The sequence below is a fragment of the Mirounga angustirostris genome, unplaced genomic scaffold, assembly GCF_029215605.1.
Source record: "Mirounga angustirostris isolate CCGP_5_RB_7025 unplaced genomic scaffold, mMirAng1.0.hap1 SCAF_5, whole genome shotgun sequence".
NCBI classification, from domain to species: domain Eukaryota; kingdom Metazoa; phylum Chordata; class Mammalia; order Carnivora; family Phocidae; genus Mirounga; species Mirounga angustirostris.
The window spans coordinates 61,856,396-61,917,343 of record NW_026991713.1 but is presented as its reverse complement, the minus strand read 5'-3'; the positions used below and the strand labels follow the sequence as shown (position 1 = coordinate 61,917,343).

Below are 60,948 nucleotides of genomic sequence, written 5' to 3'. Positions count from 1 at the left end.
GGCTTCTGGAGGTCAGCGGAGTTTGGATATATCAAGGTCAAGTTTTCCAAGTTATTCTGACCAGATGCAAGAAGAGCCAGTGTGGGTTTCGGCAACTGGGAGAAAGTGGAGAAGGAAAGGGTGTGGAGGTGGGGAGGCTAACATTTGTTGACTGCCCTCTGTGCGTTAGGCATTGGATTAGGCATTTCAGACAAGTTGTCTTTTTTTTTTTTTTTTTGTAATGGACAAGTTGTCTTTTTCATCTTCCCAGCAGCCCAGGCGGTAGGTATCATCCGTATTTTACATGTGGAGAAATAGGGTCATTTAGCCTAACAGCAGGTGAGACTGGGATGGAATTCTGCTCTTTCTATTCAACTACACTGCCTGCAAGGGAGGACAGTCCTCGGCATTAACCACCCAACCTCAACTTCTGGCTCCATCACATAAACATTTGTATATGATATAAACATCATATGAATATCATGTTGCCCTACCCCTCCTTCTGCCCTGATAATCCTGTTGCCTCTCTATTCTCTTACTGCACCCTGAGGACACTGTTGTTCTCGGTTTAGTTGTCTGGGCCCACTAGACCTTTGCCCTCAGCAAGGAGGTAACCACCTATGAACACTCTTGTCTGCTTGGGAGTAGAATCATAAACCCGGGCAAACTCGGATCCTGAGGACTGGGTTCCATCCACAGAGGTCAGCTGAGCAATTGGCAGTCGGAGCATCTTTTCAAGATGACATCATCTATTCTTCATGCCCTCACCATTTTGCTATAAAAGAAAGCTATACATGATGTCCTCTGTAGGGGACAGTGTCTTGGGAAGTGGTCCTTTATACAGAGAGCTTTTTGAAAACCAGCATCTTATTTAGGTTAGCACTTTTTAAATAAAGCACATTTGGCACATGGAGGGCAAATGGTGCCCACTTCTCAGGCCTGATGTGGTTCTAGAGCAGCACCGGAGAAGAGAAGAGGGAGTTGGGATTTGCTGTAGGCTTGGTCATGCTGGGGGCTCTACCCTGACTCACTGTGAGGGAGGCCCTAGGACTCAGGCTGCATCTAGGGTAGTGTCATTTCTTGAAGGCATGAAATAAAGTCAGTCCCACTTTGATAGAAGACAGAAGTAGATTATATTCTGATTCAAAGTGTATGCCATGATACAGGGTTCTGTAGCTGTGGATAAATCTCTGGGTCTTCCTTCCCCTTTATTCCATACCCTCTGCTCCACATAACATAACCCATCCCCCCTTTCAGAACTACTTCAGAGATTTAGTCTCTGGACATTTGTTACAGACTTTTGTAAACGTGGGTCTTTTTGTGTAAGTTAATTCCATCAGTAGGAGAAGGTGCAGTAAACCATGACATTGCTTCTTTTTATGTATGAGAGGAGTCCAAAGCAAGTATTAGAACAGATTTCCAAAGATAAACTCACAAAGAGCAATAGTCCGTGATGTGCTTCAGTGGACTCTCCTGCTCCCAGAAGGACATGGAACAGTTGCTTTAGTTACAGAACTGTTTTTTTCCATTTTTTCTGGCAGATCATTATTCCTGATTAACTATTAGACTTAAAAATCCTGGACTAGGTTTAGTGCCTTCTAATAAGTTTTTAACAGAGGTAAGAGCCTTTTGATCCTATTTTTAAGTTATAAAAAAAAAGGCTTGCATCTGCTCCGCATGTTAGATTCCCCCCTCCAGTTATTGACTTTGAGTTGGACCTGTAGCCCAGGGGGGTGGAATAATTTTCAGTATGTGCTAGTGAGTTCTGCGTGTGTGCTGGGTGTTTATGACATGCACTCTATGTCGGTAGGCCCAGTCTCTGTCTGCAAGGTAGGTCACAGCTGTGATTTCTGTCCTGCTCCACAAGATTCAGCCCCAATTCACTAATGGTTGCTCCCCGTATGTGTATACTTACTTATTTTTAAAAATATATACTAACGTTACATCTCTCCCATTAAATTTTACTGAATGAATACTTGTATTTGCACACAGATAGCTCCCAAAGCATAGGTTTGACAATGACTGGAAAGAAAGAATGGGGAATTAGATGGGGAGAAGGCGGAGTCCGGGTGAGTTGGTAAGTAGATGAGGGGGAAGAAGACTTCGGGTGGGAGAGCAGCTAAGTGACCACAGGATGAGTTTAGTGAAGTCACAGACTGCCACAATCCAGTTAAATGGACTAGATTTTATTGATGCCATATTCGTTTTCTGGTGCCCATTTGTTTGTCATCTTTTCTGCTGATTTCACTCAGAAAATCCAAGTCCCTGCTTCAGAGTCCTCAGCTTAGAAACAGGTCTAATTTTCTGACAGCCACTTTGATCCTTCTTAGCTCTGACCCCTGCTGGCGCTTGTTTTCATTTCTGCCTGTCTTCAACATTTTCAAAAGGCAGGCACTGTGGTTGGTTAGTGTTTGGGAGAACTGATTGGACCAAAAAAATTCTTAAAGTAAAAGAGTCTTCCTTCCCTAAGATTTAAGCTTTACCTTACTTCCTACAGAGGCTCCTGAAGGATGTCTTCCCCATTATCCTCAAACTTGCCTAGTGGGAATTTTAGATATCAGGCAAAATCATACAAAATTCACTCAACAAATATTTATTGAGCCCCTGCTATAGTCCCTTTTTGCAGCAATAAGTAAGAATAGTGGGAACAATCCAACCGTCTTGTCTTCTCCAAAGAATGACCTTTCCTGAGCCTTTCCTAAGTTTGTACGTAGAACCTGGACTAGATGTGAGAAGTCATTTGGTTCAAACTCCTTGTTTTACTTTAATAGGACAGCGAGCAAATTAAGAAGATGAGATCTAACAACACAGGTTCTAATACTTAATCACTACCCCTCAATTTCTATTTAGGATATACTTAAAATTACATAATATTAGCAATATACCAACAAAAGCCCAGTGGAAGTATTTGAAATGTACTTAAGAAGAAGTAGAGGTCCTAGCCTGGCCAATAACCCTCTGGAGGATTTGTTGGGAAGAGGAAGCTCATGGCTCTATTGAAGGACGGAAAGTCACCCCTTGGTGAGGCTTTTCTTCACCTAAGTCTAAGCTCTACCTAGAACCACTGATTTTACAACACCTAGGTCTCTATTTTAGGGGCCAGTTGAAGTGGTTCTGTGGGATCTAATTATGCTTTTCACTGTCCATGGGTTCTTCATGATCTGCCCCTGCCTGTCTTTTTGACCTTTCCCCCCTCCTCTTCTTTCCTCTTTTACTTTGCTCTGGCCCCACTGGCCGCCCTTTTGCTTTGGAACATGCACATTCCCACTGTAAAGCCTATGCATTGATCTTGCCTTGTCCTGGAATGCTCTTCTCATGGTCTCTCCTCATCACTCAGATGTTGCCTCTAATCATTTTAGCTACAGTTTCCCTTAGGTCAGATTGTAGACTCCTGAGGAGGTTCGAAGGGGTTATGTTCCTGAGGGAGGCTCTTAGGGGATGTTCCATTTTCTGAACATTTGTGGAACAACGACTATATGTAAAACACTGTGCTTTGTTATGTGAGGGATTCCAAGAGAAATGGCCTGGGACCTTGAGAAGCTTGCAGATGAGTAGTGGGAGGTATTAATTCTAGTGCAAGGCATAAAATAAGTACGTAAGAGAAAGCTAGCCAAGGGCTCTGAGGATTTAGAGGTAGGAAGGCAGCATATTTGATTGGGGAGATCAGAGATCATACCAAGAAGGAATGTGCGTTGCCATGAATCTTGTGGGAGCTAGCCAAGTCCGTGTCTGGAAGGCACTGGCACATTTGTGGAATGGCGGGTTGGTTCATGTAGAGGAAAGAACGTGAGATGATGGTGGGTGCAGCAGCTGAGGCTGTGGGGAGGAGACAGAGTTGCTGGGGTGGACGCAGAAGGTGTACATCTCCAGATTTCCCTCTGCACCCGAATGTTTAATTGGTGTGAGCCCGTGTGAGATTTCCACTTCAGTCTTGCTCGAGCTGAGTGCTCAGTCCTTTTAGAGGCCCTCCCCTTAATTTTCCTATTGAATGTGCAATTTGTCCTAGCAAAGAAAAGACTAGAAAGGAGGCTGAGGCCTGAGCATGCTGGAGCATGAAGGGTCCTGACTGCACAGACGTGAGCTGTAATCAGAGCAGTGCTTCAGGAGGATTCGTTTGTAGGACTGAGCTGGTGTGGGAGGCAGAAAGAAGCTCTTGCTATTGTCAAAGTGAGGGGAGAGAAATCCTTGACATCCCTAATCTGTAGGATGTAGCACTGAGGGGCATTGGGAGAGGTGGAAATCTAAGGTAACTCTGAGTTTTCAGGCCTGGAAAGTTGAGAGAATGGTGATGCCATGAACAGAAACATGAAAGAAATGGGTATGAACTGGATCTGAGATGGAGGATGATGACTTTGCTTTGGGAGATGTTGAATCACTGTAGATAAAGATTTGGGGGTCATTTGTAGAAGTAAACTTTCAAATCATGAGAGTAGATACCAATAAAAAAAGAGAAGGGCCCAGGACCAAAACCCTGGGAGCTTTCCTTTGGTGGATTGTGGAAGGGATGGAGAAGCCAAGTCAGAGGAGTGTAGATGACCAAGGGAGGGCAGGGGTATAGGAGCTAAGGGACCCTGCACCACCAATGGGAGGAAGTAGTCCAGGGATTTGGACACTGCCTGGCACTTGGTGGGCTCTGAGGAAAGGCTTTGGAGTTGAACTGAGAGACGTAAGATGATAGAGATTTGGTGACTAAGTGGTTCCTAATGAGGACACTTTCAGTGGGAAGTAGCCACATGCAGAGGCTATGGAACAAGGAGATGGTGAGGAACAGAAGCTAGGTGGGTAGATTGTTCTTGAAAGTGGTTTGATGGAGAAGGAGAACGGACAGGTAGAAGCTTAGAGCACTATATTGTAAAGTTTCTTTTTAAGAGAGATGTGGGGCACCTGGCTGGCTCAGTTGGTAGAGCATGTGAATCTTTGATCTCAGGGTCATAAGTTTGAGCCCCACGTTGGGCCTAGAGCTTACTTAAAAAAAAAAAAAGGTAAGAGAAATTTGTAATCAAGAGAAAGTGTGGAAGGGATGGATGGAAAAGAGAGACTGAGGCTAGCTGATGGAAGAGGACTCCAGAGGCGTGGGAAGCCATACTCATTAGCCTGGCAAAGAGGGGCAGCTGGGGGAGGAAAGCAAGCCAGGCTGAGATGCAGGGAGGCCACATGAGACTGCCTAGGTCTTCTTAGTAAAATATGAAGTGAGGTCACCTGCTCAGAGGGAGGAAGTGTGGCTCAGGTTGTGGATTTGAGGACAGTGACCGAAGACTGGAACACATCTATGGTGGAAGAAGTGGGGAGTCAGCCCGAGACCTAGAGCGCTAGCAGCAGGAACTGGGCAGCAGTGGGAGAAGACTAAGGCTCTGTGCATCAGGGTGGTAGCAGCCCCGAAGGTACTGATTCTGGGCTTCAGGCTGGCAGCAAGGCAAGGGAAGCCAGGTGGAGGTGAGAGAGAAGCCTGGCAGTCATGAGCAGCACGAAATAAGGCTTCTAGAAGGAACAAATGAGTAGAAAAAGTGGAATTGGACAGAACACTCTTGGATCACTTATTTTCCCACATTCTTCCTCTTCTTGTACATTTACTATCTCTCCCTGTAACCCCAGACTCATGTTTCTTATGATTTGTAACTAGTCTCTCACTACTATTCTAGATTGCGTATTCTACAGTGCAGAAGGAAAAGTAGCGGAAACTGGTCCTAGAATGCAGTGGCTGCTAAAAGTTATTCCGGGCATTGTGTTAAGGATTTTACATACATTACCTTATGTACTGCTCATGAAAACCCTCTGAGTTTAAATAATAAGCTTTTGGTATTATGTTTTAAAGACAGAGAGAGATTAGCTAACTTGTTCAAGGTCACATGGTTAGTGAATGGTGAGGTCAAGTTTCGGACCCGGACAGGTTGACCTGAGCATTTAGCCACTTCTCTAAACTGCCTCCCTGCCAGGACTTGTTACAGTTGGCACAGTGACCATACTGCTTTTTTTCAATTGCTCAAATTGTCGCAATAACAACTAGAATCCTTGCTGGTCTTCATGGTTTGCAAATCAAGTTCACGCACATTACTTCTTTTGATCTTAACACTCCTGTGAGGTTTGCAGCCACGTGCAGCGGGGAGGGAGTGCGTCAGCTCCAAGATCTCTACGTCTTTAGTCTTTGAAGTTTTGCCATTACAGAGTTGTGACCCGGCCAGAGAGCTATGATTTTTTTCTCTCTTAAATATGCTCGATTCCTTTTATTAAAGGCATTCTTTGGGGTACCTGGCTGGCTCAGTCGGAAGAGTATGACATGAGACTCTTGATCTCGGGATCCTGAGTTTGAGCCCCAAATTGAATGTAGAGATTACTAAAAATCAATAAAAACTTTTAAAATAAAATAAAATAAAATGAAAAATAAAGGCGTTCTCTGCACAGACCTTCTGCTTCGTTCTAGGTCATAGAACTCTGTATGTGGGGGTGCGGATGCCCCTGGGCCGGCAGAGCCACCGCCATCACCGAACGCATGGCCAGAAGCACCGCAGGCGAGGGCGGGGCAAAGGAGCCAGCCAGGGGGAGGAAGGCCCAGAGGCCCTGGCCCACGGTAACATTCTTGGGAGGCAGGGCGGAGATCCATGGCTGGGACCTTGGTGAGGCTGAGGGAATGTGTGTGATGGACATCAAGTGGGTGGTCTTGATTCTCTAGCCCTTTTGTAGAGTTCTCAGGGCTTGCTTCCAAGAAGAAGGAATGCCTCTAAGAATCAAAAGTATCTTTCTGGAAAAACTCATAGTTTGGGCTTCCCAAATCAATTACCATGTAGGCTGAAATCATTTGCCAGAAAATTAACCATTCTTTTTGATCAGATTAATCTGATTTCCAGTTTGTTGTGGGCTTTCTTTAAGTGGTCTTAGTTCATAATTTTTTCCTCCCACTAATTGCTTCCATAGAAGAGGAATTTTTTTGGGGGGGGTGGGGGGGGAGGAAAATAAAGAAATCTTTTTGCTCGACATTCAGGATTGTTTTCTCTATGTTCCTAAAGTTATAAGGCCCCCAGATGTGCTAAGTATAGCAGAATGCTATTTCTGTTCTAAGTTGAGGCTGGGAGCAGACCTTTCTCTGTGGTTGATTTTCTAGATACACCATCTCAGCGTGTTCAGTTCATTCTTGGCACTGAGGAAGATGAAGAGCATGTGCCTCATGAGCTGTTCACAGAGCTGGATGAGATCTGTATGAAAGAGGGAGAAGATGCTGAGTGGAAGGAGACAGCTAGGTAAGGCCCTAAAATATCCTGGGTCACGATTTGCTTGGGTAGGCAAACGTGTTCCTTTCGACAAGTGACAGGTCTGCTTGCCTTTTATTTCTTCATGGGAGAAGTGATGACTGACATGGGGACTGATGTTCCAGAGTCTTCTATGGGAAGTCTTGATTTCGGCCTCTTTGTGATGTCTCTGGTGACACCTATACCAATTGACCTTGATCCTGGGATTGGTGACAGAAACACAGAACAATTAGGGAGTCCTTTCATTTATTTAGGGCCCAGAGTTGCTCATGGGCTATCTTGATATTATAGGTCTGGCTTAGAAGATGCCTGATGGGGCCACCTTGGTTTGGACCCAAGCAACCAAGTGTAGGTGAACACAGGATAGGTGAAGACTTTTCTGAAGGTGAACTATAGTGTCTTAATTCATTTGGGTTTTGATTCGCTAGATGTTTCATAATTTTTGAGATGTCCTATGGGACAGCCCAACCTCATGGAAACCAGTGGGATTATAGCTAGCCTGATGGTAGGCTTCCTGGGGGTAGCTGTAGAGTGACAATGCTTGCCTGAGGCTCAAACCCCAGAAGAGCCCTCAGATTAACCAGAACCATGTCTGGGCTCCTCTAGTAATTGACCAGTGAACCTTATGGGTGATAGAAAGCCAGCATGCCTGAGCTTCAGGGAAGAAGGCAAGGTGGGTAACCAGCAAAGTGTGACTCTAACTTTCACTGGAACAGCTCTTCCTGGATCCTTGCTATATCCTTGAATGTTTGCCATGGGTGGAGAGGATTAGGCAAGCCAATCACCCTGATACCAAGTGAAAAGGCAATTAGTCTTTGCCAACTTGTAAATGTCACATACAGACTTTTTAAAAAAGAAAAATATTACCATTTTGTTAATCTATCCAAATGATATCGATTAGATCTATCTTTTTAATTGCACAAGTAATATGTGCTCCTTATATGAAATCAGAAAAGAAAGATAAGCAAAAAGAAGATGAAAATTATGTATAAATCTACTACCTCAAGGATAATGAGGAAGACACCATTTGGTGTCTTATACATGTGTGTTTGCAGTTTTAAAATTTTCTTTAAATAGAAATGGGATCAAACTGTACTTAACTTTGCGCTGTTTTATAACCTGCTTTTTTCACTTATCAGTGTACCCTGAAAGTATAGATGAAATTATAATGTTCAGTATGATTATTCAGGTATCTTTCATTGTGGCTTACATTAAAGACTCTCTCTCGTGAAAATTACTCATTTTCTACCTTTGGCATCCAGTTGTTTGTAATGCTTTCAGGTGGCTGAAGTTTGAAGAGGATGTTGAGGATGGGGGTGAACGCTGGAGCAAGCCTTATGTGGCAACCCTTTCACTGCACAGTCTCTTTGAGCTAAGGAGCTGCCTTATTAATGGAACAGTCCTTCTGGATATGCGTGCAAATAGCATAGAAGAAATTTCAGGTAAGTTTAGGTGCGGGAAAACAGAGGAATGTTTGTGTAAGTTAAGAAGTGTGGTGTGGAGGAAAGAATAAAGTAGCTGTGTGTCCTCAGGTCAGTCATTGAACCTTCCCAACCTCAATGTCTTCAGCTGAGGGGGATGGGTTTTAAACTAAGAAACTACCTATTTCACAGCCTTCTTATAGGATTCAAACAATAGGGTATTCAGTCTTCCATTTGCCTGTTCATTTAGCACACATTTATTTGTATCTATTTATGCTTGATAATGTGCTAAACACAGGGGAATAAAGATAAGATACAATTCCTACCCTCAAGAAACTCACCTTCAAGTTGGGGAAATAGCCATGGGACAATTCGAATAAGTGCAACCACAGAGATATGTCTTGGTAATAATCAGAGAAAGGGGCAACTGGGAATTGTGAAGAGAAAAAGGTGTGAAGGAAAGATTTTTAAACATGGCTGCTAGGGAAGACATGTAAGAAATTGAGCCAAAGTCCTCCCATGGCTTCAGCAGGGTGTGAAGGGCGATGTCTGATGGGATTTCCTGACGCGGTTGAGTGTTGCTACCATGTTTTGAGAACGGCGTTTGAGAAACACCTGGGTGCATGTGAGGGTTATTCCCTCAGCTTGGGTCCATTTGGCTGGTTAAATAGAGATTTCTTCAAACTTTTCTTCAAGTATCCAAGTTATTCTGCCTTTCTGGGATCACTTGGGGAAGCAGGGGAGGGGTCAGCTCTGATGAGATCCTGTGTCCCCTCTGAAGGCTCTAGGGGAGAGCTATTCCCTGTTTCTTCAGCTTCTAGTGGCTCTGGGTGTTCCTTCTCATGAATGCCTAACTCCAATCTGCCTCTGTCTTCATGCGGACCTCTCATTTGTGTACTACTCTTGTAAGAATATTTGTCAGTATCATCCAAGATGATTTTATCTTGAGATCCTTAGCTTACTTACATATGCAAAGACACTTTTTACAAATAAAATCGCAGTCACAAGTTCTGGGGGATTAGTACATAGATGTATCTTTTAGGGGGGTACCATTCAACCCATTATTACAAAAGCTAAGAGGAGAGAGAGTTTCAACTCATCAGTGTTAAATGCTGCAGAGAGGTAAGGTAAACATCCATCAGATTTAGCAACTAGGAAGTTATTGATGATTTTATCAGAAGCAATTTCATTGAGGTAGCCAAATTGCAGGGGACTGAGAAATTTTTCTTTGAGAACTTTAAATGATAGGAGTGAGAGAGAGAGGTTTATAAATAAAGGGGGACCTGGGGTGAACATTCTTTTTCTTACTTTAAATTTCTTTTCAAGATGTAGGGTCTTGAAGCATGTTTACAATATGGGGGCAATGAACCAATCAATATAAAGGTTAAAGATAGAGAAACCATGGATCTTCAGCTTGAATATTCAAAATGGATTTTCTTTATTTATTGCTTCTAGTACTTTGATAGTCATGGATGGAGTTGGGGTTGAGAATAAGTTGAAGTTTTGGGTAGGCTTGGGAATAGGTATGTAGGATTGAAGTATAACTGTTATAGTTCTTTACGTTAGGTACCTGATGTATTCGTGTTAGTGATAAGGTTAGGTAAACTGGATCGAGTATCACCTGTGAATCAGCACTTTGTATTTATTATCTCATTAATTTTCCTTAACAAGCTTTGAGGATGGTTGATGATATTAGCTCCATATTACAGATGAGGAAACTGAGGTATGGAAAGGTTATGTAACTTGCCCAGGATCACACAGAAAGTGGTAAAAGTGGGAAAGAATGTGGGCCTTTAGCTCTAGAACTCATATTCAATAGCAGGTATTGGAATTCTTTCCCCCCTCAACTGTGCTGGGCTTGGCAGGTTAAAGGTTAATGCTTGGTGGCAATTGTCTGGGGTGCTTAGTTAGCTTAATCATACATGTAGGTTCCTCCTTCAAATTGTCATTTGGAGTGTTCTACAGTTTTAGTTCGTCTTGACAATCATAGCGATGTTGAAATCTTGGAGGAAGGGAATATAGAGGAATTTTGGCAGATGACAGAACAAAGTGGGTATTAATGTGGGCTTTGGAGTCAGACAGTGTTGGGTTTGAATCCCATCCCTGCAACTTCCTAGATGTGAGATCTTGGGGAATTTTGTAATGTTTGGGCCTCAGTTTCCTGATCTGTACAAATTGCTACAGTGCCACCTACTTCTCAGAATTTTTATTGGGATTCAATTGGATAATCTATGTAAAGTTCTCAGTACAGTTCTGGCACATATTAAGTGCTCGATAGTTTCTAATAATGATTTGTCACACGAATCAAGTGTAACTTGCCACAGTTGCTATCGTCAGATAACTCTTTTGGGCACAGAAGCATAAGTTGTACCTGATGGAACTGCTTCCCCCTACTCCGTGCCCCTCACCCCTCACCCCACCTGACGCTGCCCTCTTTGAGTTCATTGACTGTCAGTTGGAGTATTCATGTTAGCGCCTGCTTTCCAGACCTGATCCTGGACCAGCAAGAACTGTTCAGTGACCTGAATGACAGCATGAGGGTTAAAGTACGAGAAGCCCTGCTCAAAAAGCATCACCATCAGAATGAAAAAAAGAGAAATAACCTCATTCCCATTGTTCGCTCTTTTGCTGAGGTTGGCAAGAAGCAGTCTGATCCACATTCGATGGATAAAAATGGTAAGATTATTAGGAGTGACTGTTTTCTCTTCTTATTAATTAGACATTTAGGAACTAGTTGGAGATGCTAAGTTACTAGAGGGTACAGGCTGTATTTGTCTAATATGCTTCGCGCTCACTTACACACAGTACTCTGGTCACAGGCAAGATGGGGGGACTGGGACTGATGACCATCCATCTCTTGTGGCGCTAGGGATACATGCTTCAGATAGATCTCGGATAGATCTTAGATTAAGGAGGCAAAATAGAGTAATGTAGGTTCTTGAATCAGACTTCAAGGTTTGAGATTCAGGCTTCACTCCTTGCAAAGTGTGTGACCTTGGGCAACCTCCTAAATCTCTTGAAGTCTCACTTTTCCCCTCTGTGAAATAAGGGTAATGATAGCATCTACCCCATAAATTTATTGTGAGACTTCAATATGATAATCCATGTAAATCCCTTAACCAGGTGCATGATGGGTTATAAATACTCAATGAATTTCAGCTGCTGTTTGGTTTCCTTTTCTGTGGCCAGGCAGGGCCTAATCTATATGTCTCCCTGTCCCCACATTCACTGAATCACAATGTGCAGGGGATGTGCCTGGGAATCTACATATTTGAAAAGTTTTCCAAAGGAGTCTCTGATGTGCACTCCTGGTTAAGAATTACTACCTTAATAGAGGAAGAAAAGAGGATCACAAATATGTTCAGAAGAAGGTGCAGAAGTAGTAAGACTTCTGTCCTCCCTTTACCACTAACTAGTGGGTAAGGAGATATGTATGTGGGGGTCTTAGCTTCATGTCATCTGAACCTCTTCTCTATATGGGCTTTGCAGGAGACATGGCCATAGCAACCAGTGATGGATAGGGTGTGTCGAAAGGGGGTTAGGGCAGAGACTCAGGGAATTGTTTTCTCTGAATAGGTCAAACTGTGTCTCCTCAGTCTGTTCCCACTACAAGTCTTGAAGTAAAAAATGGAGTGAATTGTGAACACAGTCCCGTGGATTTAAGCAAGGTGAGCACAGACATGGGAACTTGGCTTAGAGGCCTAAGCGCATCCCTAGTGGAACCGAGAGTCCAGTTGCTGGAAGCTGGGTAAGCTTTGGTATTTCTGCAGCCTCTGTCTAAGACCAGAACCCCCTCTGCAGGAAAGGAGGCCCCTCTGCTCAGGTCTTCTCCCTTCCACTACAGCCTAGATGGGGCCCACCAGGTTCAACGTGCTAGAACTGAGAGTAGCCCCTGCTAATCCTCACTGACACAGACCTCCTGATTTTTCCACCTTTTTTTTTTTTTTTTTTGGCCCTTGCTCTTCAGCATCTCCTTCTTACCTCCAAGGATTTTGCTGAAACAGTATTTTTGCTCCTGTCTGCTAAAACTACATGGCGGTTGAGACTCTTCTTTGGGACTGTGACTTGGGTGCCCGAGGCCTGCTGCAGCAACAGTGCTTCCCTGCAGCTGCTGGCGTAAGCCTCGATCTCCCCGCCTCCAGCCTCTGGCTGCCCTGGTCTATCCTTGACTCTAGCTAGAACACACACATGGTGTCATGGCACTTCTCTGCCTGGAAGGCTCCCTGTTTTATTTAGGAAAGCTGAAACCTCTGACAAAGCATTCAGGTATTTTAAAATGGAAAAACTGTGACCTAGAGCTTCAAAAACAGTCTCTGAGAAAGGGTGGTGTAATGGAATTCAAATCAGAACACCGGGATTTAAATTCTCTCTCTTCAAAGCTCCATTGAGCAAGTCAACTTCACCTCCCTGGGTCTCAGCTGCTTCATTTTTTAAAATAAAAAAGTGGGGCTGATGAGATCTGTTTTATCCACTTCACAGAGCTATTATAAGGATTACATGAAATAGTGTGAGAAAACATTTGTTAAATCATAAAATGACAGACGAATGTAAGGTACGAGAGGGTGATTGATGTTTGAGGTGATGCTCCTAGGTTGTCAGAGGATTCTTTTGGACTTTCAGGTGGATCTTCATTTCATGAAAAAAATTCCCACTGGGGCAGAGGCCTCAAATGTCCTGGTTGGAGAGGTGGATACTCTGGACCGCCCCATTGTTGCCTTTGTGAGGCTGTCTCCAGCTGTTCTTCTCTCGGGCCTGACCGAAGTGCCCATCCCAACCAGGTAAAGACAAGGACCACAAAACTCAGTGCATGCTGTCTCAAGTACAGATTTGTGTGAGCTCTGGTGGAAGAAACCAGCTAATGCCAAAATTTAGGATTAATTGGAGAATGCTATTTAAAATTCAGCAGTACTCTCACTGGGGTTATATTTGATTAACCTCCATGCAGAAGGATTCTAAGACTTGCAAGGCTGTGACTATACAGTACTTACAGGCTTGGGAATGGAGAATTGCAGAGCATCCAAAGAGCATATCACGGGCTAATCACTTGTTAGGATGGGAAGCCTGAATCTTAGTCTCCCAGTTTTACAGAGCCGTGTCCCAGGGAAATGTCTCTGAGCAAAGGTATTGATGTCCTACAAATAGCTTCCAATGCATAGTGGAGCTCTTAGATCAAGGCAACTTCTACTGCTCCATCATTAGCCTGTCTCCTTTTATTGAAGTTACAACAGTGATTTCTGTTTAATAGGAAAGAGAAATGTTTTATTGTTTGGAGAGGAATAAGGTGCCACTTCTTTATGTTTACTGACATAATTTATAATTTCTTCCTCTGTATGTGTTGCCAGATTTTTGTTTATCCTATTGGGTCCAGTAGGGAAAGGTCAGCAGTACCATGAGATTGGCAGATCCATGGCTACCATCATGACTGATGAGGTATGCATCACTTCTGCTTTCCATTCATGCTACAGATATTTATTGAGTATTTACTCTGTGCCAGGTCCTGTGCTATTTGTTGGAGATAAAGTAATTACCATTCTGGGTAATTATCTTTTGGGAAGCAGTTCAGGTCACTTCTCTGAATGCCTTTTGTGGGAGGACCAAACCTTCTGGGGATATTTCTTCCTATGTCATCTCTCCCTTTTTGAGTAAACAAGGGTGCAGAGAAATCCTTTTCTGGGAAAATTATTATTGCCAATTAGGATACCTAGAGAGAAAGATACTAAGGCTGACAGTTTGCTAGAGAGGATGGTTAATTACCTGCATAAAAGCTATTTACATAAAGAAACCTCACTCTTATTCCATGTAAACGAGACCAGTTTGCATAAGGGTCAGGGGTATGAGCTTAGGCACTGTAATATGAATGTCCCAAGGCAACCGGATATTTTGGCCGCCATGGTGCTGAATCCCCACCACATACCTTAGTGAAGCATGTACTGCTCATGTAAGCTGCAATGTAAGGTTTTTAAGGCATGTGTCATAGCAGGTAGAGGCAGATGGGGGTTGTGTTTTATCATTTCTCTTTGATTGGGAAACTTATTTCATGGAGGGACCTTCATTAGTAATTCCACCCAGTTTTTCCGACTATTATGATCTGGAAATTTTCCCATGCATTTTGCCTTTTGTTCCATTCTTTGGAGCGATGGCCATGATAGAGTGTTAGAGTCTTATCTTTTCTTGTACTAACACACATATAGCTAGTTCTTTTTGACCCATCTCATCTTCAGGTTTATGTTTTTTATCCTTTTATCTTTGCATTTTTTTAAATGCTAAAGTTTTCCACATTTCAGATCCACATGACAGAGATAAAAATCATGAGGCTATATTTGTCCTTCACCATATTCATTGGTGATTGTTTTAAGTAAAGTTATTTTCAACTTTCCTGAGGACTTTTTCTCCCCTGTAGATTTTTCATGATGTGGCATATAAGGCGAAAGAGCGAGATGATCTCCTGGCGGGGATTGATGAGTTCCTGGATCAGGTCACGGTTTTGCCTCCAGGGGAGTGGGACCCCACCATTAGAATTGAACCACCCAAAAATGTCCCTTCCCAGGTAATGTATGCACATTAGCCAGTGGTGGCTTAGTGCCACTTACTGAGTACCCACCATGGACAAAGCAAAGACCATGTGGATATATACTAAATAAATCAAGACATGGCCCTTTTTGGGACACGTAGAATGAACAGAACAGTTATAAAAAATAAGTATACAGTAACATAGGTTGGCTCAGGTGATGTGATCAGTCAGGATTACTCTAGAGAAATTTCAAGTGGCTTTTGATGGTTTGATGTGGAATGGCAGAGAGGGGAGGGAAGGACTTTTCTTGGGAGTAGATTGTGGATGAAGCCATGCAATGAAAAGAGCAAGTTGCAGAGAGAGAGGGCAAGTAGAGTCGCCCATGCTTCGGCCAGGTTAAAGGTGGGAAAGGAGCTCTTGTACACTAGCCAACAAGCCTGGCTCAGCCTTGCCAGCAACATCCCCAAGTAGGTATTTTTATCCTTAATTTTTTAAATAAATAAAACTATCTTCAAAGTTTTAAGGGAAAGTAAGATTACACAGAGGGAGATTTGAAACTGGAACTTAGGTCATAGCTGATGCCAAAGCCTCCATATTTGTGTTTCTGGACAAGGCAAAGTTAGGAGTCAGGTACTAGTAGAGAGGGGGAGAAATTATATGGTGGTGTTGTTTTTCAGGAAAATCAGTAAACTGCCCCAAGTCACTAAATGCATTTGAAAACTACAGACACTTGGTTATTTGGGGGCTGCTTTTGGATTATCTCATTACCACTCCCCCCTGTTAGCAGGAAGGACAGAATAGATGGCTGACTTTACTAATTTTGGGGTCCTTTGCTAAAAGGAGAAAAGGAAAATGCCCGGAGTTCCAAATGGAAATGTTTGCCACATAGAACCAGAACCACATGGGGGCCACAGCGGGCCAGAACTTCAGCGCACTGGGCGGTAAGTTCGGGGATGCTTCACAGCTCATACTGCTTACTGGGCTGAAGGTGTGTAAAGGAATGAGTCATACTCTTTGCTTTCAGCCTTCTTCTCTGTAGTATATTGGCTGGGAATGACTTTCCAAATGGAACCACTGACTATAATAAGTATTGCAAATATATCAGATATCGTATTCATTCATTCAAGTTCCTCAAACCACCTACCAGAGTCTGTCTCCCCTCCAGTCCTTTCCACACATTGTTCCCTGATTTGAACACTCATCCCCTTCCTTATCTCCTGGCTAACTGCCACTTATCCTTTGTCTCAGCTTAGGTGTCACTTCCTTTGGAAAGCCTTCTAAGACTCTATAGATGAGGTTAGGTATACAGATTTGGGTTGGAGTGACATCTAGGGTTTCCCCCAGATTGTGGGAGAAGGTTGAGACCATAGTTCTGGCTCTGTAAATTGTGCTTGTGTCGAAGAAGAGTGGAGATTCTCAGGACAGGGCACTGATCATGGAGAGAAGCTCTGTTACATCTTCTACTTCCTTGCATTCACCTTATTTTTTTCCTTTTTGCTTGAAGTTGCTTTCCTTTTCTATCCTCAGTACTCTACGCAGTGGAAACTCAGGGGTTTTTTTTTAGAATTTTAGACAGTCATCTATTTTTCTACTCTTGAAAATTCAGGGAGGAGCCAGGAAAGGAGACTGAGAAGCAGGAGAAAAGGCACTTAACTAGCAGTGTCCAGAGGGGGGGAATGTGTTTCCTGGCTGGAGGAAGGTATTTGAGGGTGGGGAAAGATAATTGGGTTCTGGGGAGCGATCATGGAGGAAAGGAACAGTCCTTTGATGGAAGGGGGTCACTGAAATGAGGGAGCAACCTCCAAATGTGAGTTTAACATTTTCTTTAAAGTTGGGAGAGGTCTGAATTGGGTGGGAGGCCTGGTATTTAGAAGCAGTTCAAGGGAACCATCTGTCCTTAGAATAGGTTCTAGGATTGAGACTGTCCTGGAAGAGGTGGTATTTTTTTTAGGGGAAGAGTCTTGGGTATGGCTTTGATAGTATTTCAGACTTGTGATTTATCTTTTGAATATAAATGGTGTCCACACCCCAGGACTTAGAGTTCGAAGGTAATGGAAATAAGAGCAACAGGATTTCCTCCAAGTGACATCCATGCAGAAGAGAGATTTCAGGTTTCTTTTTGTGTCAGATGAGAATAAACTGGAATCTCAAGCCTTTTGAGGGGGTCATTTATAATCAATTCCACAGGGGGTTTGGGAGACCATTAGATCGTATCTCAACAATTATAGATTCTCAGCAATGGTGCCTGACATCCCAAAAGAGAATCTCATACAGCCAGAATCATCACATGCTTACTCATAGTATCAAAGTACCCTTACTCACAAATTCACATAGGGTGTGAGGAAGCTCTCCCTTCATGTCTTGTCAGGAAGTTATGAGTTGACAAGGCTGAAAGGAAGGGTTATCTAGGCTCAGAGCCTAAGTCGGCTTGGTGAGGAGATACTTCCTCTTCCTGAGCTCCTAAAGTTTTCCTCAGAGCCCTTAGTAGAAGACCTCAAGACACATGGCCTTTCTCCCATTGTAGCCTTGTAGTGACTACTACAAGCTGACTTAATGCCTGCATCAGACATTATGATTCTGTGCCCACTCTTGCCCCTTTCCTAATCTCAAAGTATTGAGATCACTCTCGAAGAGTGAACGTTTTCCTGCCCATGCAGATGGACATCCTAGAAATTTCTGGACCTGCCTGGACTGCACAGACCAAAAATATATTAGCAGCCTGGGCTTTGTAGTTCTTCACACCATTAGTTGTATTTCTTTGAGGTGAAAGACCTGCTTTATGCATACGGTGTTGTATAGCCTGGGGCAAAACTTGGAGACTTAGGGGATGTTCTACTTGTTGGACGGTGAGGTATATGAAGATGGGGGAGTGTAGATTCTGAGAAGGTGGGAAAGAGACAGGTGGAAAGCGGTACTCTGAGTTCTGTATTACGTGACCCTCCATGCCAGGGCTAAGACATCGTCTTGGACCTCCCTGATGTCGATGCAAGCAGTGATGCTGACACATTCCCATACATAACAAAGAGGAAAATCTGACTAGAGTGTTCCTAGGCCAGAAGCTTCACCACAGGGAGGATACTCTGGAAAGGGTTTTTCCAAGGTATATTTATGTACCTTATTGGGGATGCCGCTTTTGGGAAGGGTTAATGAAAAAAAGAATCAGGAGCTGCTATCTCGATGATCCCCCCCCCCCCCCCACACTTCAAACAGGTTTCTTTCAAAGCACACCAGACAAAGGATGGCTGTCCTGTCCCTAAAGCCCTCCAGAGAAGGGCTCCCTAAGTCAGTGCTCCAGAGCCTAGTGACTCTCTACACGGGTAAGTCCTGTCTTGCATCAAGCTTAAATTCATATCCCTGTGTGCCTCCTGCCCCCAAAAAACTTGAACATCAAGGATAGTGTTGAAAGGGAAAGGAAGTCTCAAATGTGAAGAGAAGCATCCATGCCTGGTCTGTGGTAGATGTGCAATTATGGTCTGATTTTTATGCATGAGTGAGATATAAGGCTGACTCTGTAAACAGTATTCAGAAATTATTTTATTAATTTATAGTTACATTATCGATAAGAGTCCCAGGATCCTGGGATCATGACCTGAGCCAAAGGCAGACACTTAACCAACTGAGCCAGCCAGGCGCCCCTTCCTTCCCCCTTTAATCACTGCTAGACAAACAGATGTCCTCCCTTTCTATTGGCGTCCCATGAGTCCATTTCACATAAATCTTTTGTGTTACTCACAGACACTCCTCCCTGAAGGTGCCTCCTGCATCCAGGGGGCTGAGCAATCATGGCAGTGTCTTTGGTGGCCTAGTGGGGTGAGGCTCATTATTGTAGTAGGGGATTATTTTCCCAGAATAATACCCTTCAGAGGAAGGTCATCAATGATTAAGAGGTGATATTCACATGGTACCAAGATTCTGTGTTAGTAAAGACCCAGAAACACTCATATTGCGCCCTAGACTAGTCACAACTGCCTGTAAGGTCCTATTTACCTAGAGGAGAAAGCGAAACATAGTGACACTTTACTACAAATTGGAGCCTTGGTTACAAACCCTGAGGTGGAATTCTCACACTCTAGGTTAGACCCTATAGATAGCTCCTTACCTAAGCTAGGTTTGCCAGACAGACTAAAAACAAAGCTAGCTTTGCCCCTCTTCCCTAAGCTAAGACCCAGATTATGAGGTTATTGCTGTAAATTAAAGAATGGTGAATCCCAACTATACCCACCCAAACCAGAGGAAAGGAGCAAATGGGTAAGATAGAACAGTATCTGCCCTGTGTCCACCTGCACCCTCATTGCACCTGGCTAGGGGAGGGAGGGCATTCAAATGGAGAGAGAGAGAGAGCACGCGAGCTGGCTCGGCCTTCTCACCTGGCACCCAGGTTCCAGGCCTCCTGGTTCTCCTCCAGGCTCCCAGGCAGAGAGGAAGAGCTGGCCAAGCCTCCTTTCATGAAGCTTGTTTTTTGTCTTTAGCTTTTTATTATAGAACATTTCAAACATGTAAGACAGGAGAGAGAATGGTATAATGAACCCCCATGTGCCCATCAACAGTGATTAACACTTTGCCAATTATGTTTCATCTATTTCTCCCCACTTAATTGTTTTATTTTTATGTTTTCTAGATTATTTAAAACCAAATCACCGGTATCATGTCATTTTACCTGTAACTACTTCAGTATGTATCTCTGTTTGATGAGGACATTTTAAAAAACAACTATCATGCCATTAAGAAATCTAACACAATTAACACTGATTCTTTAAATTGTCTAATGTTCAGTTCATATTCAACTTTTTGTGATTGTCTTAGCAACATCCTTTTAGAGTTCATTTGTTTGACATAGGATCCAATCAGGGATTGCATTTTGTTATTATGATCCCATTCTATAACAGCTCTCCTTCCTTTTTTTTCTGTGCCACTGATTTGTAGAAGAGACCAGGCCATTTGTCCTGTAGAATGCTGAGTGACTCTTTCTGTGACTCACCTACCAACTTTCACTCTGGTGCAGTGACTCCACTCTTAGAAAAAGTGACCCCCTTTGAGAACACTACTCCTCCTTTGTGTGGGATATCTTGCTCTTGATCTGTCTCATCCTTGGGAAGTGGAGAAGGGTCCCCAAAGTCTGCCACCAAGTCCTGTTGATTCTACTTCCGTATTAAGCCCTTGAGTCCATCCACTTCTCCTCATCCCAATCCACTGCCTCCAGTCTCACCCCACATTCCATTCATTACACCCCTGCCAGAGTGATCCTTCCAGAATGCATGTTTATGTTGTCCTCCTGTTTACAATCCTTCAGTGATGTGACATGCCATTAGCATAAAGTTCTAATTCTGTAAAACAGTTTACAAGACTCTTCGGGACTTGGCTTCTCCAGCTTCTCCATCCTCCTCTATTGGCATTGGCTCCTCACACGGTCTTCCAGCCGTATCTCCGTCAGCCATGCGCTCTCGCCTCTAGGTGGCGCCCGTGCTAGCCCCTCTGCCTCATCTGGCTGACTCCTGGTCCTTTCTCTGAGTCCCTGCGGAAATGTCCCTCCCTGTCCTATGCCGCCCGGGGCACCCTCACAACACTGCCTATCTCCTGCACTGGACTGCGGGTCCCGGAGAGAAGAGCTGTGTTGTCTTGCTCACTGCTGCATCTCCAGTATCTGGCACAATGCCTGACAGGAAGTATCTGCTACTACTTGTCAACTGCATGAATGAATTATTATGCTAATTTCTCAACAGGAAGGTGGGTAGCTGTTCAGAGTAGGGAAGTGCATGTGATGGGGCTTTTTATCTAAACTACATATTATACTAAAACTAACAACTTTAATACCTTGAATTGGTTTTGCACATTTCCTCCTAACAGCTCAGGATTTGAAGTTTGAAGCTATTACTTAATTTCACATTAATTTTTTTGGAACTTCTTATTGAATGGGTAATATGCACACCCAAATTCATTCTTTTTGTGCTTGGGATAATCATTCAAATTCACGCCCTTAGCTGCAAATAGAATCTGTCCAGACCCCCGAGAGCTCTTGTACTTGGGGTCAAATTACAGGCGAAGTATGTCTTCAGTACAGAACACATTTGAAATGCTTTTCAAATGGGTGCTGTTAAGATACTTTCACAGAAGAGAGACAATGTCAGAGGCCTGTCTGCCATGTTTCCACAGGCTCTTTGGGGGCTTGATATTGGACATCAAGCGGAAGGCCCCCTGGTACTGGAGCGACTACCGGGATGCACTCAGCTTACAGTGTTTGGCCTCCTTTCTGTTCCTGTACTGTGCCTGCATGTCACCTGTCATCACCTTTGGGGGATTGCTCGGAGAAGCCACTGAGGGGCGCATAGTAAGGACTTTTAACCACTTCTCTTGGCCCCAAACAAGACTTAAAATATTGTGCTGCCTGCCAAGTCCGCTGAGGGGAAAATCCCCTGGGCTAGGACTGAGGAGATTGGATTCTTTCTACTGAGTTACTGTGGTTTTCTGACTTCATACCAGACAGCAACAGTTTTCCCTTTAGAACAGACTCTCTTCTGCTTGATATCAATTTCAGTAGTTGATTGCCCAGTTGGATTACCTGGTGCTCAAAAGACGGAAAATGATACATCAATGTCTTTTGATATTTAAGGTGACTCTGACTGATGGCTCGTAGTGTGAATGGTATCCTTGTGCTTTCTATGTATATTTCAGTACTGAATTGAATCACTGAAGAACAGGACTTAGTTAAGGCATCATATGTGGTTGGATCTGGGCACCTGAATGATCAAAGTGGTATCATTTACAGGAGTATTAGATAGTGTGTACTCTTCACTCTTGCTAAGATGAAATACAAGCAAATGGCTTGTCGGGGCACACAAGAGGGCTAAGTCAGGAATGTACAGAAGCCCACATTACTGGTTACAGATGGGCTGTGGACTCTGATGATTTCTTTTCCCCCCTCAGAGTGCAATTGAATCCTTGTTTGGAGCCTCCATGACTGGGATTGCCTACTCCTTGTTTGCGGGACAGGCTCTCACCATCCTGGGAAGTACGGGGCCAGTGCTTGTATTTGAAAAGATTTTGTTCAAATTCTGCAAGTAAGACATTTGGTTTTCTGAAACTCTAACTGGATGTGTTATTGTGTGGTTAGGATTGAATGCCAGGATCTTAGGCGAGTATAAGTAGGCAAATATTACCCTGGATTGTAAAACCCGAAAGAAGAACATCATTTGGTCTGTTGTCCTGCCCCCCGGGTAGTACCGTACCTAAAATAAAGTCTTAAAGACTTAATGTCCCTCAGCCATCATTGAAGTCTTCACTTTTTATCTTTAAAAAAAAAAAAGTTCCCTAGCTAATTCAGATTCCTCTATTTTTATTTCAAGTCCATTTTTAATTTGGCCTAATATGCCCCCTTCATATTCTGGTTGCTAGTGATGGTAGGGACTTGGCAGTGCCCTTGTTTCCCAGTTTTCCTATAAAATTTTTTCTTCATTTTGCATTAGGAGTAGGAACATGTGGAACAAGGGCGAGCTCCTTTTTTCCTAGCTGCAAGAATAAGATCTGAATCACGTTGGCCGGTAACGGAGAAATGGGTGAGGGGCAATACCTTCCTTCTCTGCTTCCCACGTCCTTGCTGTGGCAAATACCAGCTGCGGAGCAGATCTTTTGTCACAGCTGTCCCTGGGCAACCTTTAGGAGGGAAGGACAGTCAGAATTAGGGATAAACTAGGTCACAATACTTGAATGGGTACTACGAGATGAACTAACCACATTTCTGACCCTTTGTCTTGTAATTCGTCCATCCATACTTTCTGATGAACCTTGGTCTTGTTTCAGAGACTACGCTCTTTCATACCTCTCCCTGCGAGCTTGTATTGGACTGTGGACCGCCTTCCTGTGTATTGTCCTTGTGGCAACTGATGCCAGTTCCCTTGTCTGTTACATTACCCGCTTCACGGAAGAAGCGTTTGCCTCCCTGATTTGCATTATTTTCATCTATGAAGCCATAGAAAAGCTGATTCACCTGGCAGAGACCTACCCCATCCACATGCACAGCCAGCTGGACCACCTTAGCCTGTATTAGTAAGTATGCTTTCTGCTTGTCTTTTTTTTTTTTAATTGAGCAGAAGGCCTGAGTTTATTGGCTGGATACAGTGTACCAGGCAGTACTTGTAGCTTGTGTTAAGGAATAAGGAAGGGTCTTGGCCCTCTCACTGGGAAATAGGGCTCAGGTGGGGATGTGGAGACTTGGGGGACATGCCCCAGAGGAGAACAGTTAGGAGTAATGATGGAGAGGATGGATTAAGAGTGAAACTCAGGGCACATGAGAACTGCTTTCCAGAGCATGGCCTTTGGTTTAGGCATGAGACAAAAATGGGCTGCAAAGGGAGCAGGGAGTGTTCAAGTGAGTTGTTGGGAGGGACTTCTTTTTGCAAGGATTTGTGAGTCCCTGGACCATGTTAACAAGATTCTCTGAAAGTATGTACAGGCTACTCTTAGGAATCATTAGGTAGAGATATAATAGTAATTCCTGAGAGTTCCACGGGCCTCTTACTTTGTTTCCTAACGATCTAATAATCTATTTAGTTACCTAGATTTCAACCCAAGAGACCGTTTTCTTCACGTATTTAATACAGTTTGGATCAGCTGGAAATGAAACCCAGTATTTGGCTGTGTTTTCAACCATCTAGGAGAGTCTGGTCCTATAAAACATTTCTTCTCTGGAATAGTATTCTCCAAATTATGACAAAAGACCCTCAACCTTTAGCTCTATCCATCAAGTTCCCTCCCTGCTGGCTGTACATTTCTGATGAGGAGGGTCTGGTTGTGAAGCGAACAATTTCAACCTGAAACTGAGCAGAGAGAGCAGACTGCATGGAGGTGTCTGTCGGTGTCTGTCACCTAGCCACAGATACACTTCTGTAGATTTTGCTTATCCATTTATTAACCTTTTGAAGTTCCAAATTCATAAAAAATTTGTTAGAATTTTGAAATTATTTTATTACAAAATAACAACCATTGGGGGTATGATTTTTAAAGCCTTGTGGATTGCCGATGGGCATTGGGGTAAGGTTCATTCTTTGACCTTTTTAAAAATCATATATTCAGGGGTGCCTGGGTGGCTCAGTCGTTGGGCGTCTGCTTTTGGCTCAGGTCATGATCTCTGCTCAGCAGGAGGCCTGCTTCTCCCTCTCCCACTGCCCCTGCTTGTGTTCCCTCTTTCGCTGTGTCTCTGTCAAATAAACAAATAAAATCTTAAAAAAAAATCATATATTCATTTAACAAATATTTGTTGAGAATCTACTATGTGCCAGGCACTGTTTTAGGCCCTCAAAACATAAGGCATGACAGACAAAGGATCTACCTTCCCGAGGCTTATATCCCAGTGGGAGAAGACAGACAAAAGTAACCAGCCCTGGATTGAGTAGACTTTGGGTCAGGATACTGTAATTCTGTGTTAGTAAAGCTCAAGATGGTATTTTTCTTAGTTGCATTCCACTGTTGGAGCTGTGAAGCTAGAACTCTCCAACTCTTTAAATGATTTTATGTTAGTATGTGTTGAACTGATTTTTAAAATTTTTAATTAATTAATTTTTTAAAAGATTTTATTTATTTGAGAGAGAGAGGGTGGGAGGGAGAGAGAAAATGCAAGTTGGGGGAAGGGCAGAGGGAGAGGGAGAAGCAGACGCCTCCCCGACCTGGGGCTCCATCTGAAGACCCGGGGATCACGACCTGAGCTGAAGGCAGACGCTTAACTGACTGAGCCACCCAGGCGCCACTGGAACTGAATTTTTAAGAGCAGTTTAGGTTCACAGCAAAATTGAGCAGAAGATGCAGAGAGTTCCCATCTACCCTCTGCTCCCACACATGTGCAGGTCCTCTGCTGTCAGCATCTTCATAGTTGTGCCTTTTCCGCAATGTCATATAGTTGTAATCATGCAGTATATAGGCTTTTCAGACTGGCTTTATTCACATAGTATTATCTCCTTAAAGGTCTTTTATGTCTTTTAATGCCTTGATAGTTTGTTTCTTTTTAGTGCTGAATAATAGTCCATTGTCTAGGTATTCTATAGCTCATCCATTCACTGACTAAAGGACATCATTGTTGCTTCCAAGTTTGGAATTGATTTTTTTTAAGGTTTATTTATTTATTTTGGAGAGAGAGAGAGAAAGAGAGCATGGGTTGGGGTGGGGGAGCAAAGGGAGAGGGAGAGAGTCCCAAGCAGACTCTGTGCTGAGTGCGGATCCATGACCCCGAGATCACAACCTGAGCGGAAACCAAGAGTCTGACGTTCAACCAACTGCGCCATCTAGGCACACCTGGAATTGATTTTTTATACCTAAATATAGGACTTTATAACTTTCCCAATTACTTTTCATTTTGTTGGTTTCCTCCTATTACAATCTGTTGAGATCTTTTTGTATTTTAATTTTGTCATACTAGATGGTTAGAAGGCATGCCCATTAAATTTACAGATGATACAAAGTTGCTGGGAATGGCTATGCAGTTGTGTATACTGGGAGCCAGTTCAAGCATGAAGCATGTTGGGACTGGGAGGTAACATGGTGGCCAGTGGGACAAGTCTGGTCTAGTTAGATGAAAGAGGAGGCTACTGTGGTGGGATATTACCAGGAATAATGCAGTGAAGAGCTTGCATCACAATTCCAGGAGACTCTGATTTTTATTTTTATTTTTTAAAAGAGTTTATTTATTTATTTGACAGAGAAAGAGCACAAGCAGGGGGAGCGGCAGACAGGGGGAGAGAAGCAGGCTCCTCACTGAGCAAGGAGCCCCATACCCTGGGATCATGATCTGAGCCGAAGGCAAACACTCAACCAACTGAGCCACCCAAGCATCTCAAGACTCTGATTTTTAGAGCAAGAATGTGACGGGATATAGGGAGCAAGAAGGAGATAGCCAGGCTTGGAGGAGACTGTTGAGAGCTGACTAGGGTATCAGGTCCTCCTTGCTCTGTAGATTGAATTTCAAGGGAAGGGCCTGAGAGAAAGAAACTAAGCAGAAAACCACCAGGGCTCATTCTGGGCACATGAGGCACCGAGCTTGGTTGTCGGCACAATTTAATTCAAGACCCACATGCTGATTTGTGTCTGTCTTTAGTAATGGCTGACTGAAAAATAAGGGTGTGGTTGGGCTTACGCATGGGCCTCAAGCAACAGGACCAATTTCAGGGATCTGAAGCAGGCAAAGGAGCAACAAGGCAGGCTCTGACAGAGCCTTTAGCCCAGTCATGGCTAAAAGTATTTAAAGATTTTATTTATTTATTTGCCAGAGAGAGAGCATGCACACAAGCAGGGGGAGTGGCAGGTAGAGGGAGAAGCAGGCTCCCTGATGTGGGACTCGATCCCAGGACCCTGGGACCATGACCTGGGCCGAAGGCAGACACTTAACCAACTGAGCCACCCAGGCATCCCATGGCTAAAAGTATTTAATGGAGTACTTGGCTGCTTTCTTCAGCAATCTTTTTCCTTTTCCCCTTAGCTGCAGGTGTACTCTCCCAGAAAATCCCAACAATCATACCCTACAGTACTGGAAGGACCACAATATCGTGACGACAGAAGTCCACTGGGCCAACCTGACTGTTAGTGTAAGTCTGGGAGCTGCACTATGGCACTGTGACTGCCAGGGGGAAGCTCGGTAACCCTTCTGCAAGGTCTGGCATTTTCAAAAAGAAAGTTCTTTTTTATTTAAACTATTCTTACTGACCCTTTCTACCCCTTCAGAAGTCCTCTTGTATATAAAGGGAAAAGAAGATTGCTTTCCTCTTCTCTCCCAGACACCCCCTACCCGGTGACCCTACCCTAGGGATATGTGGGCATGACACCAGGCAGGGCGGGGGGCACACGCAGATGTGGTGAGGCTTGGAGAACATTCAGACTGGGAAGTGCTCTGTCATATAGACACTACACATTGCCAGGGCCCTCCCAGAACTGCATGCTTGCTTGGGACCATCCTGGCTTCATTTCCAAAAGTGCCTAGGGATGAGAAGTCATTGCCATGCTCGGAAGGGGCCCGTGTAAGCGGCAGCACCATGCTGCGTGGAGGTTGGGCGGATGCGGCTGGCAGCCTGCGCTCCCCGCGCACCCCCGGCCACTGCCGGGTGACAGTGAGCGGTGGGCCTCGAAGGCCAGAGCTGTCGATTCCCTTGTGCCTGCCTCTTGTCACCCAGAATGCTTGCTCCTCCAGGAATGCCAGGAGATGCATGGAGAGTTCACGGGATCTGCGTGTGGCCATCATGGGCCCTATACTCCTGACGTGCTCTTTTGGTCCTGCATTCTCTTCTTCACCACCTTCATCCTCTCGAGCACCTTAAAGACATTTAAGACAAGCCGCTACTTCCCAACCAGAGTAGGTAGCATGCTTACAAGTTACTTTTGCGTTAGAATTCTAATGTAACGGAGTTGATTCTCAGCCTCCACACTGCCTGCTGGGTGGAGTGGCAGGTGGCAAGCTCCACATATCCCGGTAAGCCACACTATGGCATTCTTTTCTTCCAGTGTCTGGCAACCTTTCATCAATGTGTGGTGTGGGATGAGGCATTAATACTTAAAAATTTTGTTTAAAAGTGCCAGGTGATGGGTGCCTTGCTGGCTCATTCAGTAGAGCATGCGACTCTTTTTTTTGTTTTTTAACTAGGTTCCACGCCCAGCGTGGAGCCCAACTGAGGGCTTGAACTCACAGCCCTGAGATCAAGACCCGAGCTAAGATCAAGAGTCAGATAGCTAACCAACTCTAGCCACATTAGGGGTAGAGATTACTTAAAAAAAAAAAGGTCAGGTGGTTTAAGGTGGTTCTCTAAAAGCTATTAACTCTCATGTCCAGAATGCTGTTAAGTTTCATTTCCAGAATGCTGGGACATGTAGCATACAATAGCTAGAGCTTGCTCCTAGATATAGTAAATTAGTATGATCACTTTGGATGCATAGGGGACCCCAAAGTCTCTTCCCAGGGATGGCTCTTGTGGCAGCTTGTGAAATCACCAGTCACCTCGACAGCAGCAGCCAAAATGCTCCTGAGTTGGTTTGCATGACTGTTTGAAGCCTCAGCGATCTTTCCTGATGCACATGGCACCGTCTGATTGTGACCAGTTTCAGCAGGGCAGAATTAGAGGCTGGGTGTAGAGTGGCTAAAAGGGGCCACTTTTACTTTGAAAGGGAGTTCAAATAAGGAGAAATGGTGGTTTTTCTGTAACTGAGGGTGCATTTGCAGAGCAGGAAGTCTGAACGGGTGGGGAGCTCAGTTGCTTAGATATTTACGGTACACACATGCATGACTAAAACACATTCTTAGATTTCAGTGAGACTACATGGTAGTTAAGGGAAACATATATCAAATAAGTTCTGGGTCATTGTTTCTGGTCTGGACAAATAGTTAATAAGTGGCGGTTCTCTACTAGCTATTTGCCCAGGCCTGGGTTAAGTGCTAGGAGGGATATGAAAGAAGTTTTTTTTTTAATTTTTATTTTATTTTATTTTTTTAAAGATTTTATTTATTTGTTTGACAGAGAGAGACACAGTGAGAGAGGGAACACAAGCAGAGGGAGAGGGAGAAGCAGGCTTCCCGCTGAGCAGAGAGCCCAACGCAGGGCTTGATCCCAGGAGCCTGGGATCATGACCTGAGCTGAAGGCAGACACTTAACAACTGAGCCACTCAGGCGCCCCTAAAAGAAGTTTGTTTTTTTTTTTAAAGATTTTATTTATTCATTTGAGAGAAAAAGCGAGCACAGGAGTGGGGGAAAGGGCAGAGGGAGAAGCAGACTCCCCGCTGAGCAGGCAGCCTGATGTGGGGCTCTATCCCAGGACCCTGGGATCATGACCTGAGCCAAAGGCAGACACTTAACCGACTGAGCCATCCAGGCGCCCCAAAGGAAGTTTAGAATATGGTTTCTGCCATCATCTAGGAAGGGGAAACATATGAAACATACAGGTCCATATGCGTAGAGCAGTAGAGAATTGGGTGTCAGGGCCATAGGAGTTCAGAGGGGAGAGGGCCACTGGACCCCAGGCTGGTCAGATGAGCCCAAAATGGCTCATGATGGTGGGGGCAGGTACAGGTGCAGAGAATTTGTGTAACATTCAGAAGAAAACTAATAAAACCAGGTTCAGGGAGCTGGAAACCTCAGGTTTCAAAGGAAAGCAAAGTCAGGTTAAGATATATTTTGGCTTAGATATATTTTGTTCAATCTCTGTTGGAAGTTCAGATTAAGTTAGGCACTGGGCATTTTAGAGGCATTGTATTTTATTAAAGCTACACTAAGGGCGCCTGGGTGGCTCAGATGGTTAAGCGTCTGCCTTTGGCTCAAGTCATGATCCCAGGGTCCTGGGATCGAGTCCCGCATCGGGCTCTCTGCTCCTTGGGAGCCTGCTTCTCCCTCTGCCTCTCTCTCTCTCTGTCTCTCATGAATAAATAAATAAAATCTTTAAAAAAAAAAAAAGCTACACTAAACTATAAAGCCCTCTGGGGCACAAAACGGTGAGAAGTGCTATAGAGAAAATGAAGCAGGAAAGGAGTAGAGGAGGTGCTGGAGTGGAGGGTGGTGTCATCGGAGATGACCTCAAGGAGAAGGTGATATATGCGTGAACATAAAGAGGGTGAGGGAGCTACCTGAGACATTACCTGGAGAAAAAGCATTCCAGGTCTCTGAGCAAGCACAGAGACCCTGAGGTGGGAGTGAGTCTGGAACGTGTAAGAAACAAGACAGTGGTCTGTGTGACTGGAGCAGAGTGAGCAAGCGGAGAAGCCCTAGAAGCTGGGCTCAGGGAGGTGATGACTACATTGTGCGGGCCTCAGAGGCCAAGGCCTTTTGGGTGTTCATCTCAGTGAAATGAGGCACCATTTCAGGGTTTTCATGGAGGAGTGACCTTATCCAACTTCTGTTTTCAGTGATCAGTCTGGCAGCTTTCAAGAAGGGCAGAGCAAGGTTTTTATTTTTTTATTTTTTTAAAATTTATTTGAGAGAGAGAGCATGAGAAGCAGACTCCCCATTGAGTGGGGAGCCTGATGCGGGGCTCAATCCTGGGACTCCGGGGTTGTGACCTGAGCCAAAGGCAGCCGCTTAACTGACTGAGCCACCCAGGCTCCCCAAGGGCAGAGTAAGGTTAAGGGTCTGCTGTACTTACCGGGACAAGAGCTGATGGTGAACTTGATCTGGATAGGTGGTGACAGGTACTCAGATCCGGGATGGATTCTGAAGGTGGAGCCAACAGGACTCACGTGCAGGTAGATGAGGTGTTGGACATGAGGGAGAAGAGGAGTCGATGCTGCCGCCAAGGTTCTTGGCTGGCACAAATGGACCTTGACTGGTCCCAGAAAATCTTATTCCAAGTTCTCAGAACTATTGCCTACACCTGGGCATGAGTGCTCCGAACAGAACTCTTCACAGTCAGGGTGGTGACATGAGAGTTTGTTGGATAGATCCTTCTCCCCCATCATATCCACCCTTTTGGGGTATTAACTTGGACATATTAACATATTCCTGTTGTTGAAATATGCTTACGTTAATTCAATTATAAAATGAAAACATGCTTCTAAGGACTTTTAAAACTTTTATAATACTAAATTATTTTCTACTGAATTTAACCTAATAAAACACTTTTCCAATCCTTTCTCATGCCAGGTACGCTCCATGGTGAGTGACTTTGCTGTCTTCCTCACTATCTTCACAATGGTGATCATTGACTTTTTGATTGGAGTCCCATCACCAAAACTTCAAGTTCCCAGTGTGTTCAAGGTAAACAACTTTCAGGGCACATGGTGCTCTCACATGGTTTCCTAGAATCTGCTCCCAAGTTAATCTCAAAGGCCTTACCATACCCGAATCCTGTGTTCTGCAGTGCCCTCCATCTGAACTTTGCTCCTCATTCCTTACCTTTTAGAAGAGCAAACTCTTCAGGCTTGGCTGAATTCAAGCCCGAAAAGTCCGAGAACAGAACCCTAAAGTGGTTTAATGAATGAAAAGTTATGATTTAAAACAATGGAATGCACATGTTTACTTAAATACATACCACATTTGGTAGAAATGTGGGGTCCCTGGAACAAATATGGTTAACAGCTCTTTCATGGAGCATCAACTCTCTGAGGGCACTGGAAGGGATGAAGAAGCTGGATTAGGACTTGGCCCCTGTCCTCAAGGATCTTGCCGTGTGAAGAGGTGAGTGGGCCAGGGGGCCTCACCCACAGTGTAGCATTCCTGCCAGAGTAACCAGGACAGCTCTTCAGCCCTATTTCATTGTTTCTTTGTGTAACTCTCTATAATCTGTAATATATTGCTGAAAATATATTTACCCCAAAGATACAAATGTAGTGATCTGAAGGGGCACATGCACCCCAATGTTTATAGCAGCAATGTCCACAATAGCCAAACTATGGAAAGAGCCTAGATGTCCATCAACAGATGAATGGATAAAGAAGATGTGGTATATGTATACAATGGAATATTATGCAGCCATCAAAAAAATGAAATCTTGCCATTTGCAACGACGTGGTAGAACTAGAGGGTATTATGCTAAGTGAAATAAGTCAGAGAAAGAGAAGTATCATATGATCTCACTGATATGAGGAATTTGAGAAACAAGACAGAGGATCATAAGGGAAAGCAGGGAAAAATGAAACAAGACAAAACCTGAGAGGGAGACAAACCATAAGAGACTCTTAATCTCAGGAAACGAACTGAGGGTTGTTGGAGTGGAGGGGAGAGGAAGGGATGGGGTGGCTGGGTGATGGACATTAGGGAGGGTAGGTACTATGGTGAGCACTTTGAATTGTGTAAGACTGATGAATCACAGACCTGTACCCCTGAAACAAATAATACATTATATGTTAATAAAAAAAATAAAAAAATTTTTTTGCCCAAAATGTATACAAAAAAGTCAAACAAATGATCATATGGGGGACTCTAGATCTATTTCATTTGAGGGGCACTGAGTAACACAGAGGATAGGAAGCTGAGCTTGGTTCCACAGGCCCCACAAGAGCAGAGGGGAGGGAAAGCCTGGGTGTCCTCAGTGCCCTGAGAAGAATCCGACAATGAGAAGGCAGGAGAGTCTGGGGAGGAGAAGGAAGATGGGAATAAAGGCAGTCCTTGGCTTATAAACATCCCTGTACCGTGCGTCTTTGTCTTCCCTTTCTTTTTCTCTCCCTCCCTGAAATAGGCCTGGTTAAAAATATCTTTTTCCATATTGCCTGAAAAATTTTAATTTTATTTTGTTAAATGCACTGCAATGCCATCAGTTAGAAATTTGTGGATTAAAAAACACCCTCTTTAAAAATATAATTCCTCCGAGAATATGTCATTCTCACCTTTGAATGAGTGTAGTCAGCTTTCTCTCTAATACCTAGCTGAGGTCACCCCTCCAGGAGGAATGGATTTGGTGTAAAAATAAGTAATTTGATAACATTAAGTAGTCCTTGGAAAGGTTCCCTGATGGGTAGGCTTAAGATAGTCAGAAGGTACTGAATTTCTGGGACATCTGGGAAGAAGGCCTCTGGGAGGTGGGAGAGAGATAAGAAGGGAAAATGGGAGAATGTCAAGGAAAATGTTGCTCATTGGCAGGCCTTGCTTTCAGGAAGCAGAGAAGAAATTTTCTTCCTTCTTTCCTTCCCTATTATGTCACATGGCCCCTGGTGATTAAGACCCAATCCAAAGGCCAGTACTATTACTGGTGTGTTAATGTCAGTCAGAGGTTTGTTTTTTTTTTTAAGATTTTAAAAAATTTATTCATTTGAGAGAGAGAGTGCGAGGGAGTGAGAGCACGAGCAGGGGGTGGTGGTCAGAGGGGAGAGGGAGAAACAGACTCCCTGCTAAGCAGGGAGCTTGATCTCAGGACCCCGGGACCGTGACCTGAGCTGAAGGCAGACGCTTGATCAACTGAGCCACCCAGGCGCCCCATGTAGGTCAGAGTTTAGTAAATTCTTGTGTTGACCTGAGAATTTAACTATCACTTAAAACATTGTTACTAAGGAGACATGGATTCTATAAACTTTCAGAACTTAACCCATTCATAATTTGGGATTTATTGGCATTATTGATCAGTCTTTGAATCCTAGAGTTGTGACCAATAGGGACCCAACTACTTTGGATATAACAGTCTTTGCTTTGTTCATTGAGTTTGGGTTAATTCTGGGACATTTTGTATCCCTGGCCTTTTATCTTCCATTACTACTTGCCAAACAAGGGGAGCGTTTCTTCCCCAGAGTACCCTGGAAGGGGTTTGAGGATCTAGGAGAGTTTAGGTATGTCATTAACACTCAAACAAGATTTATGAACAGTAGTGGTCTTACAGGGGTATTGGAGAGGGTCCTAGACCTAACAAGCCCCCAAGTTCAGTAGTCTTGAGCTCTTTTCTCAAGTCTCTAGTACCTGGGCTCCTGTTTCACATGCCTTCATCCCTGGACCAATACAATCTAAGCCCATGAGATTCCAAGCAACTGGCTCTACTCTGCCTTTTTTTGTGCTGTAGACATACATTATATGGCTTCTGGAGGGGAGCAGTCCAAAATCTGGAGGAGAATAGTCAAAATTATTTATATTTGCCTCAGTTATAATTGTATTAAAATTCTTTTTTGACAACGGATTTTGTTATTTTACTTGGACTAACGTTCAGATAAATTTCTTTCTCTGTATGTGGGTTTGGAGAGTAGGGGAAGAAGTAAAGGATTAATGAATATTTCACAGGAAGTTGATAATCAAGAATTGACTCAAAGGGAATTTGGAACAAGGTCATAGATTTCTTAAGGAGTTGCTCTATTTCATGACTTTTTTTTTAAAAGATTTTATTTACTTGAGAGAGAAAGCCAGTGAGAAAGAGAACACGAGCAGGGGGAGCGTCAGGCAGAGGGAGAGGGAGAAGCAGACTCCCTGCTGAGTAGGGAGCCCAAAGTGGGGCTCGATCTGAGGACCCCGGGACCATGACCTGAACTGAAGGCAGATGCTTAACCGACTGAGCCACCCAGGCACCTCACGTGACTTTTTCTTTTCTTTCTTTTTTTTTTTTTTAAAGATTTTATTTATTTATTTGACAGAGAGATAGCGAGAGCAGGAACACAAGCAGGGGGAGTGGGAGAGGGAGAAGCAGGCTTCCCGCCGAGCAGGGAGCCCGATGTGGGACTCGATCCCAGGACCCTGGGATCACGACCTGAGCCGAAGGCAGACGCTCAACGACCGAGCCACCCAGGCGCCCGTGACTTTTTCTTTTTTAAAGGATTCTCACTTAAGAATAAAACTAATGTGGATATTGTGATTCAGTTTGATCCATTTTGCCCTAATGACTATAGTTAAAATACAAAAATAAAACTTTGTTTTTTTCCCCTGTAGCCAACAAGGGATGATCGAGGGTGGATTATTAGTCCCATTGGCCCCAATCCCTGGTGGACTGTGATAGCTGCAGTTATCCCGGCTCTTCTCTGCACTATCTTAATATTCATGGACCAGCAGATCACAGCTGTCATCATTAACAGGAAGGAGCACAAGCTCAAGGTAACAAAAGTTCTGACCTAGAAGGACAAATGGCAGCCTGTTACTGTGTTTTGTTTTGTTTTGTTTTGTTTTGTTTTTAGGGTAAGCCCTTTAGACCAGGGACGATAGAACCTGGATAAAAACAGTCATGGAAGGAGCTCATAAAGGGTTTTCAGGGGTTTCCAATCCCTCCATTAATGACAAAGATTGGTTTGGAGATGAAACCAGAGTAGAGCATGATGGAATGATGTGAAGGGAGCTTGGACTCCGTTACTGTCCTTGCAAACCTGTGGGGAAGGTGGGTGGGCAAAATTCCTTGTGGTCCCTACACAGGCTTATCTTTCTGAGGTTCAGTTCAGGGCTTGGGCCACTGTTTCCGAGAGTCAGATATTCTCCCATTGGTGTCCATTACTGGGGTTTCCAGACTGAACCTTGAGCGCAGGGATTCTAAGGAGATAGGGTTGATTCCAGCACATTTATTAGTGAGAGGCTTCATGCCTTCATCTCTGTTCTTTCCTTATATAGAGTAGGCAAATCCATTTTGTCAAGGATCTGGGAGTGTTTGTAAGAAGCCATTTATCTCCAACTCCTGTATTGTCTACCATCTAGACACTAGGATGATCAAGATGTGGCTTGGCCTCTGGTTACTCTGCCAAGAAAAGATGAATCTTTGAATGTATGAGACTCTGGGTGAGATCCTGGGGCACTTGAATAAAAAATGGATATGGCATGTATAGGATAGGCTAAGGTTTTGTGTTTTTTTGTTTTCCTTCTCTGTTCCCTCCAAACCAGGAGGGGCTGGAAGACTCATCTGGGATCCCTGGACCCCTTCTTCCTTACCCATATACCCCTTCCTGCTTTGGGCCTGAGACTCTTAGCTCACTGTTCTGTGCCCCACTACAGCCAGCCCACGGGTGGTGACGGAGACTCTGTTTCCCCACAGAAAGGTTGTGGTTACCACCTGGACCTGCTGATGGTGGCCATCATGCTGGGTGTCTGCTCCATCATGGGCCTGCCCTGGTTTGTGGCTGCAACTGTCCTGTCCATCACACACGTGAACAGCCTCAAACTAGAATCTGAGTGCTCTGCTCCTGGAGAACAACCCAAGTTCTTGGGCATCCGAGAACAGAGAGTGACAGGCCTTATGATCTTTGTGCTGATGGGCTGCTCAGTCTTCATGACGGCCATATTAAAGGTAACCATTCATTCACACGTTAGATAAATATTTATACCTGATTTGTGTCAGGAATTCCGTTAGGTACTGGGAATGCAGTGATACACCAAAGAGATACACATACAAATACCTGCCCTGAAAGAGCTTACTCAAGCACAGCAAGACAGACAAGATGTAGTTAAGGAAGTTAGTTAAGAAAACAAACATGAGGGGCGCCTGGCTGGCTCAGTCAGTGGAGCATATGACTCTTGATCTCGGGGTTGTGGTTTCGAACCCCATGTTGGGTGTAGGGATTACTCAAAAATAAAATCTTAAAAAAAAAAAGAGGGACGCCTGGGTGGCTTAGTTGGTTAAGCTTCTGACTCTTGATTTCAGCTTGGGATCTTGGATTCAGGCCCCATGTTGGGCTCCACTCTGGGCATGGAGCCTACTTAAAAAAAAAAAAAAATGAAAAAAGAGGAGAGGGGAGGGAAGGGTAAAAAAAAAAAGAAAGGAAACAAACATGATAATTATAGAATATGAAAATGATAAAAGGAAATATATAGTGTTCTATGGTGCCTTAGAGAATTAAGGAGTGCTGTTTTAGTTAGTGTGGTCAGAGAAGTCTTCTACAGAGATGGTGTTTAAGATGAGATGGAGCAGCCATGCCACGGATGGAGGGAGCCAGCATGGGGAAAGGGAGAATAGCAATCTAGTCAGGCCCTGAGATGGGAAAGAGTGATATGTGTTCTAAGAAGTATGAGGGCCATGTGGCTCAAGGGTATTGAGTCAAGGCAAGAGCATAGTGAAATGAGAGTGAAGAGCATGTAGGGGCAGATCATGCAGGGCCTTGTTGACTCTGGTAAAGTTAACCTTTGAAGGGTTAACTTTCAGGCAAGGGACATGATGCATTTAATATTTTTATTTTTACTTATTTTTTTAAAGATTATTTGAGAGAGAGAGAGAACAAGCAGTGGGGAGGGGCAGAGGGATTATTTGAGAGAGAGAGAGAGAGGCAGACTCCCTGCTAAGCAGGAAGCCTGACGCGGGACTTGATCCCAGGACCTAGAGACCATGACATGACCTGAGCCAAAGGCAGACGCTCAACTGACCTAGCCACCCAGGTGCCCCTCCATTTAGTATTTTTTAAAAGATCACTCTTGCCAATGTCTAGAGAAAAGTTTTTAGGGTTGGGAAAAATAGAAGCAGTGTTGCTAGTGAGGCTATTATAAGTGGGAGATGCTGGTGACTTGAGTAGGGAAGGGATGGAGAAAAGGCATGACTTCTGTATATCTTGGAGGCAGACCCAAAGTCTTGCTGATTGACTGGATGTGGAATGGAGAGTGGAAAATGGAAAAATCAAAATGCCTGCTAGGTTTCTGATTTGACCATCTGGGTGGAGAGTACTGACATTTAAGATGGAAAAGACTGCTTGAAGGAGGAAGTGATTTTGTGAGAGGTGGTGGGGCTATGGTCAGATTTTGGGTGAGATATTCAGGAGGCAACTGTGTGAAGAAGCTAGAGGAAGGTTCTGGATTAAAAATATAAATGTGGGAGTCAACAGCACTTAATGGTACAGCCATGGGAGTAGATAAGATCACTCAGGGAGAAGGGTAGATATAAAAGAGAAGTAGGCCCAGAGGCAAGAGCAGAGTCTAAGGAGCTCCAATATTTAGAAGTTGGGTAGAGGAGGAGATAGCAACAGAGACCCAGAAGGAGCTGCCAGAGAGGTAGGAGGGAAACCAGGAGGGTGTGGTATCAGGGAAGCCAAGTGAGGGGAATGTTTCCAGAAAGAGGGATTGGTTAGAATCTGTCTAGAAAGATAAAGACTAAACCAAGCTATTGGATTTGGCAACATGGGGGCCTAACGTGACTCGACAAGAACAGATTCAGTGGAATGATAGGGCTGAAGTTGAATTACAGGGAAGTGAAGAGCAAATAGGTGAGAAGTAAAGAGATCGTGGGCAGACAGCTCTTCCAAGAGATTTTTCTGAAATGGAACAGAAAATGGGCAGTGACTGGTGTGAGACATGGGGTTAAAAGAGGATTTTGGGAAAGATGGAAGATACCTTGAATGTGAGAAAAAAATATTTAGTTTTGTAGGTGTAAGTTTTGCATCTGGGAAAAATGGGGTGAAAAGGAAAGCTCTATGGCTGCATCGCCAAGCCCCATTACTTGGCTCCCTTGCCTCCTTTCTCCTTCTTTTGGTGAATCTTCAACCACCCCAGCTTGCACTGTGAGTGCTATTTAAGGGTGACAGTTGAGAGAAATGGTAAAGGATTTGGAACCATCTTCCTGGCCCCTTACTTTCCACCCAATCCACCTCTCCTCATGCCCCCTCCCCCCCTTCTACTCTCTGTCCCCAGCCTGGTCCCCACTCCTACCTCTGGTCTAGCTGCCATTTGGAGGAACCCAAAGGTTGCTGCTCGTCCAGGAAGGTAACCACAAAGGCATGGCCAGTGGGCATCACTGGGCCTTCCTAGAACTGGCTCAGAAGTCTTCTTTCAGGAAGTCATTCAGTACTACAAGCAAGGTTAGCACCAAACTGAGATGTCTACTCACTCTGCAGTTGAAACAGCATAAAATCCAATGGGGATTTTCTAGTTCTGAGAGGAATTATGTTTGGGATTGTTCTTTAGCTTCAGAATAAAAGCAAGTCAAGTTTAGTCTTTAGCTATAAGACTTCCCTTGCCTTCATTCCACAGGCCTCATTTCCCTACCTCATCGAGTTGCCCTGAAGATTACCAATGAGATGTGATAGGTGTGTATGTATATTCAAGGGCAGTTAATGATGTTGGTATTTCTACCCAAATCATTCCCTCTCTGATACCTCCCCATTCCTTTCCCTTAGGCTCTTGTTAGCAGAAAGGAAACTTCTTAGTCCATGTTAAAACACGCCAAATCCCTGAGATGATTGATTATGTAATTAGTTTTAAAAGGTATCAGTTCTGTAAAAGGGGGATGTGTGTGTGTGTGTCCACCCATGCCCACGGAGGAGGAAGAGCAGGGGTAAAATGTGAGGCCTACGATTTAACCAGGGCCGGATTACTCTTATGTGTAATCATTTCATTTCAGAACAAAATGATTTTTTTTTCATCATTGTCAGCTTCTGATTTTGCTTCTCCTTCTAAATCGTGCAAAGGTAGCAGAAACTAATGCAATGTTTATCAGTGGTTTGGGGACTTTGTTTCCTTCTTGGAGATTTAGAAGTTTATGATACCTAATTTAATTTCTGGTCTTTTTGCCCTTTTGTCTTCAGTTTATCCCAATGCCAGTACTCTATGGAGTTTTCCTCTACATGGGAGTTTCCTCACTACAAGGAATTCAGGTATTGCATGGTTCAGCTAGGGCAACGGCTTTGCACCGCGAGCTCATCCATCCTGACCGGGGAGGGAGGGCTCTCCCAGGGACACACAAACCCGTTCCTGAGAACCCCTTTCCTAGGTTTGCGGGTTAAAGCTGTTTGAGACGTTTCTTTGGGCATTGGGCAAGTCATTTGGACAGTCAAGCTGGCATGAGGGTACAGAGACTTTCAGGATGGCCTGGCTTGATGTCATTCATGGTGCCAGTCATTCATTAGCTATGTAACAGACAGATATTAGGCTTCCACGCACGGATCGCGCTAGTTGTCGGGCCAAGGCTGCAGTGTGAGCGAGGGAGACGGGACCGGTAGTAGTGGGGGCCGCTCCAGGTAAGCGGGTACTACTTCCTGTCACGCTCTGCCTTTGCCCATCTGTCAACTCATTCCTCTGAGTCATTTGAACATAGAAAGTCAGGAGCTGGCCACAGATAACGTGGGCACCCCAGATAATTCGATAACTTAGTTTCTTCTATTGGTGGCTGGTTCCTCTTTGTTTTTATGGAATGTCCAACGGTCATTCTTACCCACTGAGTTTTAATGTGACCTTGGGCAGGTTATTGAATCCCTCTGGGTCTCTGTTTTCCTTTTTATTCATTTTTAATTTTATTTATTTATTTATAGAGATTTTATTTCTTTATCTGAGAGAGAGAGGGAGTGAGAGAGAGAGAGAGAGCACAAATGTAGGGGAGCGGCAGAGGGAGAGGGAGAAGCAGACTTCCTGCTGAGCAGGAATCCTGACATGGGGCTCCATTCTAGGACCCTGGGTTCATGACCTGAGCAGAAGGCAGACGCCTAACTGACTGAGCCACGCAGGCGCCCCTGTTTTCCTTTTTATGATATAAGGATGATCATATGTTCTTTTTTTTTTTTTAAAGATTTTATTTATTTATTTGAGAGAGAGAGAGAGAGAAAGAGCACAAGAGGGGGGAGCGGGAGAGGGAGAAGCAGACTCCCTGCTGAGCAGGGAGCCTGATGCGGGACTCGATCCCGGGACTCCAGGATCATGACCCGAGCCGAAGGCAGTCGCTTAACCAACTGAGCCACCCAGGCGCCCCAGGATGATCATATGTTCTATATCCAGAATGTTATGAAGGTTTTTTTTTAATCTTTTTATTATAAATAATCAATGAAAACCTTCAAACCCCTCAAAGAACAAGTAAGAGATTTGGTTTTGATAAGCAGAAAGATGGAACTGGCTTGTTTTATTTTCAACACTCCCTGAGAAAGATCTCTCAGGAGCCAGTGTGGGATAGAAGAAAGAAATTTGAACCTAGAATTAGAAAAGATGGATTTAGGGACACCTGGCTGGCTCAGTATATAGAGCATGTGCCTCTTGTTCTCAGAGTTGTGAATTCAACCCCTGTGCTGGGTATAGAGATTACTTAAAAAAAAACCTTAAAAAAAAAAAAAGAAAATAGGAGCACCTCAGTGGCTCAGTTGGTCAAGTGTCTGCTTTCGGCTCAGGTCATGATCCTGGGGTCCTGGGATCGAGCCCCATGTCAGACTCCCTGCTCAGCGGGGAGCCTGCTTCTCCTCTCCCTCTACCTGTTGCTCCCCTCTGCTCGTGCTCGCTCTCTCTGTCTCTGTTTTTCTCTCTCTCAAACAAATAAAATCTTAAAAAAAGAGATGGATTTAAATTTTGACTCTGTCACATACCAACCTCAGCCAAATTACCTATACTCTTTGAGACTCAGTTTCCATTTTTTTAAGAGTTTTTTTTTTTATTATTTATTTAAGAGACAAAGAGATAGCAAGAGAGAGCATGAGCAGGGGGAGGGGCAGAGGGAGAAGCAGACTCCCCACTGAGCAAGGAGCCCGATGTGGGCTCGATCCCAGGACCCTGGGATCATGACCTGGGCTGAAGGCAGATGCTGAACCGACTGAGCCACCCAGGCGCCCTCAGTTTCCATTTTTGTCCAGTGGTAGGTAACCTTTCAAAGCAGGTGATGTAAGAGACATGAATGGGCCTCACAAGGCTTCTGACTCAAAGAAACCTCCTGAAAATAAATGCCAGTTCTCTCCTTTCAGTTCTTTGACCGTCTGAAGCTCTTTGGGATGCCTGCAAAGCACCAGCCGGATTTTATCTACCTTCGGCACGTGCCCCTGCGCAAAGTACACCTCTTCACCCTCATCCAGCTCACCTGCCTTGTCCTGCTCTGGGTCATTAAGGCATCTCCAGCCGCCATTGTCTTTCCAATGATGGTGAGTTTAACAACGTTATTATTTATTTTTAAAAATCATGATGAAATATACATAACATAAGATGTATCATCTTAACCATTCGTAAGGGTACAGTTCAGTGGCATTAAGTACATTTACGTTGTGGTACAACTATTGCCAGCATACATTTCCAGAACTATTTTATCTTGCAAAACTGAAACTCATTAAACAATGACTCCCCAGCCGCCCCCCCCTCCCCCCCAGCAACCACTATTCTACTTTCGGTCTCCATGAACTTGACTACTTTAGGTGCCCCATGTGACTGGAACCATAAAGTATTTGTGTTTTTGTATCTGGTTTATTTTACTTATTAGCATAATGTCTCCAAGGGGTTCTTCCATGTTGTAACATGTGTCAGAATTTCCCTGTGAAAGGCTGAATAATATTCCTCTGTGTGTGTGTGTGTGTATGTGTGTATATTTGTATATATATATGTATATATACATACCACCTTTTGGTTATCTGTACATTCATTGACAGACACTTGGATTGCTCCCACTTTTTGGCTATTGTGAATAATGCTGCTATAAACGTGAATTGTACAAATATCTGTTTGTGTTCCCACTTTCACTTCTTTGTGGTATATACCTAAAAGTGGATTCCTGGATCATATGGTGATTCCATTTTTAATTTTTTGAGGAACGGCAGCACGATTTTATAAGTACATGGGGTTCCAGTTGGTCCACATCTTTGCCAACACTTAACTTTCTGCTTTGGGGGTTTTAGTTTTGTTTGTTATTTTTGGATATCAGCCATCCTAATGTGTGTGAAGTACTATCTCATTGTGGTTTCGATTTGCATTTCCCTAATGACGAGTGAGGTTGAGCCCCTTTTCATGTGCTTATTTTTTTTTTAAAGATTTTATTTTATTTATTTGACAGAGAGAGAGAGACAGCTAGAGAGGGAACACAAGCAGGGGGAGTGGGAGAGGGAGAAGCAGGCTCCAGGCCGAGCAGAGAGCCCGATGCGGGGCTTGATCCCAGGACCCCGGGATCATGACCTGAGCCGAAGGCAGACACTTAACGACTGAGCCACCCAGGTGCCCCCTTATTTTTTTTTTAAGATTTTATTTATTTATTTGACAGAGACACAGCGAGAGAGGGAACACAAGCAGGGGGAGTGGGAGAGGGGGAAGCAGGCTTCTCCCTGAGCAGGGAGCCCGATGCGGGGCTCGATCCCAGGACCCCGGGATCATGACCTGAGCCGAAGGCAGACGCTTAACGACTGAACCACCCAGGCGCCCTTTCATGTGCTTATTGACTACTTGTATATCTTCTTTGGAGACAAGTCTATTCAAGTCCTTTGCCCATTTTTTAATCAGATTGTTTGTTTTTGTTGTTGTTGAGTTCTAGGAGTTCTCCATCTATTCTGGATATGAATCCCTTATTGGTGGCGAGTTTTCTGGTTGGCTTTTGCAGGAGCAGCATTATTTGGGGCCCTTGAGGTGTGGATGCATGTGTGGGGCAGCTTGCCATCTTTACTTTCAAGTCCATCAGTCTGTCTTCCTCCGTCCCTCCCTTTCTCTTCTCTTCTCTCTCTCTCATGACTCTGACATGGAGAGGATTCTTCATGTTTGCAATAATTTGATAATTTGCATATTACTTCAGAGCAACATAGTTCCAGTTTAGAATTCATTGCAATCAGATGTGCCCGAAGTGGTGGAAATGCACTGTTTTAAGCCACTGGAATTTAGGAAGAAGTTGGCCCAGCACTGAGAAGTGATTGGGACATCCTTACCTCCTCTCGAGCTGAAGCAGAGGCTTTGGAAAAGGCACTAGGGAAGCTGAACTGTGTGTGGTACCACAGGTGACAAGCTGTTTCCTGCCACTAGGGTGAGGATGAAATTCTTGCCACCCGACATCCTCACGGTCTCATCTTCTCCTCTTGTTACCTTCCCCTCTCTGGCTTACCCGGGGTCATGAGGCTGCGAAGCATTCTGTGGGCTGTTTGAAAATGACCCAAAGCGTGGGCCTCTAGAGAGAAAAGGCAATAGGGGTAATGTTTGGTGCTTGTTTCGGGACTTTGGAACTCTGTCTTACTGGGAGAATATTCAAGGGTGAGGAAAATGGGGGTGAGGGGGACTCTTCTCCCCTCATCTCCTACACATGTACCTCCTGATGGATCTCTCAATTTTTGTCAGTTCATGTAGGTTTCTGCATTTGGGTATTATATTCAGGGGTTGACTGTTTGGTTAAAGAAACAGCAAATGCCTGACAACCCCTTGGAAGGGATACTATTGATTTTGGCTTTATTGAGAGAGTAGTTGTGGACATGAAGGAGAAACGTGGTTGAACATAAGAAGCCTGATTTGCCTCATTCCTGTCCAGCCACCAGATGTAGCTGGTGAACACCAGTCACTCCAGGCCGGTCATTCTGGGTTATTATTAATCCCCCTTTGGCAAAAATGGCCTTTTATGGGAAAAAAGTGGGGCAGCAGTTGAGGCATCCTGTCCTTGGACAGTTGAGGAAATTAGCTGTCGGATTTTAGGCAAGTTACTTTCTCTCCCTGGGCCTCGGTTTCCTCATTTACAAAAGGAGTGTCAGGCCAGTCCGGAGGGCAGAGACACAAAACACTAGCAATTCACAATGCAGGCATGAAGCAAGGATTTTGTGGGGAAATGTCGAGGCGAAGGATCAGAAGGAATTCTGATGGTTCTTCAGAGTCCCTTCCTGCCATGGTGAGGCATGCTTGGGCTGAGTGTGGCTGGGGTCGCCATAGCTGTGCTCTGGCAAAGCCTCTCTCCCCCAGGACTGCCCTACAGCCCTTCCTGCTGGTCCCACCACAGGGAAAGGCAACTCTTCGGGCCCTCTGAGGATGAGGGGTGTCTCTTTTCAATGAGGACATTAAATTGGGTGCTCTCTAAGTTGTAGGGTTGTTATGATGATAGTTAAATAAAATACTACATAGAAAACACTCACTTTTGTATCTGGTACAAAGAGGACACTCCATAATAGGCAACTATTATGATTACTATGAGTTTGCTTTTCCTTGAAATGCCATAGTGTTTAACTCCAGGAAGGACATGAACTCCTTTAATTCCCTTTCTTTATTTTTCTTCAGGTTTTGGCGTTGGTCTTTGTCAGGAAAGTCATGGATCTCTGTTTCTCTAAACGAGAGCTGAGCTGGTTAGATGATCTCATGCCTGAAAGTAAAAAGAAGAAGTTGGATGATGCCAAAAAGAAGGCCAAGGAGGAAGAGGTCATGGTTCTTGCACCAACTGTACGCTTCGGGGCCGCCTCAAATTATAGAACATAGGAAGGGCCACGTGAGAAGGCAGCATGTCTGGGATCCCAAGGGTTATATTCAGGAGCTGGAAAGATTACTCCAAAGATGTTCTTTTTTTTTTAAAGATTTTATTTATTTATTTGACAGAGAGAGAAACACAGTGAGAGAGAGGGAACACAAGCAGGGGGAGTGGGAGAGGGAGAAGCAGGCTTCCGGCCAAGCAAGGAGCCCGATGCGGGGCTCGATCCCAGGACCCTGGGATCATGACCTGAGTCGAAGGCAGACGCTTAACGACTGAGCCACCCAGGCGCTCCTACTGCAAAGATGTTCTTAGCCGAGAATGGATGAAGGATTCTTGTCCTTATCTGTCCTTTATTTGTAGTCCCAATAATCAGTTTTTTTCCCCTTTGTTTGTCTACAGTCTACTCACCAGGTTCATACTTAGAATATGAACATAGATTCTGCTTTTATTATCAGATCTCATGGTTCGTGTTCTCCCAAAAGGCCTAATTTGACAACTATACAAAACCTATTATTTGTTATGTACCTAACTGCAGATGGTGTCGTGGTTGGCACCATGCACAGATAACTTGCATAGGACTTTCTGTCCTTCCTCATTTTCCTCAGCGCTTGGCATCTGCTGTCCACACAATGGATCCTCAATCAATGGTCTATACATGCCAAGAATGGATGTGTAACAAATGAAAATATCAGACCAAGAAATGAATGAGCCAGAAAGTGTTTCCAAATACAGTTAGTGCCTGAAATAGTGTCCTTTGAAATGCATTTTAAATGACATTTTTCCCTAATATCTTGAATTTTTAAAATCTTGTATTATTTCTTTCCCAGCTCTATTGAGATATAATTGACATATAACACTGTGTACAACATAATGATTCGCTATATGTATATATGGTGAAATGATCACCACAATAGGGTTTGTTAACACATTCATCACCTCACATAGTCACTTTTTTTTTTTGTGGTGAGAACTTTTAAAATCACTCTCTCAGCAACTTTCAAATATACGATACAGCATTGTTAACTATAGTCACCATCCTGTACATTACATCCCCAGAATTTATTCATCTTATAACTGAAAGTTTGTACCCTTTGACCACCTTTACCCATTTCCCCCACCCCCAGCAACAGCATCTGTTCTCTGTTTCTGTGACTTCAGTTTTTTTTTCAGGTTCCACAAATAAGTGAGATCACATAGTATTCGTCTTTCTCTGTCTGACTTATTTCACTTAGCATAATGCCCTCAAGTTTCATTCATGTTGCTGCAAATGGCAGGATTTCCTTCTTTTTTTTTTTTTTTTTTTAAGATTTTATTTATTTATTTGACAGAGAGAGACACAGTGAGAGAGGGAACACAAGCAGGGGGGAGTGGGAGAGGGAGAAGCAGCCTTCCCGCTGAGCAGAGAGCCCGATGCGGGGCTCGATCCCAGGACCCTGAGATCATGACCTGAGCCGAAGGCAGATGCTTAACCAACTGAGCCACCCAGGCACCTCGGATTTCCTTCTTTTTTATGGCCAAGTGATATTCAATTGTGTATATATATACACAATATATATTACCTTTTCTTTGTCCATTCATCCACTGATAGACACTTAGGTTATTTCCATGTTTGGCTGTTGTAATTAATGCTGCAATGAACATGGGGATATAGAGATCTCTTTGAGATAGTAATTTCATTTCCTTTGGATATATACCCAGTAGTGCAAATGCTGGATCTTACAGTAGTTCTATTTTTAACTTTTTGAGGAGTCTCCATGCTGTTTTCCAGAGTGGCTGCACCAGTTTGCATTCCTACCAACAGTGCAAGAGGGTTCCCCTTTCTCCGCATCCTTGCCAGTACTTACCTCTTCTCTTTTTGGTAATAGCCACTCTGACAGGTGTGGGGTGTTATTTCTTTGTGGTTTCGATTTAAATTTCACTTATTATTAGTGATGTTGAGCACCCTTTCATGTACCTTCCAGCCATTTGTATATCTTCTTTGGAAAAATGGCTATTTTTAAATTAGATTATTATTATTATTACTATTATTATTATTGCCATTGAGTTGTATGGATCCCTTGTATATTTTGGATATTAACTCCTTACCAGAGATGTAGTTTGCAGATGTTTCCTCCCATTCCATGGTTTCCCTTTTCATTTTGTTGCTCATTTCTTTTGTGGCACAGAAGCTTTTTAGTTTGATATTGGTCCACTTGTTTATTTTTGCTTTTGTTGCTTGTGCTTTTGGTGTCATATCCACAAAATCATTGCCAAGAACAATGTCAAAGGACTTTTTCCCTCTATTTTCTTCTAGGAGTTTTAGTGTTTCAGGTTTTACATTTAAGTCTTTAATAACATTTTGGGGTGATTTTTGTGAATGGTGTAAGATGGAGATCCACTTTCATTCTTTTGCTCGTGAATATCCAGTTTTCCCAGCGACATTTATTGAAGAGGATATCCTTTCTCTACTGAATATTTTTGGCTCCCTTTTCGAATATCAGTTGACCATATATGCTTGGGCATATTTCTGGGCTCCCAAGTCTATTACCTGAGTCTGTTTTCTATTATTAAATGAATTTTAACAATTATAATCACAGAAGCAATGGAGGAAAACTTTAAATAGAAGATTGATAGAAATCCCTACATAAAATGTGAAGCTTTCAAGTGTCCCAAAACTCTATAAACAAAATTTAAAAATTATATATACACATGCGTGCGCATGCGTGGACACACAGAGGCATACCTCATTTTATTGTGCTTCACTTTATTGCACTTCATAAATATTATGTTCTTTACAAAGTGAAGGTTTGTGGCACCCTTGTGTCAAGTGAATCTGTCAGCGCCCTTTTCCCAGCAGCATCTGCTTGCTTTGTGTCTTTGTGTCATCCTTTGGCAATTCTTGCAATATTTCAAGCTTTCTCATTATTATTATATTTGTTATGGTGATTTGTGTTTAGAATTTATGATTCATTGAAAGCTCAGGTGATGGTTAGCATTTTCTAGCAATAAAGTATGTTTTACTTAAGGCATGTACATTGTTTTTAGACACCAAATAGACTACAGTATAGTGTAAACATAACTTTTATATGCACTGGGAAGCCAAAAAATTCATTTGACTTGCTTTATTGTGGTAGTCTGGAACCAAACCCATAATATCTCTGAGGTATGCCTTTACGTACGTACATACATACACACATACATACATACATTTATTTACTGATTTATATAAAATTTTAGGTAGTGATATGTTTGAAGAAGAACATAAGGAGTGAGGGAGTTACTTTATTTAGGGTGATCAGGGATGACTGTAAGGAGACATCTCATCTGAAATCTGAATAAAGTGAGGGCAAGCCGTGAGAATATCTGGGAGTAGGAACATTCCAGGCCAGGGGGACAGCAGATGCAAAGGTTTTGAAGCAGGAATGAGCTTGGTGTGGTTAAAGAACATGAGAAAGCCAAAGAGCCTGGAGGGAAGAGAGGTAGCGGGAGACTAGCTAGAAGTCTGTGACAATGGCTCAGGCAAGAGGTGAAGGTGGCCGAGGCTAAGGGAGAGGTGGTGAAGCAGCTGGATTGGGGACTTCCTTTGAAGAGAGAGCTGACAGGTTTTGCTAATGTATAATGAGCATAGGTGAAAGAGAAGAATCAAGGACAAGTCTTAGATTTTTGGAGTGAACAATTGGATGAGTGGTTGTGCTATTTATTAAGCAGTTTTGGGAGGAGAATCAAAGCATCTCTTTGGATGTTAATTTTGGGGTGGGCAGTAAACATTATACCCCTTATTTTCCAAAATTTCTAAAGTAAACACGTATTTGTTAATACATGTTTTACTTCATAAAGTCATTTTGAAAACTAAATGAAAGAAAAATAATGAAGACCTCACCCCAAAATTTCGTATCAGCATCCAATATTTATGTTCATTACTTTATGTTCTCTTAAAGTTCTTAACATAGTTTTCTTTTCTTTTCTTTTTATTATTTTTCTTTTTTCTTTTTTTAAAGATTTTATTTATTTGACACAGAGAGACAGCCAGAGAGGGAACACAAGCAGGGGGAGCAGGAGAGGGAGAAGCAGGCTTCCCGTGGAGCAGGGAGCCCGATGCGGGGCTAAATCCCAGGACCCCGGGATCATGACCTGAGCTGAAGGCAGACGCTTAGCAACTGAGCCAGCCAGGCGCCCCTAAGTCCTTAACATAGTTTTCATGTAACTGTAATAATTGTTTATTTGAGGGGGAGGTAATTTTTTTCTGATTTTCCCCCCTCAACGTGATTTCATAAGACACTTTCATGTTTCTATATGTCTGTATAATAAACAATCATATTTATTGTTTTAATGACTGCATAATAGTCTATAATTTTTTCTCATAATTACTTTAAACTTCCTTTGTTAAAATTTATAGTTGTTTTAGGACTTATTACTAATCATACTACTTTAAACATCTTTGTACATATTTTTTCCTCTGTAATGGTTTTCTTTGAATTGATGGGATTATTTTTTTTTTAAAGATTTTATTTATTTTTTTTTTAGAGAGCGAACGAGAGAGAAACAGCATGAGAGGGGAGAGGGTCAGAGGGAGAAGCAGGCTCCCCGCTCAGCCAGGAGCCCGATGTGGGACTCGATCCCAGGACCCTGGGATCATGACCTGAGCCGAAGGCAGACGCTTAACCATCTGAGCCACCCAGGCGCCCGATGGGATTATTTTTTTAAAAAACATTTTGTTATGGAATATTCAAACACACCCAAAGGTAGAAAGAACAGTCAGTATTCATATTTCCCCAATTGCCATATTAATTTTTTAACAATCTATTTGAATCAGGATCCAAATAAGACCTATATATATTACAATGGTTGATATGTTTCTTAAATCTCTTTAGGGGGCCCTTTGTATCTTTTTTTTCTTTTTGTTGAAGAAACTAGGTTTGTGACCTGTAGGATTTTCCACCATTCAGATTTTACTGTGTCCCTTGGTGTCATTTAACAGCATGTTCTTCTGTCCCCTATATTTCTAGTAAATTGGTAGTTGGCTCTAGAGGTTTATTCAGATTCATTTTCTTTCTTCTTTTAAAAAAATACTATTCCATAGGTACAAAGATCTGGTTGTGTCTTTTTTGGTAATGAGCCAAATCTATGAAAGAACAGAAGTATACTCTTTCAAAATAAATGTGAGCGAAATTAGGTAGAAATTGTGGTGAGAGAAATATGGGTGGTGTAGATTCATGGTTTTACTTGGTCTAAGATAAAATAATGTCTTCTCTTGCAGGAGGCTGAGAAAATGTTAGAAATGGGGGGAGACAAGTTCCCCTTAGAGAGCAGGAAGTTACTAAGTAGTCCTGGAAAGAACAACAGTTTCAGGTAAAAAACTCCCTAAACACCAGGCAGATCACTGTTTTGGTTATTCTGTAAACATGTGGCATTGTGGTGGGGGGTGGTCACACATGCAGCTGCTGGTATAAAGAGCTAAATTTCATTCTCCCAGCTCCAACCTGGGAAAGTACTTTTTCCTTTCATGGTTTCCTGAGCACCTGCTATGTGCCAGGCATCACACCAGGTGCTGGGAATCACCAGAACAGAGGTAAGGGAGCCCACGTACTGAGCGCCTTCTCCGTGCTAGGAATGTGCTAGAAGCTTGACTTACATATTCTCCTTTAATCTTCACAACAATTCTCTGATGTAAGCCTCGTTATCCATGTTTGTACAATGAGGAAACTGAGGCTTGGAGGGTTTGGGGTAATTTGCCCAAGGTCACAACGCTGCTAAGCAGAAAGTTTAAGAGTCAAACCCTAGTCTTTGTATTCTTCAGGTCAGTGCTCCTCTCCTTCCTCTAGCCATTTTCCAGAGATGAATAGGATATGGCCTTTGTTTCCAGAGAGTTCTCAGCTTGGGGGGGCGTGAAATTCACATGTTTGGCCAGCCTTGGGTGAGGGGCAGAGGCAGCCCCTCCAGTTTGACTCATGGCATCTGGGGTCCTAGGAGCCAAGGGGAAACTAAGGTGGGGTCCCCCAAATTCCTTACTTCTGCCAGTGATCATCTTATAACTACAAGTTTGTTCCCTTTGATCCACATCTTCCCTTTTCCCCTACTCCCTGGCCTCTGGTAACCACCATTCTACTGTCTGTTCTTATGAGTTTGACTTTTTGTGTGTGACTGACCCCAAAGAAATGGAATCTTTGGACCTTAATAAGCTTTCTACAAGTTGTGAAGGAAGTAGCCACAGACTCTGAATTCTCTGGCAGCAAAGTAGGAGCAATGTTCTCTCTCTACTGGGATGCTGCCTCCTCTTCTGGCCTTTCAAAATGAGACTGTCCGCTTTGTAGAAAATTTCCCAGTCCTCCGGGGTGCTGGGAGACCAAGGACTGGATTCAAGGCCTTGATTCTCCACTTACTGACGTCTGACCTTGATTAATCACTTAGCTCTGGGAGCTTTGGTTCCCGTGCTTTCAAAATGAGGATGTGAATAATTTCTGATCTGATAGTTAAGATCATAGATTGTAAGAATCCTTTGCAAACTACAAATGGAAAACTTTTGGCCATGTATGTGAGAAAGCGTATGAGGAATGCTTATTAGCACACTGCCAGGCACATGGTGAGCCTGGCACCAGCGAACACTCAGTAGGTGGTAGCTCCTCAAGTTGTCCTCGGCACTCCCAGAGGGGCCCTTTGAAGGAGGGCACGATTGTGGGGGAAGAGCTGCCCTCCGCTTGGTACCCTCGCCCAGTCCTCAGCAGCACCGAGTGGGCTACCCTGCCCCTCTACGTTCCAACCACCTGGCTCCTGGTGCTGCTGAGAGCTGTCAGCTGAGCTCCGTCAGACCTACTCTCTCCCATCCGGTGGCGTGGCAGTCGTGACAGACTGAGATATGTCTTAGGTTTGTATGTCCTACATTTACTGTCCTAAACATTGATTTCAGATGTGACCCCTCTGAGATTAATATATCTGATGAAATGCCTAAAACTACAGTCTGGAAAGCTCTCAGTATGAACTCTGGAACTACAAAGGAAAAGAGGTAAAGAGAACTATAATTGTTGGTTTTTATTTATTTCTGGCTTTTAAAAATAACAACTATGTCGAAAGGGAAATGTATCTTAGTTGCAAAAGTGAGTTATCTAAAAAATACCACTTCTGGGACTGCTGCTAACCCCACGAGAATTGCTAGAAGCCTAAGAAAAGGAAACATGTTTTCTCACTCTTTGAACAGATGTGCTGTTTGGAACTGCCCATTTACACAGCCCCAAAGTCAGGATGGGATTATTTGGGGATGTAAATTTACTTCATTTATTTAGTCACCTTAATCCTCTTTCTAAAAGTTTCCATTTCAGGGGTGCCTGGGTGGCTCAGTCGGTGAAAGCGTCCGACTCTTGGTTTCAGCTCAGGTCATGATCTCAGGGTCCTGAGGTCGGGCTCTGCACTGGGCATGGAGCCTGTTTAAGATTCTCTCTCTTCCTCTCCCTCTGCCCCTCCCCCAACTCATGCATGTGCTCTCTCTCTCAAAAAAAAAGAAAAGAAAAGAAAGAAAAAAATAACCATTAAAAGTTCCCATTTCAAAATCTCCCTGGTTACTGTAACCGCACAAACTGGAAAGTGGCTAAAATGTGCAGAGTGTCGGTAGTATTGATACAGACATTTAACTCATTCCATAATGAGAATTATTGCCAAGAAAAGATTTTGAAATATTATCACAGTTTTCTTATTTGGGAAACAAAATTCTGTATATCATTTGCCAATAGATAGATCAATTTTCATCAGCTTACTGAAGAAAATGGAAGGACTTGAGGCATCTTTGCCTTCACTGAGGTAGGCTATGCACCCAAATCACTTGAATAATTTAGTCCCAACACCATTTTAATTTAAGAAGTCAGTTAACTAAAGGCAAAATCTTAGGTCTATATTAAAGGCAACTTTTCTAGTTAAGGAAAAAAAAAAGCAGTAGGCTAGGATTTAGGGCACCTGGTCTAGCCATCATTCCGTGTATAACCTGGCAGGCCGTTGTTTCTGGGACTCAGTTATTCAGCAGTAAAATGGGGATAATAATGACTAACTGCCTCACTTACAAGAATGTTCTGAGGAGAAGCTGAAGTACTAAGTACTTTGAAAAGTCACGGTCACCAGTGGGTGGTATTGGTAGGCTGTTTCTTCATCGAATGGGTTAAAATAAATCTGTGCTGAATGTGAGTGAAATAAAGAATCTTGTTTCCTTCAGAGGAAAATCCAGGCAGCTGTCGAAATGTATAACGCACATGGTTATTTTTAGTCGAGAACTAGTCTACTTGTAAATGAACTTAAAATATAGCCAGATCCAAATTGTGGTGACATCTTCAAAGTATTGTGTTAAAAGCAGGAATGAATCATGTGTTCCCTTTTTGTCTAATTGTAACACTTTTATTCAGTCTCTTCAACTAAAAGTCTTTGCTGGGAAGGAAGATTTGGGCCGTGAGGTGCCTCAGGGAAGTTCTGGTTACAGAGAGGATGTTGAGTCTCTCAGAGAAAAAGCAAGACCAAGTCTGGCCCTGTCCACGGTCATGTCAAAGCCATGCCGAAGCATTCAGTTACCCGTGCTGTGCGTTGGAGGGCAGCCAGCCATCCCCATACCGGCAGCCAGTCACCAGATGTGAACGTGGAAGCAGAAGACCACCTCTTGTTGGTACTTCTCTTCTTCCTTTCTCTTTCTCTTCAGAACTGCCACCCATGAAGACCCAGCTTCCCATCTTCCAGACATTTTCTCTGAAACTCTCTGCTGGCGTGCAGAGCCATATGGATCCATTCTGCCACTGAGGATTCCTTCAGTGAGCTCCCTCTTCCTAAAGGATGGGGCGGGGGAGTAGGAGGAGAGCAGAGAGAAAAGGGAAGGCTCTCCAGTCCCGTAGAATCTGCAGGCTGTGAGGCAGGACTTGGTTTGATGCCTCCTCTGGGGGAGGCTGGTCAGACCCAGAGGCTGTCGGGAGGGTCTGCCACTAGGAGGATCAGCGACCTGGGCATTGACAGGGCCCACCACCGCGGCCAGAAGATGCCTCTGCCCCAGGCGCGTCTGTATCGCTCGCTAGCATAGCAGCCCGCATAACTTGGCGAGAACCTTGGATGATGGCAGGGCCACAAGGGACACCGGAGTTGTGTAGCTCACACAGGAAAAAGCTCAGGGGAAAATCAGTAATGGTAAGTGAGGATGAGCAGCTTCTCTTGGTTTCACTGAGGACAGGCTAAGAGAATGAGCTTCAGTAGCTCCGGAAGGAGTTGGTTTAGACACCAGGAAGGGCTTCCTAGCCCGAAGATTTGTCATAGTGTCTACTTTCTAGACATCTGGGAAAGATTTGATAATAGTTGTTTGTGAGTAGAAAGGGAGATAAGGTGTTTTTATTGGCCGTGTTGTGGAAACATCCATGTTTTGCTGCTGTCTCTTGAGGATACATTCCGATTCCACTCCAGGAGAGATCCAAGTGCTTACATAATGTCTCCTTAGCTGCCTTAGTAGTGAACCATCATCAACTCAATGGACCAAAACCACCTTCAGCCATGTGGTTTCTCCATCATCATGAGTTTCTTTTGGTTGACAAATGTTTTGGCTCTCAGATGTAAAAAGCCACACTGGGAAATGAACTGTAAGTAGTGAAATTAATTTTGTTATTTGGTTGAAAACTGTATTTATAGTTTTTCTCTTCTCTTCTCCTTTGTGATGAGTATCAAGGGTTTGGGCTCCAGTGTGTCTAGGTCTTCCCTTCTTTTGTGAACAGAACGTGACAAGTAAGTGTGTCAGTACCCAGGGAATTGGATCACATCAGTTTTCCGTCCCGGAAAACCTTTGTACAGTGGGATGTTCCCACGGATGCTCTCCTTTTATAGGTGAAGAGTTGGTGACAAAACTTTGTTGAATTTCGCATTCCTTCGACTCTTAAAATACATCTGTGCAGTCTAGTCTTACTCTGAGGACCTTTGAAATTGAAGGAACCCTGCATTTCTTGAACATTTCCCCACCCCCAGAACCACACCTATTTTAATACACAGATGATTTTCAGACTATTGAACAACTGGTACAGAATGGACGCCAACCACTCAATGGATGCTGGCTGTAAACGGGCAGCTACACGCGGCCATACCACTGCCTGTGGGCCGGGCGCCACGCTGCTTTCAAACGTCAAAATCATATCCCTTTGAATTGTGGGTATTGTTCCTGGTTTGTCGGATTTCTGCTCACACGGCCGTTTTAGGGACAGCCTTGGCTTCCCTTTATATGGTGCAGACGGGAACAGGCATGCATCTTTGAACTATATGGGCATTAAAATCTCTGCAAGCCAAAGCTTCACCTTTTATCACTTTGGGAGAAATGTAATGATTGTACCCATTTACCTACCTAATGTAGAAAAATCAAAAGGCAACCTGTCAATAGGAAGAGCTCTCCTGCTGACTTGCCCTTTCTCTCTCTGGCTACTTCCTTGAGCTTGCCTCTTTCTTCATCTTCCTTGTTCCCTGAGAGCACTCCCACTCTCCTCCTCCCTCCTGCCCCTCCTATCTTTTCCTGCCACCCCTGTGGGGGCAGGTTGGTGACTGCTTCTCCTGTTCCCCGAGCCTCAGCACAGCTGTAAGGAATGTGGCGGGGGAAAGCCTTTCATACAACAAGTTAGGTGACAGCATCACTCAAAAAACCTCTCTCCTAATGGTCGATGTCTCACGATGCCTTGTGTACGCTAGGCCTCTCGAGAGCAGAAAACCTGTCTTTGTTAACTGTGTGCAGGGCAGTCACAGGGCCATGTGTGTACCTCCAGTCCTTCCGGAGCCAGACCCTCCCAGGTTCCTGTGCCTTAGGAACGTTAGTTACTTTGGAAGACTGTTGCCAATCCTTTCAGGCCATTACATCTTTCTCAAGCAATAGCCAGCCTCATTTCTGCTGCATCTCAGTGGTAGAAACCATTCCCTACTCTTATTGTCTCTCTTTTCCCAACTCCCACCAAACGCCCAACCCCAGTCCTACCCAAATGCGTCCTCGCTTACGTCTGTGGCTGGTGGCCATGGTGGCCATGGTGGCAGAGGCAGGCTGGGCAGTGTTTGGGGTAGGGAACTGGAGTGGAGGTGAGTCTGTGTGTGTGTTCATGTATGTTCATCGACAAATGCAAGTGTGCCCATAAGATGTCCTTGCTGTTATTAAATAGCTTTGTGTACCTAAGCTGGAGGGACATAAAAAAATATGATCATTCTCCTATCTAGGGTTTCTCAGAGTTCTCTGATAAGAATAGCTTGACGACAAATATAGGCAGATTAGTCTATAGGAAAAGGTGTTTAAACTCAATGTTAAGGAGAAACTGACTTAGGGGTAGAAAGCAAGGCAGGTAGTTTGCTTGGGCCAGAGAGGCAGTCTGCCTCTTTTATGACAAGGGAGATTTCGGGAATGGTTTGAGTATTGGCAGGCCAGTGCCCTGATGGGCTGGTCGTGTTGAGGTAGGAAGGGAGGGAGGCCAGGGGGTTAAGAAAGTGATGGTAGGTGAAATCTTGGTTCTAGTGGTAAGAACGGGTGTTGTGGGGTAGTTGGGTTACTTCCTAGCTCATGACTTTGAAGGGAAGGGTTGGTCTAGAGCAAACAAGGAAGACCAACAATATGCTGTGAACTTGCCAAATCTGTTTGGTTGCATAAAACGCAGGCTAGCTCTTTGTGACTATATATGATTTCCAACTTCTGATGATGGGATCATCAGGAGATCTGGTCTTTACGCATACAGCTCCTGTCCCCACCTCCTCAGTCGTATAAATTTGCCTTTGGGATAGAGAGGTAGTGAACCATTTATTTCAAAAGGTGGCGTGAATAGCTGCTCTTTCTCTTTGTCTGGGTTGTAACTGGCTTTTAAACTAGTCATAAATGTTTGATAAAAGTCTGGTAAATGCTAAGTCTCAGGCGGGGTTGACATCTCAGGCTGTGACAATGGTGACCTTCAAGAGGTCTCTGATTTTAGGAATCTGTGCTTTCTGGTCATCCAGAAAAGACAATTCTCAGTTTTACTTAATTTTCTACTTACTCAGCTCTCTAGACTTCCCTCTTAGTGGAGTAATCAGCTGTTCTCCCTGCTTCTTCTCTATCAACTTCACTGTCTATGTTCTGAGTCTCTATGTTTTCCTGAAGCATAGGAGAAGGTGTGACCCCAGGGCCCCTGACTTTCCTTCCTTTTAACTAGCATCAGAAGTCCCATCCATTCTGTTCTCTCTGCTACTATATCAGCTTCTCTAAATTTCTTCTTCTGCAAGAGTGTTAGCACCTCCTCCTAGGACTTTTAAGCAGTCTTTCTAGTTTGTCACTGCATTTTCCTCGGACTTCTCAGGTTCCCAAGCCACATCCTGGCAGGACATTCAGGAACCCTGCACTGCATGTTCTCAGCCTTCCTGACTTTCTTTTGGTTGCAGCTGTCAGGCCTCCATGACGTAGAAATCCTTCCTGTGGGCCCCGACCGGCCAAATGAGGCATCCTCCAAGTTCTGCCCCTTTTACTGACTCAACTTTCTCTGGCAGCCTTTCTTCTCCTTTCTGCCTGGTTTTTCAAGTTCTCCTTGGAGGGCTGACGTTCTCGGTCAGGGGTCCTCAAAACCACCACCAATCAGGGGTGGTGAGAGAGGTGAGGTGGTTGGATGGTTCTGGGGCTCCTCGGAAAGGGAATTTTATGATTATTTTCCTTACTTGGTGTGAGGGACTAAGGATTCTCAAACCCTCAAGCTCATCCATATTTCAGGGTAAACAGGAAAAGACACCCCAAAAGCAAACCAGAGTGGTTTTTCTACCAAACCTATTCTTTTTGATCCTTGGTGCCCTTGTTCTCGTACCTTAATTGTAGAGAATGGGCAGTTGACTCAGTTAACACTTCTTTACTGGAAAGGAGGCTAATTTTCATAACCAAAAGAGGTGTGAAGAAACCATATCACTGCGTGAAGCATGAAAAGAGGAAAGGAGTGTTATGTGGATCTCTTCAACAGGAAAAGTCAGAAAGTGGAATGATTCATCCATAGGCATAATTCCTTTAGGAGGTTCTGTGCTCAAAGGGAATGGAATGGTTTCTGATCCTTCTGAAAAGAAAAGGGATAGCATTTGTCTTAAACCTAACCCACTTTCAGCATTGGAGAACACAGAACTTCTTCTTCTAGCTGATGGCATTAATATTTCCTGAGAGAGAGAAACCCCCCACCCCACCCCAGCACTCTTCCAAGCCCCTCAGACATCAGCAGAGCTTAGGCTTCTCTTAGCGGGATCGTGAATGGCTCCAGCAGGCAGGTTCTCACACAGGCAATGATGTTGGAAACAGAAGTACCAAACTGAATGTGCAATTACTCCTTTTGCAAAAGAGGCCAAAATCCTCCCCACTCCTGTCTCCCATATTCACTCCTCCAAGATGATAAGCCTTCCTCATGTGTATCCGTGTCTGTCTGTGTGATTGGTTAGATATGGCTGCCCGGAGCTAATGGCATCAGGTGGAGAGCAGAACACCCTTCCCACGGAAGGGGACAGCTTGAGGTGCTGGTACATTTCCCCTGGTTTTCTATGCTCTTCTTTCTAGTAGGTCTCATGTAGAGATAGAGATATTTTTGTTTTAGAGATTCCAGAATCTATATTTTTAGTGTAAGAAATGTACCCTCTCCACACTCCACGGTGTAAATAGACCCAAGAACAAACGTGTTGTGATAATCCCATAGCAATCTGTGGTAGGAATAGGACCCTGTCCCTTGCCCCCGAGTCCTGCGGTCTGCGTCTGTGAACCAGGGCAGGCGACTGTGGCACCTCTGCCCAGGCCTTCCTGTGCTCAATGGGGGAAAAATAAAGTCTGTGTAAACTCTTCACACCTGTGGTATTTTTTTGAGCCTGAACCAAGGGGCCGGGCCAATGCGGACCAATTTCAGAACGTGGAAGAAGAGAGTCCTGAAGACAGTTGGGAGAAAGGGTGGGCTGCCTGCTGGGCGTGCCTTGACAGGGGCATGTGTACCCCCCTGGTGCAGATCCTGCACAGTCCTTGGCGAAGAAAGGGACTGCCTAGACGTCTGTTTGGGTGGGCGGACAGGTCAGCAGGAAAAGACAGCCCATTTTGGAGATAACAACCAGACTGTTGAGAGCAACTGCTAATGTTGAAGGACTCTGTGCTGCCTAGAAATCCGGATTTCAGGGGCACCTGGCTGGCTTGGTTGGTAGAGCGTGTGACTCTTAATCTCGGGGTCATGAGTTCAAGCCCCACGCTGGGTGTAGAGATTACTTAAAGATAAATAAAATTTGTTTAAAAGTTATTCCTCCCTTTAAAAAAAAAAAATCCAGATTTTAAAAATTGCTGTCACTCAGGAGTGTTTTGAGTTTTGGGGGGAGAGGGGTGCCCTATTTATCTTCTTCCCAAATCCATCTGTTGGAAGCTTGGAGAAAAGGGGAAGAGGGAGGCAATGGAGTAAGAGTAGGGAGGCCGGTGAGGTGGGGAGAGGCAGGGGCACGGGGAGAGGCAGTCAGCAAGCCTCATGGAGTTCCTAGAAAGGCATCACCCAAAAGCACCCTGAACATGGAGCACAGTGTGGATATTTTATCAAGGGACCCAAGCCGAGTTGGGCTGTAGACCTAGAACTCACTAGCTCTCAGGACTTTTGCTATCTTTGGGCTATTTTTTAAATATCCTGACAGTATACACGATATGCCACTTTGTCTCAGAAAAACATGCTTAAGTTGCGTTGAGTCGGGGTAGTGGATGGGGAGGCCGCTGGTGCAGGGCACGGGCCGGTTCTCATGTCGGGGAGCACTGAGCGCTCTCATGTCCAGAGGACTGGCCTTGGGGCTGTGAAGGATCCCATTAAGTAATAGATGGAAAGTACTTAGAATGGCACCTGGCATGCAGTGAGCACACAGGTAAGGAACGAGAAATCTGGAGGGAGGGGTTCCTGGGTGAGGGGGTAAATTCAGCAGCCATCACATCAGGACTCTGGTTACAGTCTCTGCAGCTCCCTGGGTTTTCCCCTCCTAGTCGTCACGAGATGGCTCCAGAAGCTCCAGGCATCACATCAGCCAAATGCAGGAAGAGAGAAGGGCATTTCTCCAGCTTCTCTCTTTTAAAGGGGAAAATCATTCCCAGAGACACCCCCCGACCCCGTCACATCAGTGGTCAGAACTGAGCCACCTCCCTGACTCTAGGATGGGAAAACAGGGATGGGATGACCTCGTTCAGCTTGGGCCAATGAGGCTTTATTCTCGGGGCTGGGGCCCAGCTCCAATACTTGTACAGAATTAGGATCCTGCTAGCAGCGGGAACCTCGCCGAAGGTCATTGGTTCTCCACCCACCTTGACCGGAGACTCATCTGAGATTTTGAACCTACTGGTGCCTGGTCCCTACTCTACACCAATTAAATGGAGGCTCTGGCGACAAGTGTGGGCACTAATAGTTGTTAATTTCTCTCCGGACGATTCTCACACTCAGGCAGGGTTGAGCATTCCCTGCTACGGTGCATCCGCATGGTCTGACCCTGCTCTCCAGCGTCTGAGTCGCTCCCGGCCAGCTCCTCCTCAGCCTTGACCGTGTAAATGTCCTTCCACGCAGTAGCCCTTCTGCAGTGTTAAAGCCTGACCTGTCACAGCCTTAGCCACCTCCACATTCATTCACCCTCACTGCCTCACCATTTCCAAAACCAGAATCCCAAGATCGAGAATGTAATTGGTGTCTTGGCGGGCCACACTGTAGGTCCCTGACCGGCCTCTGGATCAGGGGCCTCTCGGTCTGGAGCCGCGCCTGGGCCAACAGGGAGAGCGTGAAATGCAAGCAGTTAAAAAGTATGGCAGTTAAGGGGTGCTCCTTCAGCAGAAGCTGTGACTTGTCAGTCCCTCGGAGAAGGAGACAAAGGCCCCAGAGACACAGTGATTGACGTGTCTGGACAGCTTGGTGATGTCCAAAGGTTGATCCCCAGGTTACAGACCTGGCCACAAATTCACCCCTTTTACCTTGTGGTTGTGTTTCATTACAGGGACACACAGGCACACACTTGCAAGAAAAAAGTGCAAGCTAGCGCACTGCTCCCTTCTTCAGCCATTGCCCCAAATATCCTTAGCCAAGCACACTCCCCAGTGTCATTGGCCCAGGGCTCACTGACGGAGGGAGGCACAGAGCTGCTGACAGGAGGCTAAGGGGGTGAGACTGAGGCTCTTCGCAAGCAGCCGTGTTCATAACAGCTAAACCAGGAACAAGCCTGTCTGGGTTCAAGTCCCAGCTCTGCCTCGACAGCTGTGTGACCTTGGGCAACCTGTCTCGTCTGTGCCCCAGTTTCTTCACTGCAGAATGGCAGCGATAGCGCCACCCACTTTATAGGGCCAGTGGGGAGGGCTAAATGAATTCCAAGCATGGGGAGGCAGGCCCCGTGTGCCCTCCATGCCCTCTCGCAGCAGCTGCCCTCCCTTCGCTTGCTCCTCCAACCCTTGGCTCTGCAGTAGGTG

The 60,948-nt window shown here is 44.3% G+C and overlaps 1 protein-coding gene across 1 annotated transcript; it reads left to right on the top strand.

The window, feature by feature from the left end:
* The first annotated feature begins 6,399 nt into the window (after positions 1 to 6,399).
* On the top strand, positions 6,400 to 55,915 carry SLC4A8 (solute carrier family 4 member 8). The gene is made up of 23 exons (XM_045868237.3): positions 6,400 to 6,544; positions 7,076 to 7,211; positions 8,502 to 8,662; positions 11,129 to 11,317; positions 12,218 to 12,309; positions 13,262 to 13,419; positions 13,984 to 14,071; positions 15,042 to 15,188; positions 15,993 to 16,093; positions 21,303 to 21,477; positions 22,074 to 22,207; positions 22,947 to 23,192; positions 26,611 to 26,716; positions 27,316 to 27,477; positions 30,746 to 30,859; positions 34,442 to 34,603; positions 35,526 to 35,777; positions 38,995 to 39,063; positions 41,125 to 41,298; positions 44,378 to 44,515; positions 49,801 to 49,892; positions 51,448 to 51,543; positions 52,925 to 55,915. Exons 1-23 carry the CDS (start codon positions 6,427 to 6,429, stop codon positions 52,935 to 52,937), a joined length of 3,123 nt encoding a protein of 1,040 aa, XP_045724193.1. The 5' UTR covers positions 6,400 to 6,426; the 3' UTR covers positions 52,938 to 55,915.
* Positions 55,916 to 60,948: the final 5,033 nt, after the last annotated feature.

Excerpts from the sequence above, each read along its gene's own strand:
- SLC4A8 (XM_045868237.3), top strand. The coding sequence starts at position 6,427 with ATGCCCCTGGGCCGGCAGAGCCACCGCCATCACCGAACGCATGGCCAG. Across the intron at positions 6,545-7,075 it reads CCCAGAGGCCCTGGCCCACG|ATACACCATCTCAGCGTGTT; the intron begins GTAACATTCTTG and ends TTGATTTTCTAG. Across the intron at positions 44,516-49,800 it reads AGAAGGCCAAGGAGGAAGAG|GAGGCTGAGAAAATGTTAGA; the intron begins GTCATGGTTCTT and ends CTTCTCTTGCAG.